This window comes from Mustela putorius, unplaced genomic scaffold (assembly GCF_011764305.1).
Source record: "Mustela putorius furo isolate JIRA1106 unplaced genomic scaffold, ASM1176430v1.1 tig00000174_pilon_pilon_pilon, whole genome shotgun sequence".
Lineage (NCBI taxonomy): Eukaryota > Metazoa > Chordata > Mammalia > Carnivora > Mustelidae > Mustela > Mustela putorius.
The window spans coordinates 2427083-2492075 of NW_025421304.1; the positions used below are offsets into that span (position 1 = coordinate 2427083).

A 64993-nucleotide genomic window follows, 5' to 3' on the forward strand; every position below is an offset into this window, starting at 1 on the left:
TTTCCTACCTTCTTGAACGCAAACACGGTTGTATGATTTGTTCTGGCCAATAAAATGTGAGCAGAAATGATGTGCATGTCCCTTCTGGCAAAGACTACAAGAGCCAGTGGTATCACCTTCTTCTTTCTTCTTTGTGTCACTGATAACCAGAGATGTTTCCAATGGTGGCTTCTCCATCAGCTTAGGTCACATCATTGCTCCCAGGTGACCTATGATAAGCACGAGGTATGACTGCAAACATACCCTTACCATTGTAAGCCACTGAGATTTTGTAATTATTTCTGTCACTTTTCAGCCTGATATAGGGAATGAGGAGCTGAGAAGCTTTTTGGAAAGCCTGGTGGAGTGGACTCTAGGCTAAGACTTTGCAGATGATTTCCAGAACCTGACTCTGGAGAAAAATTTGCCTCCACTCCTGTGTGCTGCTTGTTGATACTCACAAGATCACCACACCAAGCAATTCCCCGTGACCCCAGCTGGTCATCCTACAATTCTGTTCAATTCTCACATGCACCAGAGTGAACGCGGAGCCCAGAGGGGAATGGATGGGTCCCATGAGGCTGCCCCTCCCCCCCTTCTGACACCCCTGGATCGTAGGTCCCAGGTTACCCACAGCTTCTGTCAAATGTGACTACAAATTGGGGGTTTCCATGGTTCCCCCACCTTGGATTTGATTATTTGCTGGAACGGCTCATAGAACTCAGGGAAACACTTCTGTTTACCAGTTTATTATTATCATTATTGCTTACTCCAGAACTTCATATAAGTGGTAGTATTAGGAGTGAAAGTACCTGCGAGCTTTGGTACCCGGCTCCTTTCACTCAGGCTAATGCTTCTGCGAGCCCTCCTTGTTGCTGCCATGTTTCGTCGTGAGCCGTATTCCTTCTCAGCATATGCCACAGTTTGTATCCATTCACGTGTGTGTGTGTGTGTGTGTGTGTGTAATATGCACATGAATGACCTGCCCCGCCATGGGTTAGGCCTCCAATTAGCAGCTGGTGGCTATCAATCAAAAATATTTTTACCCCCATACGTATATATCATACTACATACATCACAAATATAATATACTTGTATCCCATGTAATATGTCTATGCATATACATAGTATATATCACACATGTCCATATGATATATATCACATATAATACATGTTTGTTTTCAAGGGATTTATCCCATTTATTTTTTACTTGAGAGACAGAGACAGGAGAGTGAGCGCAAGCCAGGGGAGGAGCAGAGGGGGAGGGAGAGGGAGGAGGAAAGAACCTCAAGCGGGCTCCATGCTGGGCGCGGAGCCTGATGCAGGGCTTGATCCCAGGACCATGAGATCACGACCCAAGACGAAACCAAGAGAAGAGTATATAAAGAGTCAGATTATTTGGAGTGTACTCTGATGTTTTTCTTTTCTATTTTATTACTTTTCTATTTTTTCTATTTTATCTATTTTTTCTACTTTAGTTTCTTTTTTTTTTTCTGTCTTATTACTTTTTTATGCTACTCACAGCCCATGAAACTGGTTTCATAATCCATGAAGAGGCTGTGACCCAAGGTCTGTGAACTCTTGTTATGCAAGCCCCCGAGGACAGGACCTGGTCTCTGTACTTTGTCGTGATGGCCTGTACACCAGGGGAGTGGCCTTTGCCCTGGGCCCCACGCTACACAGGGCCTGCTCCAGCCTTATCCGGCGGAGCCCCTCTCCAGGGCCTTCAGGATGTGCCCACCAGAGTCTATGCCTTTCTTGACCCTGCTCGGGGTCCCCGGGACCCTGGAATTCCCTGCCCAAATGGCTTTGAGCCCTCCCCCTCCAGGGCCTGTGTGGCCTTCTTGATGGGCCTCCCCCTCCACCAAGAGGTGGCCCAAAGGCAGTCATTTGTAGTGGGGGGTGTGGGGAGAGTTCCGATGGGCAGGCTGGGGAGTCCACACTCGTGTGTGAGGCCCTTCACAGTGACAAGGGATCTGCAATGTAAAGAAAAGTAGGCCCCTGTGGGCTTGGGACTTCCATTTGCACTTGGCCAGTTTCCTACCAAGGTAAGGGGTGAGCTCACATCCAGACGCCAGGCTGGGGTCTTGAACTGCTGTGGGCCCAATCCAGTGCTGATGCTCCCACCAGCCAGAGTCCCCACGGCCTACCCTCCCATCCCTGCTGCCTCACACCAGCCAGGCTGTGTTCTCTGGGTTCCCTGCCTTGGCTTTTGAGTCTGTGGCCCCCTTCCTTCACTCCTCTGGGGGCCCATCCCCAGTCCCAGCTGCTTTTTTCCGCTCCCCAGTCACGAATGATCAGAGGCCATAGGCAAGGACCACAGTGCTTTACTTTTCATCTGAACACAATGGGTAACTTGGGGAGCAGTGCCCAGGGAGCTGGGCAGCCCTCTGGGTGGGCAGGGTAGGGAGGGGAGGGGCCTTGGGCCATCAGCCCCGGCTTTGGCTCCATCCGGGTCTTCCCTCTCAGGCTGGGCTTTATTGACTATTCTGTAGGCTTCGCGAGGGGAGGGAGGTGGCTGGGCACGGTGAGCCGGTGGGGACTCAGTCTTGGGGTGCCCATCGATTCAGTTGCCAGCCCCTACTTCCAATGGTCTCACCTGTTACGATTCCGGCATAGTTGGGGTAACCGCCTACACTTGCCACCTGTGGGTAAAGAAAAGGGTTCAGTCATGAGTTGGAATAACAGTGATTATCGCGTGTGCTCTGGGTGCTAGGGGTCAAGGCCTACTGACCCTGTCCCTCAGGAAGCTCCAGGGCAACCCTGAGCCAGAGATGAGGAGCACACAGGAAAAGAGCAAGTGCGAGGGCCCCAAGGAAGCAGCCTCCCACACACACAGAGGAGCTTGAAAACCCCTCTGAGCTTGTGTGTGATTCGTTCATTCAGCAAATATTTACTGCACACCTACTATGTGCCAGGCTCTGATCTTGGTACCGGGAGCACAGCTGGGGACAGGAATGAATAAAATCCCTGCCCTGCGAGAGCTAACTTTCTAGTAGTCCGGGAGACCGACAATGAGCAAAATGACTAAGTCAAGTGTACGGACAGTGATATCAGATGGTGATGTGGGCTCAGAAGAAAACTAAAGCCAGGAGGGAAGCAGGGAGCCCAGGGGCCGGCGCCATCCTCACGGCATTGACTAGAGAGACCTCACTGAGCAGGTGACATTTGAGCACATTGAAAGAGGTGTGGGGGGAGCCACGTGGACATCTAGAGGAAGGGTGTTCCAGGCAGAGGGAATAGCCAGTGCAAAGGCCCTGAGGTAGGAGACAGGTGGGCTTAATGGACAATAGTGGAGGTCGGGGAACCAGACCAAAGTGAATGAGGGGGCGGATTCCAGAATACAAGTCTCCAGCTGCCACCTTTGCCTACTCACCTCTTTCTACTCCCCGCCAGGCTCACACAATCCCAGCCACCCCGACCTCTTCCTGTGGCTGCTGCAACATGCTCAGCTAATTCCTGCTTTGAACTTGCTGCTCCCTTTACCTGTTTTTTCAAATCGTCTTTCTCATCATCAAGTATCTGTTCTGACTTTATCTCTTTAGCCGGAGTGTCTCTTCCCATCCCTCCTGGCTTGTTATTCTGCTTTTTTTCCCTTCTGGCAATGTCCACTCTGCTCACTAATGCACTCGCCTGTTTACTGTCATCCCCCCACTGGATGTGAGCTCCCCAAGGGTGGGGACCGGGCACAGCATAGGCACAGAGTAGGTACCCACAGATGACTGTCCCCGGAACCACTGCCGGCCCCAGAGCTAACTTTCAGGCTCTGCCCTCACACAGACCTGGGTCCAGTCCTTCCCTGATTTTCAGGCGCTGCATGACCTTGGGCACACCCCTAGTTCTCTGAGCTTCACTCTTCCCACAGCGGTCTGAGTGGGGGATGGCGGGAGGAGAGGGGTGAGGACAGGCTCCAGTACAAGGTCAGGATCAACAAATGGCAGAGACAGTGTTTCTTGAGTTCTGGACTCGGTGGGGGGCAGGAGGCACCCGCCATCTCTTCTCACCACTGCTAGTGTTCTGCCTCCCACCTCAGACAGAAAAGGATGTGGCTGTGTGTGCTTTCCTGATGGGGAAGTTGGGCAAGAGAGGCAATAACACTTGATGTAAGCTATATGGCTTCACGCAGAGCTTGTCAACGGGCGGCCTGTGTGTTTTAGTTCATCTGCAGCATTTTAAAAATTCATTTTTCTGCTCATTGTTCTCTCTCTGCCCCCATTCCCTATACAATGCTGGGCTCCATGCAACGCTGTCCCCAACCCCCAAGAGACGGCAACCCCTTGGCCCCTCGTCACCTAGCTGAGCCCTGGCTGGGAGGCCGTGGCCAGAGAGAGAGGTTTGGGTTTCAGATCCCTTCCCCCTCTGCTCCCTCCTGGTGGGATGGAGGGCAGGGGCATGCAGAGGCTGGAAACCTCTCCCTGGAGCCACGGAGCCACGACCCAAGCGAGTGGCCCCGTCTGCAGTTCTGTCTCCCACTAGTCCCTGGCGCCACCACTCCCTCCTGTCACCTCTCCAGGCTGTGGGGACACGGCTGCCCCTCCCCGTTGCTGTGCCATCCTGCTGCCACCAGAAGAACCACCCAGCTGAGCTCAGCCTACATCTCTAAGGGCATGTTTGGGCTAAGTCAATGGTGATCATTTTAAGCCATTGACTTCTTCCAGTGTGGTTTCTCCAGACACGTAGCTAATATGACCTGTTTAAAACAACTCTGCCTCAGGGAGGAGGGGCTTCAAGAACTGATCCCCTGAGTCAAAGTCCAAGCTGAAGCCTCCTCCCTCCCAGGCTTGGGGCCTCCCCCAGCTCTGAGTCTTACTCGTGAGGATGACAATGCCGGTGATGAACAGCACAGCTGCGACCAGCAGCCCCCGCTTCCGGAGAGTGTATTCATCTGCAGAGAGAAAAGTGGAGTAGAACAAGAGGGGCCTCCCTCCCTGCCTCTTCCCACTCCTCCCATGGGTAACTTACCATAAGAGAAGGGGTTGTCCTCGCTGGAACCTGGGGGGACAGACAGGGAGCAAGTCAGTGTTCAACAAAAATTGTGGAGTGAAGCAGTGAATGACGGAGACGGTAGGGAGGGAGGGAGGAGGACCTGGGCCTCAGCCTTGGGATGCTTAGAACCAAAGCCTCATACAACGCACCACATGGCTCCCACCTCCTCTCTACCTCAGCTCCTCACTCCAGTGCTCACCTCTACGGCCACCCCACTAGCAGCTGGACAAGGCCCCTCTCACCTCAGGGCCTTTGCACTGGCTGCTGCCTCTACCTGCAACACCCCTGCCCAGACATCCACATGACTCCCCCTCAGCTCCTTCTCAGAGAGGTCTCCCCAGCCCTCCAGTCACCTCTGCCCATAATGCTACTTTATTTCTCTTGATAGCAGCTTTAAACTACCTGATAGATAATTCTTATAACTCTTATTAGTGTCTCTATCCCCCACAAAAATGGGGAAGAGATTTCCCAAGAGAAGAGATTTTTGTCGGCTTTGTTCACTGCTATCTCTCTGATACCTAGAACACAGCAGGTGCTCGTCAATGTGTTTTGAATGAATGAATGAACTCTCTATGTGACCAATCATTTCTACCCCTTCAGTGGGGCTGGCTGGGCAGGAAGTGGAAGATAAGATCACAAAGGGACAGATCAAGGTATCCCTGAAACAGAGCTCCCTTCCTGACCCCTAAACTGATCTCAGAAGCATGAGTAAGTACAGCTGAGACCAGAAGAGCCCCTCAACTGAGCCCAGATGAAATCTCCAAACTGCAACCTTGGGAGCTACATAAATGGTTGTTATTTTAAGCCAGTGAACATCACAGTGGTTTGCACTGGGCAATCATTCATGGATTCGTTTGTCTATCCAGACATTTATTGGACGCCTACCTTATAGCCCCCTCCTTCCAGCCTTGAACTCATGTATCCACCCAACACATGTTTACGGAGGACTATTTCATGCTGGGCATGGTTCCAGGTGCTAGAAATACACAGGGTATAGGAAATTTCCTGTTTCCAGTCTGGGAAGGGAGTTACTGACCAGTCGGCCCGAGGATAGGGTCTGGCCTGCCGCCTTTGCCTGGAGACTGCCTTTTGGAGACCGTTGTGCCTTTACTGGGTTCAGCTGAGGGTGTGGCTAGATGGTGGCAGAGGGCAGAAATGAGTTGTGGAGGAGACAAGGAAGACAATCCCTTCCTGGGATCATGACCTGAGCCCAAGGCACCCGCTTAACAGACTGAGCCCGCCAGCTGCCCCACCACCTCACTTCTTAAGTATGAACCGACAGGCAAGGGTCACGAGATGTTTGGGAAAGCCTTGGCCAAGGGAAGGCTCAAGCCAGACTGGCAGCAAGGACAGACACATGGAAACCACAGAGAACGTAAAGGACTGTGTGCTGTGCGGGGCTCAGACACACTGGTCCTAGAGAGCCTGAGCTCACATTCTGGTTCTGCAGCTTTGGGCTGTGTGGCACAGGGCTAGCAGAGGAACCTCTCTAAGCCCCAGTTGCCCTCCTATAAAATGAGGTTTTGACAGTTCCTACCACGCAGGGGGCCATGAGCACTGAATGAGTTAACATGGGAAAGCTTAGCACAGTGCCTGCCACAGAGCAAACTCCCCTGCTGCTGTCACCCTAGAGCTGGCTCTCCTCCTAGGAGCAGCTTCCCCTTTCTTTGGGGTGGGAGGGCCTGCTCCCGCTTTACCCAGTCCATCTGGTTCTATTGTAACACAGGCCACAAGGGGGAGCATGTGACCCAAGCTCCTTCTTCCCTGGGAGGAGGGCTCTGGTGAGCCAAGGCTCTAAGGTGCCTTTTACCACTTGATTTCATGACCTCCTCAGCCCAACTGAATTTCTCTCACGCATATTCAGGAACATGATATCATAACACAGAGTAACTCGAGTCAACACGGACTCACAACAAATGAATCTAGAGATGTGAGAATGTTTTCTCCATTGGGAAGAGTGGACACAGTCACTACACATCCCTGTACCTCCATTTTGGTGGAAAATAGAATAGTTCTCTTCTCTAAGACATTTTATTTCCATCCATGGTAAAATTGCTTTAATAGATAGGCTCTGTCAGAATCAGATGCTTCACTGCCATCCCTGGAAAACTACAATGATTATAAAAATCCACAAGGGGAATGACATGGCCTTGGAGGTGATGCTCTTGTGCAGTGCCCAGTCTGCACAACTGTGCATGCATGTCAGCCTGGGAATGATCCAAGCTAAGGTACCTTCCAGATGGGGCTGCTCTTCAAATATGGGTCACACAGGAATGGGAGACCACCTGCTGACTTCCCCTCAGCTCAGCGTCCTTTCCCATGCCTGTTAACTGACTCACTGTTCCTGAGGGGAACTACTTCTTCCCTGACTCTGGTCTTTGCAGTGCAGACAGGGGTGACCCTGCTCTCCAGCCCCAGAGTGGGCACAAGTCTCGGGTCTAACCAGTCAGAGCAATCCATTTCCCTGGCTCCCTTGCCAAAGGCCATATGTGGGCGTGTGACCCCAGCTGGCCAGTGAGTGTCAATTCTATGCCTTGGGCTACAGGTGAGAAAGAGATGTGCTCTATCTGCTGGGTTTATGACTTAAATAGAACTATAGGACTATATTTGCCACCAAGAGGGGAAAAGAAACTTGAGAACTTAAGAACATAGACAACAGAGCTGAGAAAGAGAGAGCAAGTCAGTTATGATGGCAATCCTTGAGGACCTAGATCCACCTATTCCTGAAATCCTATATTGGGACTTTACAGAACACATATAGCCAATAAATCTATTTTACTTTTAGTTGTGTTTGCAGTATTTTGCAAGTGAAAAGCTCCTGCTCTAACATGAAGAGGTACACAAAGGAAACATCTACATCCACATTTCCAGGTGCCAGCCCTATAAAGGAACCTGAAAAACAAAATTCCATCAGGTTTGGAGAACACTGTGTACAACAAGCTCCTGTAGGGAATGCTTGCTGCAAATGAGTGTTAATAGGACTCCAAGAAGTCCCGCCAAAAAGAAATGTGTTTAACTCAGAGTTTCCCAAACACCTTTGACCGCAAATCAAAACAGAGTTTTTTGAAAATGTATGAACAATTCCCCAAACAGGTGCTCTGAGAAATGTACCTGGGGAACTGTTGACCCAGATAGAGAATTAAACAAAATTTGTATGTTGCCTTTCTAGTCCCAGGCCATACCTTCTGGGCCGGTCTTGCCTGTCCTCGGATCTGTGGTTAGGGGCGGGTACACTCCGGTCGGTTGCTGGGACTCCATTTTCGGGGTCTGGATCTCCTCCTCCTGCTCTCGTGTTGTTCCTACTCAGGTCAGATGAGTGAGGGAAGGGTGAGCAATGAGTAAAACAGGGGCTTGCAGATCCATAAAACATCAGAGGGCCCTCTCCCCCTCCTCTGGTTCGCAAAAATCAGGGACGGTCATGTTGCAGCTGTCACAGTGCAGGTGGGAAAGGGGGACACTGGCCTGGGGCTGGCGGTAGGGTGAATCTGCACAGCCACTTCCCAAGAGGCTTTGAAAACACATGTCGGTGTTCGTGTTCTTTGTCCCATAGCGTTGTGGGTAAACGCCGACATCCGGGACCCCCAGTCCCACCTCAGTCCCTGACTTGTTGTGACACCTCAAGTTATTCTGAGCCTGTTTCCTTGCCTGTAAAGGAAGGCTGTTCTATTTCAGAAGGTTTGGGTGAGGATTGAGTGAGTGAACGCAGGTCAGATAGAAACATGACCAATATATCATAAGCGTTGATGGGGTTTGCTTAAGGAGGAGGGAACGAGGTTGCCTATTGCGTTGCTGGGTGTAGGAGAGAAGACTAATATGTTCACAAGAGGTGCAAGTTTTCCTTAACCGCGCGCAGACATCCAAGCGGAGTACCAGACAGCAGTGCAAAAGAACAAGACCAGTGGTTTATACAGGAATGTGGGGAGAGCCTCCAAACATACTGTTGAATGGGGGGAAATAGCAAGTTGCAGAACAATAATCATTTTGCAAACGACCAGCTCACAGGAACACGCTCCCCAGTCAGGATATTTTCTGCAGGCAATCCCCCTGTGGTCCAACATCTCTGGGGGGCTACTCCCCAACCAGCGCCAGCAGTGGGGGCCTCTTGGAGACGGTGGGGAGAGAACAAAATGGGGGATGATGGACCATAGGATTTCATCCCGCCTATAATATCTGTATCACTTCTAAGCAGAATGTGTGCACGTACTATGGTATCATTAAATATTCATGGAGAAAATCGGGGAGAACTTTTTGAATGATACTCCCAGAAACAATTCAAAGCTCGCTTGAAAACTCAAAAAAGGCAAAAGATACAGAGATTAAAGGAAGGAAGGAATGGCTTTGGCCCCTGGGGAGTTGCCGGAGTGTTTGCAAAGCTCTGATCCTTGAGCTGGGTGCCGGTTACGCAGGGGATCGATTTAGAGTGATCTGCTTTAGTTCTATGTTTATGGGTTTTGTATTTTTCAGTCTGCATATTCTTTTTCACAATTTCGAAGGATTTGTTTCTAAAGAAGCGGAGGTGGGTGGCTGGTTGTCCCACCACAAAGTAAGACAGAGGGTTCAGAGCTGGGGGACCAAAATGAGTAACCAAGGACCGGGAGGGTCATGTGGGAGAGAAAGAAGAAGAGGGCTCCATCCCAGGCCCATGGTCCCGCCCCCTCCTCCACTCACCACCAGTCTGCAGGCTTATCTGAGGGGTGGGCTTGGGTTCTGGGTCTGCATCTGGAGTCCAGAAACATGGAAAGAAGAGAGAGAAGATGTGGAGAAGGTCTATGGGTAGAGGAACTGGGGGATTTCTGTAGCCGTTCAATTTTTATAAAATTGAGATGACTTAATTAACCGAACCACTTGCTAATGTCCCAACGGCCTCGCCCACACCTGCCCTGCTTCAGCCTTCTCCTCCCACAGATGCATATGCCCCTACTCAGAACTCAGCCACCTCTGGAAAGAGCCCCCTGGAACTTCCCTTATGAACCACCATTCCCTGAGTCTGGGTCCACTTCATTCAGTGAGGCCGGCACCAGTCTTATTGGGGTTGGAACATGAGACTGGGGTCTGGTCAATCACATTTGGCCTGTGGCCACAATGATCAGCTCATGGCTGGACTTGTCACCTGAGGCCAGTCAGGGATGCTCAGTTGTGGGAATTTTGCTGGATTGGGGAAGGGGAAATCCATTTTCCTCTGGCTTCCTAACAGGACGGACGGAAGCCTCAGGTCTCTAGGGGCCGTCTTGATCTCATAAAAGGATCGTCCAGCCAAATCAGAAAAGATAGAACCAAGAGACTGAGATAGGTTCCTGATAGCATCATTTGAGCACCTAGACCCAGCCATGCCTGAAGGCCTCTCACCAGACTTTCTGATTGCACAAATCCAAAATTCTTAAGCGGTCAGAGCTTGAGATTTTTGTGGCTGTTGTTATTTGCAGTGACAGGATCTTGACAGATCTATCTCTCTTTCCTCACCTGGGGCTGGTGTCAGAGCACGAACATTTGATTGGTTTGGGTCTGCTGGAGAAAAAACTGTGGCCTCCTTCGATATCTGTCCTGAGAAACCAAGAGCAAGGAGTCAGAGAGGAGCCTCTTGTCCCGCTTCTCTCATCAAAATTCCACCTTGCCCTCCCCTCTGAAGCTGTGGGCAGTTGCTCAGGACATACTGGTGAAGCAGCAGACAGACAGACAGACATTTGAATAGTGATATCCATCCATGGTCCTGGAAGTGTTTTAAGAAACGCTGATGCCCAGCACTCCTTCTCCAGCTCCTCTCCCTTGCCCAGACTTGTGGGAAAGGAGAGGTGATTTAGCCTCGTGAGCCCGGGTCCTAAAGTTAGCCAGGGCTATGGTCTCAAATTCTGTTTCCAGCGACTTCCTTCCTATGTGACCTGGAGCGGGTGAAGTCCTCTCTCTGAACCTCAGCTGTCTCACCTGCAAAGACGGCATACTACCTGAATCTGCTTCTCAGGGCTACAGACAGGGTTTTAGGACACAGCAGAGGAAAGGGTCTCCCCTACTCCCTGATATGCAGCCAGAACTGGATACAGCCACTGCTCCCGCCCTGGCCCAGCCTCACCCTCTCTGGCCTGGATACCCCCCCACCCAGAGCTCCCTGCCTTCATCCCTGCCCCCTGCAGTCTGCTCCCACTGGCAACCAGAGAGGCCCATCAACCCCTGGGTAAGGTCAAAGTGTTGCTTGTGCAGAGCCCTCTCCTTGCTCCTAATACAAGCCAAAGAACTTGTGGGGCCTGGGCCGTCCCCCTCTCCCCTCCATCTGGTCCCCTGTCACCCCTCTCACCTCTCCTCTTCCTACCCTGCCCTTGCTCACCCCAGCCTAGTCACTTGGCCTGCGCGCTGTTCCTTGCACTCACTGGACAACACTCATCCCCCAGATGCCTGCTTGGCTCACCCCACCATGTCCTTTGAGTGTCAGCCTAAATATCACCTTCTAGCGAGGTCTTCTGGGGCCACCCCGTCTAAACAGTCCTCATTACTCTGCTCTGGTTTTCTCCATAGCACTTACCACCTTCTAGCATGCCATATAGTTTGCTGATGGATTGTTTATTGCCTGTCTTTCCCAGCTAGAATGTGAGCTCCTGTGTTATGTGATGCTGCTTCTCCCATGCATAGAATAAAGCCTGGCACACAGTAGCTGCTCAGTGAACACTGGTGAATGACTGAAAGAATACATGAAAACCATTTTAACAAAGACAAATGGGGCAGTTTATGACCCAAATTCTGGGGGCAAGAAAGATGGTTGTATCCCAGCCTCACTGCTCTCTAGCCTCTAGCACACGACACTTCCCTTTGCAGAGCCTCGGTCTCCTCACCCATAAAATGGGCCTGACCATATGCATAACAGGGTAAGGCTTAAGTTGAAATGAGTTCTCCTAGGCACCACAAGCCATGTAGAAAGCACCTGCAAATGCCCACCATGAGTACTGTCTTCTAGAAACCCTCCCCAGGGAGGACTGAGACAGTTCTTACTCTTGGACTGGCCCCAGCTCACCCCCTTTGCCTAATCGTGTATTACCCGGATTACCCGGCTGTCCCAGGAGCGGCTTTGCTGAGAGCCTAGGGTTCCTGGCTGCTCAGTAGAAAACTGACACCAGTCTCCCAGCCAAACCAAGCTCAGTGAGTTCTTCTTGGAGGTGAAATGAAGATGCTCAGCAGGACAGGCTCTGGCCAGACTCATTGGAAGCGGCCACCCAGGTGCGAGGTGTCCAAAGAGGGTGTAACCCCGGTCCCCTCCACCAAGCCCCCACTTCCTGGTGCTGCCTCGGTAGGAGGGTAGAGACACAGGGCAGGCTATCGAAATCCACTGGGCGCCCGCCCACCCCCCACCAGTGTACTCAAGGTGGGGCACCCTGGGACAGAGTGGGGACAAGGGCTCAGCCTTACCTCTGGTGGGGAGAATCAGGCCAACGATGGTGAGGAGACACAGGCGACCAGAGGGCGACATCTATGGGGTGAGCAGGAGCTGGAGTCAGCCATGATGTCACTAGGCAGGACCTCCCCCACACACACACACACATATGCTGGTCCAGTGGGGATCCTGCAGTCCCTTCTTTACCCAGAGGAAGCACCTCTGGCTTCAAGGACACCCCCGCCAAGCCCCGCCAGGGCTTCAAGGAGAAGGAAGGCTCTAGAAGTGGAGGGAGGCCCCCAGCAACCACCCCCTTCTTCCATCTGCAGGCCCCCAAAGAAAACAAGAAGCATCAGACGGAAAGGGGCTTCCAGTAGCAACCACCGCACAGGGGCACCCCTGGGGCAGAGAAGAACTTACCCCACCAAGGCTGAGCCTACAAGGCACAGGAGTAGATCAGGAGGGCCCCGTGCCTCCCTCCGGGGCTGTCCCCAGAGGCTAGGAGTCAGCAAGGAGGGGAAAGAGGAAGAATGAGTAATGTGCTCCCGATCTCGAAGGAAAAAGTGAGCTGGTGTTAGGGGCCTCACTGCCTCAGGGACAATAGAGCAGGATGCTGGGCACCTCTTGGAGACCCGGCTGGAGAGGAATGGCAGAGAGCTGGGGAGACTGAGGCCCACGGGCAGCCCGCAGCCCACCGTAGTGCCCGAAGAGCAGGCGCGGAGACTGGAGCATGAGTAAAGAGGAAGAGAGGCACGAAAAGAGCAGTCCTCCAGGCACCTGAGCCCGGCCCCTGAGCAGAGGGGAGGCGGGCGCAGGCGGATCGGAGGAGAGACTTACGTCAGAGCCGGGGGTCCCAAGCCGGCAGCCTCGTGGACAGAGGGCAGCGGCGGTGGCTGCGTCCCGGCGGAGGGTGTGGCCAGGGGAGAGCTGGCGGGCGGGGACCGAGACGGGCTCAGTCATTTCCTCTCGGGTTTCCTGGCTTCAGAGCCCGCGGTGGGAGCAGGAGGGGGAGACGCTGAGGGCGATGGGGGGCAGGGGTGAGAGGCCGGTTAGTGGCCTCCACCCACCCGCTGTGGGGAGGAGGGCGGGAGAGCACCGGCAGGTCTCGGTGGGTGGGAAACCTTTGGGGAGGCAGGGGAGGTGGGCGGGGTGTCTACTCTGGTGGCGGGGGCGGCGGGGAAGCTACGGGAAGGGGCAACTGGGGAGGAGGCGCGGAGCACGGGAGGGGAAACTCCCGGGTCTCTGAGACTGGGGAGGTCACTGGGGCGCTGGGGGAGGGGAGGAAGAAGGAGGTGGCAAGCCTGGGGACGGGAGAGAGTTCTCCCAAGGTTCAGTTTTGCCCTCTCCCCCATTTTGTCCCCACAGATGAGAACTCACAGACAGAACAGGGGAAAAAACCAAGTGCACATTTATTAAGCTCAAGACAGAGACTCCAAGGGTGCAAGGAAACCGATCTTCGGAGGGGAGACAGGGAGGTGCAGGGGAGCAATACGTGGGCATTCTGGGGGGCTGGGGCTGGACTCCTGGACCCCAGGAGCTGGAGGCCTGAGTCCCTGGGTCCGGGATGCAGACGGGCTCTTTGGGGGGTCATTGCCAAGACCTGGGGAGGGGCAGCGGGGTGCAGCCGCACCAGCCTCGGGTGGGTGGGGCGGCTCATTCGGGGGAGCGCTCCCCGGCGCAAGGCTGGGGTCCCCACCGCCTCCACCCGGTCCTCAGGCTTCTGCACTCAGGCAGGGACAGCAGTGGAGGTGCCCAGGGCTGGTTTTACACGCCACCACCTCCAGGGGCTGGGGACCGGGGGTGGGGGGTGGGTGGAGACAAAGAGAGACACAGAGACAGTGTCAAGAGAGCTGTGGTCACCCACACTGGGCACCTGTGCAAGCAGCCCCTTCCCACAAACCAGTGCCCCCTTCCCCCCATCCTCCCATGGAAACCAGACCCCCAAGAACTGTCTCCCTGAGCTAACACTGGGAATGTTTTGCCTCCCCACACAATGATTCCTTTAGGGACACCTGTGTGGCTTTTGTCCTGCCCCACAGGACACTGACATGGAGGGGAGCATACTTGTGATGAGGCTGGAGACCCCTGGCCCATCTTGGGACCTTCTGGAATGTCCCCCCTGCTAGAAGGAAATCTCCATGCCCCTCCTGGGTCCCCAGCCTCCTCCTATACCCCCATCCTAGACACACACCCTATTTCCCCAATGTTTGGACACAGTTGGAATTCCTCTGTGTCCCACCCACTGGGGACCATCAGGCAACTGGAGTGGGTCACAGTCCTGGGCATATTCTGAGACCTTGCCCCAGGTACTAGCGCCACCCACCCCACCCCACCCCCGCCGCCGTCATCCACAAACACCCCCCCCCTTAGGGTTTTTAAATGTCATGAAAAGAACACAAAACAAAACACATCAAATTCCACACAAAATCCCCCCAAGCACAGAGTACCCCAAGACCCACTTTTTAGTTCTAAGCCTTTCTGTGAGAGGCAGAGAGATTCCCATTTCTGATTTTCATAAGTCCCTGGAAAGGACGCAGTTCCACTAAAAACAGGTCAGGATATTTTTACATAATTCGAATTAACACCCCCAAGGAGTCCCAATCTCTCATCTGCAGCTTATTCCCTCCTACATCCTAATCTCTGTCCACCTTCCACCCACCTGCACCGCCTCCTTCCCCACCCCCCTCACCCCCTCACTCCCCCACACCCTCATACTCCTGACCTCTCCATGCCCCCACCCCCTCCATGGCCCCCACCCCTTTTCCCCACCCTTCACTCCCTCCACACTCTTCACCCCTCCACACCTGCCACCCCTTCTGTGGCCCCCCACCCCCCAACTCTTCCATCCCCTTCATCCCCTGTACTCCCCTTCCACTCTCCACCCCCCCACGTACACCCCCTCCATCCTTCTCACACTTTATTCCCTTCCTGTACTTTCCATCTCATACTCCTTCCATCCCCATATTGTCTTTTCCAAAATCAGTTTTTAAAATCTGTATTCTATGCGTCTCTCCTTTGGTTATTTTGATACAATTATCCAAAAACCCTTCCCTCCTTTCCTCCCTCCTCCTTCCCCCTCTCCTCCCTTCCCGCCTTCCTTTTTCTTTCTTTTTCCGTCTTTTAAAGTAATCTTTTCCCCCAATGTGGGGCTCGAACTCATAACCCTGAGATCAAGAGTCACAAGCTCCCACCAACGGAGCCAGCCAGGTGCCCATCTCCTTCCTTTTTCTTGATCATTTCATCCTTGATCTTCCCAGCTGAACAATAAGGTCTGGGAAATATCCCATCTTCCCCCCCCCACTCCTGTAGTGCTCAGCTCTGTCCCTAATCCGAATGCTGTGGCCCCGCCTCTCTTCACAGACTTGTGGCTTTCTCCCCTGGAGAATTAGTTCATCCTTGCTTTCCCGGAGCTTGTCTGCTTGTTTCTGGGAAGCTTCAGTGGACTCTAGGACGTTCCCCACACCCCACTGACTCCATAGGTTACCCTCTTCCATCCGAGGGGCCTCAGCTCCCACTGCGGTTGGCCCATCCATGCATGGGTGGCATCATTCTCGGGGGACATCCAGTGCCACCCCTCTTCCCCAACTGCCCCCATTCCCCTTCCTCCCCCTCACCTGAGGAGGGCAGCTCCGACTTACAGGATTTGCACGTTGGGCTGCGGAAGCAAAGACCAGAGAGAAAAGCATCAAGAAATCCAATAGCCACAGGCTTTCTGGGAAAGATGGGGGGACCCTGGAGCCCTTCTGTTAGGGAAATACCCCTGCACCCCAGGCTGCTCCCGCCCCTCTCCTCTCTCTCCCCGCTGCTGCCAGACCTCTCAGACCTGGAGTCCGCCTTCCTGCACTTGACCTTCTTGCCTGTGAGGAGACAGATAGACACAACGAGGCAGGACGTAAGAGTCTGGATGAAAGCCAGCAGGGAAACTGTAGGTGCCCAGGGATCCCAAGGCAGCCCCCTTGGCGGCGCTCTGAAGCCCAGGAAAGGGTCACACTTACTGATAATGATGAGGATGCCCAGCAGGAACAATATGGTGGCCAGAGTCATGCCCACTGTCTGCACAGTGTCATAGTCTGGGGGAGACAATGGGGGACATCAACATGGGAAGCACCTCAGCCCTCCCTGGAGCCTCAACCTGGCTTCAAGGCTGCCTGGCCAGGGGCCCAGGGTCTAGGGATGCTGCGGGCTGTGCTGGGGGCTCCCCCAATGGGCTAGTGTGAGGATGGAGAGCAGGAGCTTGGGAGCTCCCTTGACTTCTTTACCCTGACTCTTCCCTAGATGCTTCATGTATACAAAAAACCATCCTCTACATCATAGAGGATGTACAAAAAACCATCCTCTACATCATAGAGGCTGATGTAGATCATAGATGTCTGAACTATCTCAGCAAGCAACCTGCTCTGTGGTCTCCCCGCACCCCAGACACAGGGATCCTGCTAATACCTGAGTCAGATCAGGGTCCCCCAGCTTGGAGTCCCCACCCCACCCTAGCTTCCAGTGCATTCTGAGGAAAAGCTGCAGTTCCTTCTCAGACCTCACCCCACTCCACTTTCTGCCTCAGTCCCCTCCCCCAGGCATCCTGGTCTCTCTGCCATTCCTGGAGCAGATCAGGTATGGTCCTACCTCAGGGCCTTTGAATTTGCTGTGCCCTCTGCCTGAAAACTCTCTCCCCGCCAATATTCCCACCTTACCAATTTCTGGGCTTTATTCAAATGTCAGTGAAAGCTTCTCTGAAACCTTGTCTATTTGGAATTTCCCATTCTCTCCCTAGCACTTTATAATCTCATTCTTTCCTGTATTTTCCTTCATAAGAAGCATTATTGTCCAAAATGCCACAGTAAATATGATTGATCCTTGAACAACATGCAGGTCCCCTTAGATGTGATGTTTTTTCAATAATATAGTATAGCACTGTAAATGTATTTTCTCTTCTTCATGATTTTTTGGGGGGGGTAAGCTCTACACCCAACTAGGGGCTCGAACTCATGACCCTGAAACAAGAGTTGCATGCTCTACTGACTGAGCCAGTCAGGCGCCCTTCTTCCTTATGATTTCCTTAACAACATTTTTTCCTCTAGTTTCCTTCATTCCAGAATGCAGTACATAATACACATAATATACAAAATATGTGTTAATCAACTGTGTATGTCATCGGTAAAGCTTCCAGTTAACAGCAGGCTATTAGTAGTTAAGTTTTGGGGGAGTCAAAAGTTACATGTGGATTTTCAACTACATGGGAGGCTCGGAACTCGTCATCCCCACGTTGTTCAGGGGCCAATTGTATTTATTGAAATATGAATTTATAGAACACCCACTCTGTACCAGCAGTGTCCTGGCCTCTGCCTCAGGGAATTGGCTTTCGTATTGTGACAAAACAAGGGACAAGATAAAATGAAACATCTGGGCCATGTGACTATAACTAGATGTGTCTGTGGCTCGTGTTGGCAGAGAGTCAGGAAGGGCCTCTCCCAGCAGAGCAGTCAATATTTGATCTGAGCCCTGAAGAAGGAAAAGGAGCTTAGTCAGCTGTGTGGAGAGCTAGACAAGGAGCATTCCTGGCAGAGGGAACAGCACGTGCAAAGGCCCTGGGGTGGGAAAGAATTTGGCATATTGGAGGAACAGTACAAGTGAGCAAAGGGAGAGAGCAGAGGGGTGTTTAGAAAGGGAACCTGGGCCATGTCTGCTCAACTTGGGGGTAACTTCTTTAAGCTTCAGTGTCATGGGGATGATATAATGGCATCACCCAAGTAAAGCTTTCCACAAGCCTCATAGGTAGAACCTAATACTATCCCTTCTTTGCAGAAGAGCCCAGAGAGGACAAGTTACTTGCTCAAGGCCACACAGCTAGTGAGTGGATAAGCTAGGATTCAAATCCAGGCAGCCTGGCCTCAGAATTGTATGCTTCTCTGGTGACCACAATGTACCACCCCAGAGACATGATGAAGCGTAGATGAGGTCCAAAGTGGGTACCGCCCCCCACATCCCACCAAATCCAATTCTGCCCTCCAAGAGCCCAGCCGATGTAAACTGAAACCTCATGGTCACATGGCAAGTGGCCCAGCAGGTATCATGTTGCCAGGGCTGAAGCCACTTCAGCAATAACCTGTGGGGACCAGCAACCACCCCTCTTTCCAGCCCCAGGGTACCCTCATCACATCTACCACTCACCATAGTAAAATGGATCAGGTTCCTGAGGAACTGTGGCAAGGAAGACAGGAAAAGAGAGAGAGGGAAAACACATTTCAACACTGGGTTTCTTAACATTTTTGAGACTCCAGATGGGGCCACTGGTCCAATATTTTCTGGGTAGAAATCAGATAAAGATGTCCTTTGATCTGAATGATATAGCCTCATGCATGGCAAGACACAGGCTTGAAGCGTGGAGCATAGGCTGGATTCCAGTCGCCACTCACACCATTAGTCAGTACCTTCCCTTGTTCAGTGCACAACCCACCAAACTGTACATGGCAGTCCTGGAACTGCCTGTGGAAATCTGAGGCAAGCTACGGACTCATTCCTAAAAAACACATACACCTATCATTTGCATATGATGCTGGAGTTAACAGACTTCAATCCCACTGATAAACTGTTGAGTGTATCAGCTTCCCCTGAATACTCCCTAAAACTTCTCAGTTATTTGACAGCTCCCAAAAAATTAGGCACTGTGGCTACTATTCTCATCCACTCACTCCTGCCACTGAATCCAATGCAGAGGAATTGTCCTATAAAATACCCTATATTATATTACATATAATATATATTTTATGACTTATTTCTAAGACATCAATTTTAAGACTCAAAATTAATTTCATAATAGCTTTCTCAGTGTGTGTGAATATGTATGGAACTCTACCATACAAAACACACCCACCCATTAGAAGACTCATCCCAATTTCAGAAGTGTTAATGTGTGAATAAAATGTGTGTGTGTGTGTGTATTTACCTTTCCCCATCCCCCACCTCCCTGTCCCAAACCATATTCCCCTTCGGAAGAGCTTAGACCACACTTCCCATTCAAAAAGCCCATCTTGATGGCTCCCTCATTCCTGACAGCTCTCAAGACATTCTGTCTTGTCTAGAGCTGAATTCTGCAGAGCATGCATCACTAGCTGAGGGGAACCAGCAATGTGAGGCCAATGCTAAGTACAGTCATCAGTTTTCTCTTCCAGGCTTGGGGAAGGATGGCAGCTTCCTTGACGCTGGGGGGTGGGGGGTGGGGGGTGGGGGGTGGGGGGTGTTTGGGGGGGGGGAGACCATGTGACTAATTCTGGCCAATGAATTGTGAGTGGAAGCATCAGGTGACTTCCAGGCTGGAGCATTTAAATGTTCTTATAAGAGCTCCCTTTTGCCTGTTGCCCCCGTGTTGCGAAGTTTTCTCTCATGAACAGAGACACCCCCCTGGGTCGACCTGCAATGGACGTATGGTATAAACGGGACTTCAACCTTGATTGTCAGAAGCCCCTGGAATTTTTGATAAAATCTTTACTATGGCACACTCTAGCTGACACATACAGATGGCACCCAGGCAAGACTCGGAATAGCACCATTTCTCATGTGTCAGTTTCTCCTTTGTAGTGCCCTGTCCGGTCTTCAAGGAGGAAGTCTTGGGTAGGTGTGGAAGTGTCTTTAACACCCTCTGCCTTGCTAAGCTCCCTCTTTTCCCATGAGGACACCATCCTTGGGCTCCCAGCCTTCAGCAGACAGTGATAACTCTGTAGAATTTTGTGACATTATCTGGTTTTCTCCTTTATTTACCTATCTAACCAGCATTTGATAGCACTGACTGCATGCCGGGTTCTGTTCTAAGCACTTCACAGGTGTTAACACACTTCCATCTACACAGCTGCTCCCTGATACGGGTGCTGTCTTCACCCTTATTCCACACAGAAGGACACTGAGGCCCAGAAACATGGAGTCACTTGTTAAAAATCGTGTTTATACTTGCCTTTAAGGCAAAAAAAAAAAAAAAAGGTGAAATGAAAAGTCCTGATTTTCCATTTGTGATGGTGATATAAAATGAAGCTAATTAATTAAGCTTTGTCAAAAACGAATCCTTTAAAGGGAAAAAAGTAAATGTGAGGGTGGAGAACATCTAGATAGGGCAAAAATCGTCCTCGAAAGCATCAAGACGGAAAAACATTATTTTAGAGTCTCATGTGCTGTCTTCGCTCCCCCACCAGATGGGGAGGAAGTTTGTTTGACTCCTCTGCCATTAATCCTGACATTTATAAAAGTCTTTCTAAGAACTTTTCTGGAATGAATGAAAGAAACAATGCACACACGAGTGGGTAAGTGGGTGAATGAATGAAAGCTCCCGCTAGGCTGCAGGAAGCCCCATCAGAGGTGGAGCGGTTGGATTAGACTACTTTGTCTCCTGGGTTGCCAAATAGCCTGCCTTCCCAAACCATCAGGAGCCCACAGGGGGAGCACCTGGTCCAAAATCCTCTTTAGTTCATCCTGGGTGCCCCAGGCTCTACGCAGAAGTCCCTCTTCTGGTCCCTGCCGCCCCAGGAATCTGGTTTCTCAGGGGGAGACTGGGCTAAGGGTGGAGCCAGGAGGCAAGAGAAGAAATGTGCACCACTCCTGGCCAGTTGCCAGGGAGACATCAGGAAGGAGGTGGTTGCTATGGCAACTGGGGCATCTTCAGAGGTGAAGAGAGGTAATGGGTCCCGGCACCCCAGGCTGGGTGGGGTCCTGGGGGTTAGGTGTCTAATTCTGGGGCCAAACTTGGCTCCGTCTGCTCCCTTTGTATCTCTCAGTGTTGCCCTGCAGGGCTGGCTTCTGGCCAAGCGGAGGGTCCTTCTCAAGGATAGGGACCCAGACCCACAGGTTGTGCTCCTGCATCCCTTTTCTGTTTGCCCCCATCTCTCCCTCTTGCTTTCTGACAGAGTGGGAGAGGCCTCATTTCCCTCCCCCGTACTCCCCCCCCCCCCACCACACACAACTGATCCATTAATCAGTTTAAGTGGTGCAACACACAGCATGCTCTTCTTCCCCCCTCCCCCGGGGTTTCCCAAGACCTGCGGTCCCCTCTTCTGCTGTGACTGGGGAAAAGGAGGGGGTGGGGCTGAGGCGTCTGTCCTCCCACCTCGGCCCGTCTGCTGCCATCGATCCTGTTAACCACCATCTCTGCGAAAAGAAGCCCTGGGCTCCCGCCAGGCCCGCTGGCTCAGCCCTGCCCCCTCTCCCTAGGGTGGCTTCCAGCCTCTGCAGCCCCCCCCCCCCCCCCCCCGCCCTGCTTCAAATTCTGCAGATATGGCTCGGTGCAGCAGCCCCTGCCTGCCGGGAAAGGGGGCAGGGAAGGCGAGATCAGAGTGGAACTGGGGTTCCCTTCACCACCAGGGGCTCCTCGGCACCACCGGCCCATCCCCTCTGGCCCTGCTCTCAGTGCTGGAAACCCCACCCCCACCCCCATTAGAGCATTCTTCTCCTGGTTCCTCTGCAGAGACAACCTCAAGAAAGGGGGCTGTTAGGGGGCAGCCAGTGTTTAAGTGGGCGCATAACTGGGTTAAGGGGCGTGAGATATAAATCGCGCCGCAGCTGAATGGGGGTAAAGAAGGGACATCTGTGTGCACACCTGAGTGCACCTCCCGGACCAGACAACACCCCTGCATGCTTGCTGGAAAAGAGGGTCCCACCATCCATTCCTGCCCAAGCGGGGGCTCACCGCAGTGGCTCGGCCCCACCCCACGCTGCTCCTCCTGCTATCTCTCTCCCGCGCTGTGGGTCCATCTCTCCTCCTCCTCTGTGTCTTTCTCTATGCCTCTCTTTTTGTCTCTGATTTTCTCTCTCTCTGCATCCTTTTCTGTTGCTCTCCGCCTTCCCCTTCACTCTCAATCTCTTTCGGCATCTTATCTGTCTTCCCCCACGTCTCTGACTCTGGGTCCCCTGTCTCGCTCGCTCTCTCTTTCAGGCTTTCAATTTTTCACATTCCTTTCCATCTCCCTCTCTCTTCCGTCTCTTTCCATCTTTTTCTCACTTCCTTCAGCTCTCTACACCCTGTCTTTCCGTCCTTCTCCCTCCTTCCCGCGGAATCTGCCTGTCAGGGATTTCTGGAGACACCCACCATAAGAGCCCGCGCTGGAAAAGAGAGGCATATGCCTCCCCTCCCCCCACCTTGCCCATCTTGGAGACCCTGAAATTTGCGAGAGCCCCTGTGGTCGCAGACCCATCCGTTCCCACCCTCGAAGCCCGTCACTTCGCGTCCACTACCGCCGCTGTGCAGGACCAGCCGCCCGGTTGCCATAGCTACCGGTCCGCGCATCCTTTCTCCCGGGACTGCCGCTCTCCAACCGCGGGTCCCGCACAGGAACCACACCACCGGGAGGGGGTGTCCACGAGGCCTGGAGGGGCGCCAAGGGGTGCACTGCAGGGGCCTCCACCCATGGAAGGAACAGACATCCCCTTCCCCATTCCCTTCCCTTTTCAGTACTGGAATCTCCCTAGATCCTCTCCCCTAAGCGTTAAGATCCAGGACCCTCCCCACCAACCCGCTCGCCCTCTCCCCAGGCGGCGCTCACCCTTTGTAGGGGCCTGGGTCGGGGTCGCCATGCCGGGCCGGAGCAGGGGGCGGCTGGATGCGGAGACCGTGAAGGCGCGGCTGCAGCAGCTGGAAGCTGGACGGACTGATGTCGGGGGGAGATGGGGGGAGCCCTCGTGTGGGGGGGGCCGTAGCCAATGGGGGCCCGGAGAGCCCGCCCCCGTCCCGGCCACCCCCGCCCCCGCCCCCGCCCACTCCCGACGTCCCCGCCCCTTCCCCAAGGGTGGGGGCGCCCCCTGCCGGGGCCAAGGGGGCGCCCGAGCTTCCGCGCAGAGGGACTGACATCCACCAAACGCTGTCAAGAGAGAAAAGCACGTTTTATTGAAGTCTGGGCGGCAGAGAGGAGTCTGTGGGAGCAGGGCTGGGGAAGAGGGCAGTCCAGGGGGCGGTGGGCGCACAGGTGGTGGGTGGGAGGCATCAGGAGCCAGGGGAATCCTGTGGGGGTGAAAAACGTGAGAGGCAAGAGAGCCCCCCAACCACCCCATCCCACCCTTCGCCCCCTTCTCCTCTCCCCACCCCCCAGCCCAGCCCGAGCTGCAGGACCTGGCTGGGTTCCATCGCGCCAGGTGTCTCTACCGCCTGCGTGTGGACAGACCTGAGGAGGAACACGGAGAGTTCGGGTGTCAGGAGGGCCACCCCAGCTCCTGCAGAGCAGGGAGCATCAGGGGAACTCCCGTACCTCTGGTTTCAGATCAAGCCCCTCCCTCCACGTGCCTGTCCCGGCCAGGAAAGGGGTACTTGGAACCCGCCCTCACCCCCAAACACCCGAGTCTCCCCAGACTCACGGCGGATGGAGCTGCGGAAAGTTCCCTCCTCTTCATCAGGTTCCCCAGTTCTGGCAGAAGGAATTGGGGATGAAAAAGGAGAGAGGCAGCCACCCCCATAAGTCCCCCAGTGCAGCCCTCATTTCACAGTCCCCCGAACTGAGGACCAGAGATGGGCAAGGAGCAGGCTCGGGGTCCGCCAGAAAACCGGGAGCACCCAGTTGCGGTTTAAGCGGGTGGCAGGGGGTGAGACAAGTGCCTCCCCGAGTGCTGGGGAAGAGCCTGGAAGTTGGTGGAGGATGGGGTGGCGGAAGGACTGGAGAGCAGACAGCCTAGAGACAGCCTAGGCTAGAAACCCAGAACCCTCATCTCTTAGTGGAGTGATCTCTGGCAAGTGACTTCACCTCCATGTGCCTCTGTTTCCTCATCAGTAAAATGAGGCTAATAACAGCACCTACCACACATACAAGGGTGTGAGGAGTAAATAAGATAATTCACAATAAATCGGTATCTGGCACTTGGGACTAAATATTAGCTATTATTTAAAATCACATCTATAATTGTTTTAACATGGAGAAGGTATTCATACATTGCTTTAAATTTTTATTTAAAGATGAATCAAAGGGCTAGGAACAGGACGCTGAGCTAAACTGGGCCGCCGAGAGAGGTGATCTCATTTCGCCGTGGCTCTTTCTCTCGCCGCTTACCACGCTTTGTGATTTTATATTTGTGGGGCTGCTGGAACCCACGGTCGCCGCCCCCACTGGGCTGGGAGCTCAGCCAGGCAGGGAGGGCAGTTTACTTATTCACCATTTGGTCCCCGGGGCCTGGCTTTGGGGCTTGGCACATAGTAGGTGCTTAATACATAATTGCTGAAGGGTCTCTGGCTGCGGGTCCGATGGACTCTCCGCCTCACCCCCAGCACCCCTCTAGAGCGAAAGCAGATGAGTGAGAGCCTGGAGGGGCCTCTTACCTCTGCTGCTGGTTGAATTTGCACCGGCACCTTCTGCCTGTGGGTGGGGGTAGGAGGAGGACGAGGCTAAGCTTCGGCTCCAGGCGGGCACCGAGCGGCGCTCTTGCGCCGGCTCAGGCTCGCGAGGGGCGCGGCCGTGGGGACAGGGGCGGGGCGGGGGCGGGGTAGGGCGGGGGCATCAACAGGGCGGGGTGGAGCCGATGGGCGGGACAGGGGCGGAGATGGGGCGGAACGTGGGCGGGGCTGAGGGCGGGGCGGGGACGAAAACCCGCTCCTGCGGGGGCTGGAGGTAGCGGGGTGTGGGTACTCACTCAGGACGATGAGGATACCCAGGATGAAAAGGATCCCGGCGATGATGAGGCCTCCGATCCGCAGGGTCTGGTAGTCTGTGGGCGGCAGGGAGGAGAGTGAGGGCAGGGAGGGGAGGAGGAAGGATAGAAGAGGGGCAGAATGGGGAGGAGGGGGCAAGGAGGATCGGGAGAGGAGAGGAGAGAGAAGGAAGAAGATAAGGGAGGAAGGAAGAGAGGGATCAGGGGGAGGAGAGGGTGGGAAGGAAAGGGAGGAGGTAGGCAGGGCACGGAGGAGGGAGGTAGGGGAGGTTGGCGGAGAGGATCAGGGGAACAGAGAGGGGAGAAAGGGAGGCGCAGCAGAGGATGAGCCATAAGATACTGAGAGGTTAAAGGAGAAAGAGACTCAGAGAGACAGAGAGGGATCAAACAGACGGACACACAGAGACAGAGACAGACAAGGGGAGATCAAAACAAAGAGTCAGAGATCTGAGAGACAAGAGAAAGAGAAGGAGAGTGACAGAGAGACAAACACTGAGTCAGAGAGACAGAGATGGAGAAAGAGAAGAGGAGTAACTAGGACAGGACGGACAAACCCAGGCCATACGCCCTCCCAACTCCCAGGGAGAGACACCCCTCCCTCCCTTACCATAGGTGAATGGGTCGTGTTCCTGTGGAGCTTCTGGAAAGAGAAAGAAGTCAGGGGTTGGATGCTTCCTGGGACTCTGGACAGGGACGGGCGAAAAGGGACCTTGTGGGGGCTTTACTCTCCTGGGCTGAGAGTCTGGGGACCGCTGGACCCTGAGCAGTCTGCCCAACCTCTCTAGGTCTTAGTTGCCACATCTGCCCTGTCTTGGTGGGGCAGGGGGCACCTAACTGCCCCCCAAATCTTGTCTTATCCTGTGTTGTCAATGATTCTGTCATCTGAGGGAAGTGGGCCTCCATCCCACAGTCCACCTTTGCCTGACCTAGCATCACCCCCCACCCCAAATACTAGCTTCTGACTGGACCCATGTGAAACCCCCAATTTCCTGGTACCCCACTGACTCATTTAGCTTGGAGTCTCCAACTTGGTTCTCTTGAAGGGCTTCCCATCACCCCACCCCCGCCTCCCTTGGGGCCAAGGTGGGTGGTGGGCTACATACCCCAGACTCACCTGCGCTGGCCTTGGTGAGAAAACCCACACAGAGAACCAAGATGTGGTAGAGAGGCTCCATTGTCCTGGGGGACACCAAGGGTCAAGAAATGTGTTCCCTCATTCCCCCCACCATTGGGGCTTGAACCCAAGGGGTTAAATCAGGGTCCGGGGGTTTGATTTCAAAAATGTTTATCATCCAGCTTGACCACTGGGAGAAGCAGGGGCACCCCCTGCCTCATCAGACACAGTGTCACCAAAACAAGCCACAGTGGGGGTCATACGACACACAGCAAGGGCAAGGGGTAAGATACACATGGTCCACAGGGGCCTCCACAGGCCTGGGCCTTCCCACAGCAGGCCCCAGATGCCCTACACCTACCCTAGGGGAAGAGCAGGATGGCTTGCCCCAGCCAGCCAGAGAGACAGACACACAGACACACACGGTGAGGGGTGAAGGATGAGGGATGGTCCAGCCAGGACCTGAGGGCCCACCTGCCCGCACACCACGGCCTCGCTGTGTCTGTGTAATATCCCAGCTCTCCTGCCCTCCGCCGCTGGCCAGCTCTCAGCCTGACCCTGGGTATAAATATCTCCCACTTCACCCTGGAGGAATTTGCCTCACACAGGCCACCATGGCAACAGCCTTCCTTCCCCCACTCGGGGGTCACGCACAACCCTGCCGGGGTGAGGCCCGGCTGCCACATCGCTCCCGGCTGCCCCTGTGGGAAAGGCCACCACTCCTCGTCTTCTGGAAATGATGAGAATGGGGGGAAAAACATCCCCTCCTCCCGCCTCTGGGTGACATCTTCCACAGGCAGACGCCACCAGGCCTGTGGCATGAGGCCCAGAGCAGTGGGGCTGAGAGACAGAAGACAGATGCCAGGGGCAGGACACACACACACACACACACACACACACACACACACACACACTCAAGCACAGGCAGTGGGGCTGGAATGGAGGCAACGCCCGTTCCCCAAACTCCTGGTTGGAGCAAGACATGGGGTGGAGACAGTTACTAAAACGATTCTCTTCATCTGAGCTTCCAGTGCCCCCAAACTGTGACGCAATCTGACCTACACACAGGAGTGTCCGAAAGCCACCCCAGCCAGGGGCACACGCAGCAACAGGGGAGCGAGGCGTTGGACCCCCACGTCCACTCCTGGGGAACCCCACCGTCCCAACCATACTCCCTCCCTCTCCGGTCTGGCCCGCCTGGGAAGCCACGGGCTGGCCACTCCTGCTCCCAAAATAGGTGGCCCAGCCAGGCGAGGGGGTGAGGCCTGGAGGGGAGGGCAGGGGACGCTCACCCCAATCAAGCTGTCCCCTGCTGAAAGAAGGTCCCCAAAGGTCCGGCTGTGCCGGGGGTGAGCACTTTGGACCCCCTGGCCCAGAGCTGGACTGCGGCCGCCCTCAGCGATCTCCCCTCCCAGCCCCACCCCAGCCTTCCCCTCCCCAACCAGCAGCTGTAACTGGAGCCGAGGCTGGAGGGGGGCCAGGGGGCGGCCCCCAGCCCAGACCGCCCTGGCCCGTTAGGTTAACTCTCTCCGCTCAGATGGAGGAGCAGCAGGCGGCTGGCCTCTCCGGAGAAGGGACGAGTCGGGAGGGAGGACAGGATCACGGACCCACGCATGTGCCCGCACACACATACCCGCACAGGCATGCACCCACGCTTGTGCCCTGCGGTGCAAGGGTGGGGGTCAGGGGTTTTCTGTGAGGCTCCCTGGGGTTTGGGCCCATTCGGCTCCTAAGGTTATCCCCGTCTGAGTGCTCAGGAGCCCACTGACCCCTAACCCCAGTGTTCTGCGGGGACCTGGGCTGCCCCACAGGGCTCTTGAGACATTTCTGTGTGTGTGTGTTGTCTGCTGCTGACTGTGAGGTCCCCCATGAGTGCACCACACACACACACACACACACACACATGCACACATGCACACATTCAGATAGATGCCGTAGACAGACACAAGAATCTAGCCACACACGTGTCCACCCTTACAAACAGTCACACTCTTGTGAAGACATACAAACCGGGGGACAGAAACACACCAGTACACACACCACACGTAAATGGACTCAGAAGCCCAGACACACAGCCGGCCCTCCTCCACGGTTTCAGGGATGGGAAAGCCCATACGCCGTGTACATAGGGACACAGGGGATGGCACACAGTGCCGTGGGCACAAAGAGAAGCAGAAATTCTGTCCAGGACACCGCCCTGTGACCCGCCACTCTTACACACAACCCCGAAAACCGACGCATACAAACTGTGTTCGTACCCTCACATGCGGGCCACCAGGGCATAGCGGGCCACTTGGTCACAGGGAGACAGGCCTACACATGTATGAGGCACCTCCAAATTTGTGTCGATGTGTTTAATTCCAAACCTCCCCTTTCCCGATCTCACATGGCTTGTGGGACTCTGTGGAGGACGATGCACATGGTGTCCTCACCCGCAGGCCGGACTCACAGACTCTGGTGACAGAGAAACCCGGCTTCCGGTGGGAGCTCTGCCATCCTGGTAGTGTGACCTTCAGCAGCCCATGTGACCTCTCCGACATGCCTCAGTTTTCTGTCCCACAAAATGGAGAAATCACGGAGATCATACGTATTGCACGGGGCCAGCCTTAGAGGTCTCTGAACCCCACACAGTCTTATTATTAATTCCATTTTCGGGATGAACAAACTGAGGTTTTAGCAAGATGGAGCTAATTCTCCTGAGGCTCCTGGTGGCTGAGGACAGAAACCGGCCCCACCCTGAAAGGGTCAGATCATGGGCTCAGACTGTGGAGGACACAGTTGAGAGCAGGTGGGCGTGTTCAGACCAAGGCACAGGGGTAGAGAGCCCTGACACACACACACACACACACACACACGCGCGCGTACACACACACGCATACACAGAGGACCCACCTCAAAGGACCCACAGGGCTTTGAAATGCCCTCTCATCCCTGTGCGTCTGAGCCCCAGCCCCTCATGGCCCTGCACCCCAAGGCCACCAGCGGTGGCAGTCTCTGGTTAATGATAACCCTGATGTTTATGCAGCCCTGGGGAGGGTGACAGAGCGGCAGGGAAGGCAAGCAGGGCTGGGGGCACCTGGCCAGCTCCAGCCCGTCCTTGGCTTCTCCCCCTCCCAAGGCCCACTGCACCACAGTAGAGCAGCTCCACCGCTTTCTAACTGGGTGATGTCCGGCACCTGACGTAACCACTATGAGGCTCAGTTTCTCCTTCTGTAAAATGGAGATAAACTCATAGTCCCCTCAGAGGGAAATTGGGGTGATTATGTGAAACGGCTAGGGCTGTTAAGTCTCCTGAGTGTGCAGCCCTGGCCAGAGAGGCTGGGTGTGTTCCTCAGGGGTGGGAGGAGAGGGGTTCGATTTAGATCTGTCCAGGGCCATGAAGGGAATCATTTAAACTCCTCCAGCCTCGGTTTTCCCATGCGCAAAGGACACATCAGTAGTATGACCCAACTCATGGGACTGCTTGAGAACTGAATAAACTCATGTAAAGTCAGGCATGTAGGAAGTGCTCGATGATTATTATTACTGCTATTTCAGGTTGGATAACAAATGTCATTTCTTTATTCTTTCTTATTTAATGGGCAGACTCTATCCAAATTGCTAAAAGCTTAGTCCAAATGAAAATGACCAATATCTGGGTCACCTGGGTGGCTCAGTGGGTTAAAGCCTCTGCCTTCGGCTCAGGTCATGATCCCAGGGTCCTGGGATCGAGCCCCGCATCTGGCTCTCTGCTCCGCGGGTAGCCTGCTTCCTCCTCTCTCTGCCTATCTGCGATCTCTCTCTGTCAAATAAATAAATAAAATCTTAAAAAAAAAAAAAGAAAGAAAGAAAAGAAAATGACCAATATCCATGAGTTCGGATCTCCCAAGAAAGAAGACAAAATCAGGGCGCCTGGGTGGCTCAGTGGGTTAAGCCACTGCCTTCGGCTCGGGTCATGATCTCAGGGTCCTGGGATCGAGTCCCGCATCGGGCTCTCTGCTCAGCAGGGAGCCTGCTTCCCTCTCTCTCTCTCTGCCTGCCTCTCCATCTACTTGTGATTTCTCTCTGTCAAATAAATAAATAAAATCTTTAAAAAAAAAAAAAAAGACAAAATCACACAGAGAGACCCTGGAGCCAGCTGCCTGGGCTTAAGCGCTGGCTCTGCCCCAGCCTGGTAACCTAAATCTCAAACTGACTTGACCTCTCTCCTCAGTGTTTCCATCTGTAAAATAGCCAAATGATAGGATCAATGTCAGAGGGTTGTGATGAGGTCGGCATGAGCTGACAGACAAAGTTTTAGGACAGGGTCTAGTGCAGAGCCAATGCTGAGGAAGGGGGTGGCATCCTCACTTTCATTTTTCCCAGGAGTTGGCTCCTTATCCCAGTATTTGGTGGGCACTCAAGGGGTTAATTTCAGGCCTGGGAGGGAGGCTTTGAGTTTGAGGTCTGACAGCTGCCCTGCCGAGTGTGGCCACCAGAGGGAGCAGCTGGACCCCCCTCTGAGCCTTGGTGAAGGGGCACATTACACCCTCCTGGGATCCAGGGGAGGGGGCTGTCTGGGCGTGGCCAGGATGTCTCCAACCCCCCAGGGGTCTCTCCTCCCACCCCCTCCGCCTGCCAGCCATCCGGTCCCCACCCTGGTGACATCCTCCTCTCACTCCGAGTGGGATGGAGTAGGGAATCTGGGGAGGGGGCTAGCTGAGAGTGGTCAGGGCAGCTCCAGCCCTTTGTGGCCCCTCCCCTCCCATGGGGCCATCCAGTCCCTTCCTTAGGGCTGCTCTTCCTATGGCCTCTGACCCCCTCCTTCTTAGGCTGCATTGCGGGCGCACCCAGTGCCCATTAAGTCCCTTTCCCAAACCTCCAAGGAGAAGGGGCGTGGGAGGAGGAGAAGAACAGGGAACTGGAAAGGGTGGTGAGAAATAAAGACACCAGACAGAGGAATACACACACACACAGAGGCCAACAGACAGAAACTGAGAGCCTGAAACAGAGACAGAGAGAAACAGAGACCAAGAGACAGAAAGAAATAAAGACGGACAGAGAGTGGGAAAGAGACTAACTCACTGAGTCAGAAATACAAAAAGAGAGAGAGACAGAAAAGGAAAGAGAAATAGACAGAAAATTAGACACCAAAGCAATACAGGAAGAAAGACAGGCTGAGAGAGAGACTGAGAAAGGAGAGACAAGGCGGACAGAGTGTGCCAGCTGGCGGAATGGAGGGTCGCCTGGCACGCCAGAGGTAGTGGCCCCAGCCCGCTGAGCCGGGTAGGCAGAGAGAAGCCGGAGCCTCAGCGGGGGTGAGGGGGCATGGGAGGGGCGGGCGTGCTGCTGCTGCTGCTGGCTGGAGCTGGCGTGGGGGTGGCCTGGAGACCACCAAAGGGAAAGTGTCCTCTGAGCTGCTCCTGCTCCAAGGATAGTGCCCTGTGTGAGGGCTCTCCGGACCTGCCCGAGAACTTCTCCCCAACCCTGCTGTCACTGTGAGTGTCAGGCCCTCCGGGGGCCTGAGGGCAAGGATGGGAGTCCTGGGACCCCAGGGGCTGGAGGCAGGGTGCGGGGGTCCCTGAAGAAGCAGGGACCCTTCAGGATCTTGGGAGGTGGGCAGCAAAGGATGTTGGGATGCCTCAAAGGGGGGTGCTGGCATTTGGACAGGAGCCGAAGGGAGGCTGCAAAGCCCAAGGCAGCATTTGGGACCCAAGAGGGGAGGGGGGAAGGATGGCCGTGGGTGGTGGGGGGAAGCTGAATGTTGCCAGGATCCTTGCCAAGTGAGGAGGGCAAATGCCTGTTTCCCTAGGATGGAAAGGAGAGACATCCGGGGTTGGGGCAGCACACCAGTGTCCCCCAAACAAGAGATGGCTCTGGGGCGGGACCAGAGCACTGGGGGTGATTGTCTCCTCACCCGCCATTGCCCACATCCCCAGCTCATTCGTTAGGACTGGAGTCACCCAACTGAAGGCCGGCAGCTTCCTGAGGGTGCCCACGCTGCACCTGCTGTGAGTGGGGCCCAGCTAAGCCGACAACTAGCTCGAGGGAGTGGGTGGGTGTTCACACAGGTGCGTGGGGGGCGTGTGCACACGTGTGTATGCGCATGTCTGCGAAGGAATCACATGTACCTGTGTGTGTGTGTGTGCGTGCGTGTGTGTGTGTATGTGAATACTGTGTGTGTGTATGTGGAGGGTGGGGGTCAATGTTAACGTGTCAGAGAGGGGGCAGCAGCAACTCTGGAAAAGTCTTTCTTGCTCCCTTGCCAGCCTCTTCACATCCAACTCCTTCTCCGTGATTGAGGACGATGCATTTGCGGGTCTGTCCCACCTGCAGTACCTGTGAGTGAGGTCAGGGAGTGGCAGTGGGGATGGGGGCTTGGGAGAGGAGCAGGGACCCATCTGTGGCTCCGGGAGCAGAGGGAGGTAGAGGCTTATTGGCATGTTGGGTGGGGGGTGTCTGAACAAAGATCCTTCTTGGAGGGGGATGGGGTCAGGGCTCCTGCTCAGCTGTGTGACCTCAGCCTGCTCACCTCCCCTCTCTGTGCCTCAAGATCCACAAAGGGCCTGGGTAACCCAGGACTCTTTCAGGCCCTCCCTGACGTAGCAGAGCCCAGGGAGAGGACAGGGAGGCCAGAGACAAGAAAATATTTCATATGAACGGGAGACAACTCTGAGGAGGTGATGGGGGTGATGGGGGTGCTAGTGTCGGGGTTGGTGACTATGGTGGCGGTTCTGTTGGTGTCATGAAGGCTGTGTTGTTGACGATGCTTCTCAGTATTGCCGGGTGAGGCTTGGTGACGATGGCGTGGGTGTGGATGACGGGAGTGAGTGGTGGGGTCGGCAGCGGTGGTGGTGGCACCGTCTGGCATTAACAAGAGTTGCCGCCATGTTGTTGGCACTGGGGTTGGGGATGGTGATGGATGCCTGGGTGTCTGTGGTGATGGATGTTGGTGGCGGTGGCAGTGGTGACACTGGAGGTAGTGTGGGAGGCCATGAGCCTGTGCAGGCAGGGTTCAATGTTAGCTTGGCAGCGAGCATGGGGTTGGGTTCATGACTCCTGGGATGACCATCTGGAGCCTTGGGGAGGACAGGTTTCTGGGGAGGCTTCAGCACATTCCAGTGGCCTATGGCTTCAACGGGGCGAGTCTCCCCAAGCACCCTAGGGCCACAGCAGGGAACCGAGGGTCTCCCCCTCAACCCGCCTTCCCTCCACAGCTTCATTGAGGACAATGAGATTGGCTCCATCTCTAAGAACGCTCTCAGAGGACTCCGCTCGCTCACACACCTGTGCGTGCCCCCCCAAGGCCTCACCCCCTCCCTTCTGCCTCACCACCCCCAAACCCCATCACCCAGGGACACTGGGGATCCGGGTCACTGATCTGGGTGACAGCTTCTCCTCCTCCTCTCCTTCCACCAGGAGCCTGGCCAATAATAACCTCGAGACCCTCCCCAGATTTCTCTTCCGAGGCCTGGAGACCCTAACTCACGTGTGAGGCTCAAGGGGGCTGGCTGGGCCCGGAGAGTTGGGGGTTGTTTGAGAGGGAAGGGGAGCTCTGGGCCCACTTTTGGCCGACACCGAGAAGTATGGCTGCTGTGGTTCTTCCGTTATTTTTCACGCCACCTCCGGGGGGGTGCCCCATTTAGAACACTTGCCTGGGGAAGGGATGGGGCACATGGCTGCCAGGTGGCGTGGAAGCCAGGTCGCAGCCCCTTCCCGGCCTCTTGCCCCAGGGACCTCCGCGGGAACCCGTTCCAGTGTGACTGCCGTGTCCTCTGGCTGCTACAGTGGACGCCCACCGTGAATGCCAGCGTGGGGACGGGGGCCTGCGCCGGCCCCCCTGCTCTGGCCCACATGCAGCTGCGCCACCTCGACCCCAAGACGTTCAAGTGCAGAGCCATAGGTGGGGGCTTTCCCCGCAGGGTGGGAGGGGCAGCCCGGGTTCCAGAAGAAGGTGGGAGAGCAGGGGCATGGCTCCCAGGGCTGAAGGGCTCACCTCGCTCCCCGTTCAGCTGTTCCCCGGCTTGTGAGCCCCTGAGCATGAGCATTAGCTCTCTGAGCCTCAGTTTCCTCATCTGTAAAATGGAGCCATAGGATTGCCGCAAGAATTCGGTGACGTGTCCACGCCTGCATTTGGGGCAGAGCCTTGGATGCGAGGCCCTCCTAAGTGTGCACGCTGGTGGCTGTTATTAATATAAAAACAGCTATTTAAAAAGACTTGCTATGATCACATTGCTTTTCCATAAATATGTTTTGGTAACGTTATGGGTCCTTAGCAGTGCAGAAGGCACAGCGGTGATGAGGACTGCCCTGGCTCTTGCCTTCCCAGAGCCCACAGCACAGGGGAATGTGGAGGTTGAGAGCCCGGAGTGGTCAGGGCAGGGCTTTGGGTGTCCCGAGCCAGAGCAAGGACCAGGCACAGCGGGAGGGCCACAGAGGGCTTCCTGAAGGAGTGGGTAAGGCTACTAATGTAATAATCAATTTTTACCAGCATCTAAGTGTAAGTCGTGTTCTGCATTTGTGGGACTCATAGAAATGGAGAAGTTAACTTAAGAGTCCCTCTTTATTCAGTTGTTCCACAAACAGTCACTGAGGGCCACTCTGTGTCTGGTCCTATGAGAGACAGTGGGCATACTGTGGTAACCCAGACAGCCGTGAGCCCTGCCCTCAGAGCCCTGGCGGATGAGGACATAAACATTAAGTAAAACACTACAGAAACAAACTTTGTGCTATACATTGTGATAAACACAGGGAGTAATGAGGGAGATTAAGGCAATGGGGTGGTCCTACCTTCTGTGGGGCATCATAGAAGGCTTCTCTGAAGAGGTGGCTTTACATCCAGATGTAGCTCAGTGCAATACAGAGGAAAGAGCACTCTGGAGAGAGGAGACAGCATGTGCAAGGGTCCTGAGGCAGCAGAGAGTCTGTCCTGCTTGCAGATCAAAGGCAGGCAGCATCTTGGGGGAGTGAGTGAAGGGAAGGACACAGGTGAGATCAAAAGCAGCAGGGTTCTCACCGTGTATGACTTTGAAAACCACAGAGAGCAGAGTGATCTTACCCTGAGGGCCGTGGGAAGCCTCGGAGGGTTTTGAACCAGGGGTGATGATATGATGGCCATTTTTCAAAGATCCACCTTTGGGCCGGCATCCTTGGTGCCTCGGTTTGTTGCTTCAACCCTGGTGCCTGGAAACAGGGCCCCACATATAGAGTGAAGTATTATAACCTGGAGTCTACAACCCACCTCCACGCTGGGCAACCTTGGTGTACCGTTACCATAAAGCTAAGTGGCTGTAACCAAGAGGTCCAAAATCCCATGAATTAAAGAAGACAGAAGGGTCTGAGGTGAGCAGTCCTGGCGGGTGGGTGAGCCCCTGGGTGTTGTCCTGGTTTCCATGGTTGAAACTGAGTTGTGGCCCATCTATCGGCCAGGTCACAGGGAAAAGGGGCAAGAGACTAAGTCCAGGAAGAGCCATTAGCAAACAAGGGAGACAAGCATTACGGCCAGCACTTTGCTCTTTCTCCACAGGGAACTTGGCCTAGATAGGGCCACACCTAATTTCAGGAGGGAGGTATTGGGGGAGCGCTGGGGTCAGCGCTGTGGCTGTGCTCCAGTCCTCTTTCATGGAACATGGAAAGGCTGGACTGTGCCTGCCGGCCTTAGCTTCCTCATCTCTAGAATGGGTAGAATGGAACGTCCCTAAATGAATTGAGAAATACGTTGTTTCTAAGCAATGATTTGATGGTGTCCTGCGACTTAGAAAACAAAGCATTCCCCTGTTGTTGTGACTTAATTCATCTATAGATGAAAAGATCCTACTCTGTGTCCCTATGAGGTGCACACTGCGACGGTACTCATTTCAGAGATGTGCAAACCGAGGCTCAGCGATGAGGACCCGCGAGGTCCCGGTGCCCACCTGACTCTCTCCTGCCACCCCCAGAGCTGTCCTGGTTCCAGACGGTTGGGGAGTCGGCACTGGGCGTGGAGTCTTTCTCCTACCAGGGGGAGCCCCACATCGTCCTGGCGCAGCCCTTTGCAGGCCGCTGCCTGATCCTCACCTGGGACTACAGCCTACAGCGCTTCCGGCCTGAGGAAGAGCTGTCCGGTGAGCCTGCCCTCCCCACCCCTTTCCATCCTTCTGCCTGCAGGGGGTGGAGGGGCCCAACCGGGCGGGCCTAACCTGCCCTCCTGCACCCCGCCCTCCCACAGCGCCCTCGGTGGTGTCCTGCAAGCCACTGGTGCTGGGCCTGCGCCTCTTCGTGCTGGCCGCCCGCCTGTGGGGGGGCTCGCAGCTGTGGGCCCGGCCCAGCCCCGGCCTGCGCCTCGCCCCCACGCAGGCCCTGGCCCCGCGGCGCCTGCTGCGGCCCAACGACGCCGAGCTCCTGTGGCTGGACGGGCAGCCCTGCTTCGTGGTGGCCGACGCCTCCAAGGCGGGCAGCACCACGCTGCTGTGCCAGGACGGGCCCGGCTTCTACCCCCGCCAGAGCCTGCATGCCTGGCACCGGGACACGGACGCCGAGGCCCTGGAGCTGGACGGCCGGCCCCATCTGCTGCTGGCCTCTGCCTCCCAGCGGCCCGTGCTCTTCCAGTGGCTCGGCGGCCGCTTCGAGAGGCGCACGGACATCCCCGAGGCCGAGGACGTCTATGCCACACGCCATTTCCAGGCCGGGGGCGATGTGTTCCTGTGCCTGACACGCTACATCGGGGACTCCATGGTGAGGCTGGGCCCAGTCAGGTGGGGCAGGCGGCCACAAGCCAGATCTGACCTGCAGTGGCCTCCCGCCTCGGGGCTGGCTTTGCAGCGCTGACTCCCACCTTGCACAGGAACTTCTAAACTCTGACCTGACCGCACAGACTCACCTTTGAACTCTGACCCCACCTGATGTACTGATCTTTGAACTCTGGCCACCCCCTCCCCACACCCCCCCACACCGACTCTAAGACCACTGTGACTCCTCAAGGCTGAGTGACCATAAGCTACTTCGTATCCCCCCAACACTAACACTGCCCCCCCCACTCTGAGCCTTACATTTGAGCACAGCCACCACATTCTGGACCCCCGAGGCTGATGGCCCACCCACTCCAGCATTCTCATTCTGGGTTGAGGAACAGCCAAGCAGGCGCTCTGGGCCTAGAAGGCTATGGTCTGACTCAGGTGTTCACGGGACATGTGTGTGGGGAGCAGACTGTGGGTGCAGGGATGAGAGTGGGGAGCCTAGGGCAGAGCCTGCCGTCATGGAGGGAGGTGACTGTGGCTGGGCGGAGTGCGGCCAGAGGAGATAGGAAAAATAGATACCGTCGTAGGTAAAACGGACTGATTCTTTGTGGGGTGTGAGGGAGAGAGAGTGGCCAAGAATGACTTCAGGTCTGTGGCCTGGGCAACCGGGTGGTGACAGGTATGAAGGTAGGAAAGCTGTGGGAGTTTGGGGACCTATAGGCCTGACTCCAAGCTGTTCCGGATGCTCTGAAACCCAGGGTGCTACTGGCAGGCCTGGCCCTCCTGGACCCCCGGCCCTAACTGGTCGCCACACTTCACAGGTCATGCGCTGGGATGGCTCCATGTTCCGCCTCCTGCAGCAACTTCCCTCACGTGGTGCCCACGTCTTCCAGCCACTGCTCATCGCCAGGGACCAGCTGGCCATCCTGGGCAGCGACTTCGCTTTCAGCCAGGTCTTTCACCTTGAGCCTGACAAGGGGCTCCTGGAACCTCTACAGGAGCTGGGGCCCCCAGCCTTGGTGGCCCCTCGTGCCTTTGCTCACATCACCATAGCCGGCAGATGCTTCCTCTTTGCGGCTTGCTTCAAAGGCCCCACACAGATCTACCAGCATCACGAGTTAGACCTCAGTGCCTGAGACCCCACAGGACCTTGGTCATGGCCGGGAGGGCCTTAGGGGGCACTGACTGGCACAGAGAGTCCCAGGCCTCTGGATACCCACTTGACAGGGAGCCTGGAAGAGATGATGGATCAGTTTGTGAGAGCAGATGGAGTTTTCTCCCCAAGACACCGGCCTCCTGGCCCTACTCGGGCTGATGCTACCTGTGAGGTCCTGACCAGAGGCCAAATTCAAGGCAAGAGCTGTCCTTCCAGTCTTTAAGCAACATCTCAGCTGGAGGCTCATGTCCCCACTAGAGATGACTTGGGAGCTCAGGCTGGGGCGCTGCAAGGAGCCAGGATACAATAGTCATGGTGGGGATAATGTGCAGAACTCCTTGCGGTCTGGAAGTGCGCCCCCTCAACCCACTCCCACCGTTTCTGCTCCCTGAGAAAGTACTGAGGAAGAGACAGCTTTCCTTTCCCTCTAAACTCAATCTGGCCAATCGCTTTGGTGCCCGCCTTCGTGACGTCATCAGTCGCTGGGCCGGTTTCCCAGCCAGGCTTGCTAACTTCCTCTGCTGCTTGTGCGCATGCCTGCTGCCCGGGGCGGAAGACCAGCATGTTGGCCCTCTTGCGCATGCGCGGGAAATAGGCGGGAAAGTGGGAAATAGGTAGGAAAGCAGGAGCTGTTGTGGGGAGCCCGGCTGCACATATCCGATGAGGGACAGGGGAGAGGAGAGAAAGTGTATGAGCTCAATAAACGCGCTGTGCAGCTGCCCCGCTCGTTGTTGTGGGATCTTTGGGAGAGAATAACAAGGGGGAGGAATGGTGTCCCAGGAGCAGTATTGGGGTGGGATTGCCCCAGGGGTGCATTTTGTCTGCCCTGGTGCGCTCACGCTTGCCCGATGCGTGTGGGCTCGTGGGTTGTGGGGGAGAGGCTTATGGGATGTTTGAGAGATATAAGGGCATTGGTAGGGGACAAGTCTCTGGTTTATTCTGGGTTTCTTCTTCAGGTCATGACTCAGTGCATCGTAGGAGATAGTTTTTGGGTGTTTTAGAGGGTTTTAGGCATTTTATAGAGTGGCCCTTTGATGCAGTTTGGAGATCTTACTGGGTACTGGGGAGTCTCAAGGGAGTTTGAGGCTCCTTGGAAGTTCTCACACCGCTATATATTATTGAGTGTCATGAGGAATTATTTAAAGGTCTCAGAGGGACGCTTGGGTATTAGGAAGGGTTTTCTATGATAGAGTGGGGTCTTGGGGGTGAGTGGGAGGGTCATGGGGGTCTTACCATTAAAATCATAATGTATCTGACTAATCATACTGTGGTAGTAAGATCCACATCCTTGTTTTCCCAGGATGGTCTCAGTGTCCACTGGAATATCCCAGCATTCCATCTGGCTAGAGCCCTCGTTCATTCCCCAAAGCATCCGCCGTTTGGCTACCAGAAAATTTTAAATTGCCGTTGTGGTTCCCCTAGCCTTGGGGGTAGAGGGCGGGCCTCATGCCATCCAGCAGGCCTTGAACTTTTCCAGCAAAGAGATTTAGCTGCCAGCTTCTGTCCCAGCTGCCAGGGTGTATCCAATCCACCTTCTGCTAGTCCTCAAAAGCCCACCATGACGTACACATAGGGAGTCTTGAGGACACTTGGCTAATCAATTTTTAGAATAAAGGATAAGGAGGCAAGAGCCATTTTTAGAATAAAAATTGAACAAAAAGACCCCTCCAGTGAGAGGTAAGGTGAGGCCCTGGCAAGGTGCTCTGAGAAGAGGGAGAATTCCATCCTGGAGTCTGGGCTCCCACGCAGAACCAGGACTTGGAGGAAGAGATGGGAAGGGACCTCTGTGTCCTTTCAACGGATCCATCCTCAACAGTTCTGGGCAGAGCCTGGGAGAGATGATGGGTCAGCTTGTGAGAGCAGATGGAGTTTTAGCCCCAAGACACGTGCACACACAGGCACACACCCTCGCACGTGCCCAGCCCTCACGGCCTGTGTTCTCTGCATCCCCATTCTGTTCCCGGCTTACCTGGAGTGATGAGAGGTGGGGCTTCGCCTGGATGGTGGCTGGGGAAAGAAAAGTGGTGAGATGTGTTTCCATCCCCCTTGTCCTCTCCCTTAAGGCTAGAGGATTCTCAGCTTGCCCTAACAGAGCTTCCTGGCTATTTTTCCTGGAATGGGACCAAAGCTTTTCAGGCTTTCGGGCCCTCTGAAGATGATCAGCTCTGAAGAATAAACCTGGGACATTTCAGTGGCAGGAATTCTCCAGGGCAAGGCCTGGAGGCCTCTTTCTGCGAGATTCAGTTCTTTGACCAGGGAAAGGTGTCTGTTCAGTATGAAGTAGGCACCTGGGGAGCCCGTCTTACCTGGGCTTCTGGCTGAACTTGCATTTGCATTTCCCACCTGTCAGGGGAGAAGGGATGGTTGAGGGAGAGGACCCACAGCCCTGCCCTGCCCTGCCAGCTCGGCCTCCAGGGTCCCCACTCACTCATGAGGACGATGATGCCGATGGTGCACAGAACCGCAGCACAGATGAGCCCACCGACCCGAAGTCTGTGCCAGTCTAGGAGAAACCCAGAGGAGGCCATTAGTGCCCGCCTGTGTCCTCCCTGTCCAAACCTCCATCTATCCGACAGGTGGGTATGGGGAACCTGACCACCAGCAGGGAGTTGTGGATACAGAGGGGAGAGAACAAACAGCCCCGCAGCCCTCCTGGGCTCACATTCTCCCTTACACACAAAACAACCGATAAGAGATTTAAGGGAAGGTCAAGTGGAGATAAGCATTCTGAAGGCAAATAAGCAGAGCCAGGGAACAAAAAGTCAGAGGGCAGCTCTTTTAGGGAGACTGGTCAGGGAAGGCCTCTCTGAGCAGAGCCCTGGGGAGATGAGGCGGTGGGGGGGGGGGGCCTGGCAGGGAGATCGGAAAGAATAAAGGTCCGGGGGTTTGGAGGGTGTCTACTGTGTGTGTGAGCAACCGCAGAAAAGCTGCCCAATAGCTTCCCTCCTCCGGGCAGTTTTTGCAAAGCCAGCCTCCTCCTAGCATTTGATTTGAACCATAACAACGGCTTCTGGTGAACCTTCCCGGCTTCCTCTGTGCTGCTCTCCTGCCTCAAAAGAAGCTTCCCTGGGACCAGACCCGCGTGGCTCGTTCCTTTCTTCCACTGTGTGGCTACTCTCTCTCTCCCCATCCTTACCCCTTCCTACCCTCGCCTCCTGTTTCGCCCACATCGGACCCCCGCCCAAGCCCTGTGGGTCCACAGACACAAAATGTGAGCAGGGGGAGTGAGTGGGAGGGAGTCAAGAGAGGGGCACAAGCTCTCACCATAGTAGAAAGGACTGTTTTTATCTGCAAAGAAAGAGAAAAAGAACATGAATCCAGGACAACAGCCAGGAGGCAAGGGTGGGGGCTAGAATTTGGGGGTGAGCCTGGTGGTGGAGTCTGACTCACCTTCTGGGTCGTTGGCATCCAAGACAGGCAGGCCTGCTGGGAGAAGCGGGAAGGAGAGGGGATGGCCTGTGGACCTCAGCAAAGCTGGGAGGCAGGGCCACAGAGCCTCAGGGGCCCCTGATGGACAGGTCCCCGCCTCCAGAGGGCCCAGGGGTCCTGGCCCCAAACCTGAAGGTGTGGGCTTCCCCCGCCGCCCCAAACCTGTGAGCCCCCCAGGTCTGCCCACATTTTGCCTCCCAAAATAGGTTTTAGCCTAGGTGGCTTGGGACCACTCTTTAGCCTGATGTTTCCAGACACCTGGCTAATCCTCCCTCCAGCAGAAACCGAGCAACATTCTCTTCGAGATGACAGACGGTCCCAGCTCCCAGTCATTCTCGGAGCCTCGTCCATACCCTACCTGTTCTGGCGTGTCCTCACCGCTTCCTTGTAGAGCAAATTACTAATGATAAACTTAATACACTTTCTTTAAAAATGCAGCCCTCTCTCCCTACCCTGAACGGAATGCCAGCCTGGCCCGATGTAAGGGATAAAAAAAATACAATAAAAGCAAAGGACTAGGATTACATTCTGGCTAGAAGCCGTGGGCTACCTGAGCTCCGGGCCTAAACTCTGATCTTTGTGTGTTCAAGGGTGATTAATAAGTTCTAATTGTATTTAAAGCATGAACACCTAGAGCTTACTCTGTCCCAGGCCCTGTTCTAACCACTTCTCAAATACCAATTTGTGTAATCCTCACAGTGGCTACTAAGTACTTACTAGTAGAGCTGGGGAAACTGAGGCAAAAAGGATTTCCATAACGGCTACAACCTCAAAGCTCCCAGCTCCCTCTCATAATAAAGGGCAAGGGAGGTGCTGAAGACCCAGTGCCCGGGGCTGAGTCTTCTCATCGGGGAGACCTCAAGGGGGTGACTAGCTGTGTGAGCCACTGCCGTAAGGTGGGGCCTGTCTTTGTGTGCACCTTGAAACCATCAGTGCAACACTGCAACCCTCAAGGAGATGTTGACCGGAGAATCGCCACCCGACAGGGGAGGCAGAAAGCACGAGAGAGGCAGACACACCCACAGATGCACAGACATGGGGCTTGGAGTGTTGATACACCCACAGATGCACAGACATGGGGCTTGGCCAACACTCTGTGGCAGGGTTTGGGAAAGGCAGTGAGGGGCCCAGGCACTCACCTGCCAGGAGGAGGAGCAGGCTCAGTGTTGTCACCTCCCGCATGTCAGCCAGCTGACCTGGAGGGGGAGGGAGAGGGTAGGGTCCAGCTCTATGGGGGCCCCCCACCAAGGTGCCAGAGCGGTGCCTCTGGTTTCCAGTCCTCTCGTACTCTGCTCTCCAGGGTACACAACTCCCCCCGGGGCAGAGAGGCTGCTATTAACCAACCAGCCAGTCTGAAAGGTGAGGAGGAGCCATCAAAGGGGGTTGAGGAGTGGGGAGGTGCGGGGGCGGGGGTGGGTGGCAACGCGAACCTGGAGAGGAGCTGCAGGAATCACTGGCTCAACACAGACCTGGGGCTCTAGGGACTTGGCCCTGGTGACCAAATGAGGGAGGTGCTGCCTGCTGTTCGCCCCAGCTTACAGATGGGGAAACTGGGGCTCTGAAAACTAAACATGGGTGCATAGGGTCACCTTGGCAGGGAGCAGGATTTTGAGCAGCCCAGCTCTGCAGCGGCTGTTTGTGGCTCCGGACTATCGGGGCCTCGGGGTGTTTTGGGAAATGGGATGTAGGGAGCCAGGTGGCAGGAGGCCCGGGTTGCCGGGTGTGTCTCTCAGAGACAGCTCAGAGCCTGCCCGCCCTGGCCAGACTCCACAGATCTCGAGCTGGCTCCTCAGGCTGCTCAGAGCAGGGTGCGCGGAGGAGAGAGCTGGAGGGTTGGGGCAGGGTCGAGGGCCAGAGCAGAGAGGAGTCACATGGCTGGAGCCCTAGCCCCATCTTCTGCCTCCATGACTCCTCGTTTCTGTCCTGCCTCTGCCCCTGCCACAGCCCCTGCCTCTATCCCCACCCCAGCCCCAGCTCCAGCCCTTACCCCTGCCCCAGCCCCTACCTCTGCCACAACCCCTACCCCTACCCTGGCCTCTGTCCCCCGTACCTGCCCCTGATCCTGCCTCTACCCCTGCCCCAGCCCCAGCTCCTACCCCTGGCCTTGCCCCAGGCCCCGCCCCCCACGCCTACCCCTGCTCCTGCCAAGCTCCTCCTGGCAGCCATTACTTCCTCTTTCTTCAGACAGGCCTGTCCAGCAAGAAGAACCCCTCCGATCCCCTCCTGGTCTGGTCTCAGCCCACCCTCTCCCCATTCCGGGTGCCTGAGCTAAACCTTGGTCTCTGTGTGCCCCCCAGTCCTCTCCCAGTACCCGCCTCACTGCCACCAGCACTGTCCAGCACGTCCTCTGCCCCACCCTGTGCTGGGCCCTCTCCAATGACCTTGCTGTGTCTTCGCCCATTCCCCTCCCCGCACCCTGTAACCCCAGAGATGATCTGTTCCCGCCCTCATTTCACTGATGGCACAGCACGGGCCCTCACTAAGCCATCTGACATTCCCTGCTCTGTCCCTAGACTCCTCTCCACCACTGAAGACAGTGACCCCATCTGTCTCCGCACCCTCGGCGTCACCCCCACCTCACATTTCCTTCTGTTTCTTGCACATTCCTCACAGGATCCTCCCTCTCCCTGGGTACACTCAGGTCCAGGGCATCCTCTCAGCCCTGAATCCCATATGGTGGACTCAAAGGCATCCATTTCTTGCAGGCAGGGGGCCTATAGCTTTGGGGAACATTGCTAAGGCATTCAGGACCCCGCAGATTTGGGGAGGAGAGCTGGAGCAGGTGTGTGGGCAGGACAGCCTGGTGGTTCCAGGCACAGGTCTGGAGAAGGACCAGCTATTGTCTAAAGCCCCGAGATAATACCCCAGTAATAGGAGCTAGTGCCCTGTGAGCATTTACCATTCGCTGGGCCCTGGTCTCAGCGCTTCACGCTTATTCATATAACTCCGCAGCGTGATGGGGTGGCACTGTGGTTACCCCACTGTGCTGTCGGAGCCCCATAAACCCTGCTAATGAAGCTGAATGCTGCAGCTGTCACCAGGGACCCAGAGTCCCAGCTCTGAAGTCTCTTGCCATGGAGTTCACCTAGTCCCCCTGGCTGCCGGGCTCTGCTACTCCCCATCCCCAGGGCATCTCTCCCAGCATCCCTGGCCTAGGGGAGATGTGGGAGTAATCTTGGCTGCACCCCAGCCCTGGGGCCACATTCCCAACCTGGCTCTCCTACAGGGCAGGCCACTGGGAGCTGGTGTCTGGCATCTGCCCTCACCTTCCCCTCCCAGGCTGTTGCTGGAAGGGGCTCCTGAGCTGCTTCCGGACTGACTGTAGTTGGCGTGAAGCCTGGGAGAGGAAGACAACCGGCAGAGAGAGGCTGTGCCCACCCTTCTGGGCTCCTTCCCCGCCCTGCCGGTCCCAACACCCGAGTGATGGACATTTCCACGGTCCGCCCTCTGCTATCCCCTTTGTTCCTCCGTGATGGTGGCCAGGCCCATCAAGCTTGTGCAGAATGACTTTCCCATGTCCCTGAAATTTCCTACCCACCTCCCCACCTTACAGTTTCCCCCAGGAAGCCGCTGTCCCCTCTTCCAAGAGGTCTCCAGGATCCACACATCCTCAATCCCTAGACACCCCAAGTCCACGCAGTCACCCACCGTGCACTCTGATACCCTCAGTCCAGCCTTGATCAACTTAGCTACCCCCCACCCACCCAAGCAGCCCGCTCCAACCCTATCCACCCAGATACCCCCGATCCAGATGTTTCTGGTCAACTCAGACACCCCCGATCTACCCAATCACCCCAATCCCACTGGTGGGCTCATCCCAGCTAGCTTACCCAGCCTCCCGAGGGGAGAATGATGGGGGGATGATCACATTAGTTGAAGGTGCTTTCCCTAACCTCCTGTCCCCTGCCCCCCAGAAAAGATCCTTGAAGAGAGGAAGTTCTAGAGAGGGGCAAGGAGAGGTTGGGGGCAGAGCCGAGAGGGTGTTGGAAGCAGGGGACCCCAGCCTCTCACCTGTGTGGCTCCCCAGGCTGCTTGGAAAGTTCCGGGAGAGAAGGGGAGAATGCAGCTGCTAAGCCTGAGTCCTGCCTTTATCCACAGCTGCCACGCCCTAGGCAAACCTGGGCAGGTAGAGAACAAGTCAGACTCCCTAAAGCTCGGGGGCTCTCTCACCCCATTCCTGCTCTTAAAGAGACAGCTACCACCCTTTCTTCCCAGCAGAGAGCTCCCCAAGGTCACAAGAGCCTCAGGTAGGCAGAAGGAGCATAGGACAGGGAAGTCTGTTCCTCGCATCCGCGGAGGGGGCTTTCTTCAATCTCTTGCCCCCGTGAAAAGGACCTGGAAGGAAGAAATTCAAGGTCTTTAGCAGCAAAGCTTCTGCCTCGCAGAATGGTGGGGGAAAGCAATGCATTGGCGTAATTGTCTCATTTCCTTCACTTAGATGGCAGGTTACACTTGGAGGAGGGCTTGGTGGCAATTGTGGGACATCCAAGGTCCCCTTCCGGACCACTTGCTGCTTTTGACAGTTTGGGGGTCAGCAGAAGAGGCTGATATGACCAAGATCATGAGGTGGGAGTGGGGGTGGGGGTGCACAAGGGGTGGGGGGTGCTGTCGGGCTTTAGACCATGACCTCTCTCCCACATGCCCTTAATGCTCTCAGGAGAGACTGAAGACTGGTTTCTGAGCATCAAGTAGACCTTCCGAGCTCAGGCTCTTCCCAAGGGTGCTGGGAGCCAGATGCCCGGGTCTATGCAGTGGGCGTTAGGGTGGAGGCTGCCTCCCACTCTGGATAAGGCCACTGCACTGTGCAAGGCTCCCTTCACCTCCCTCCCCCCTCCTGCCCCTCCTCTTCATGGCATTCCTTCTGGCTGGGGTCTGCGTGGGCCCCCACACGGTCCTCGTTGGGGTGCCCCCTCCCCCCAATTCTGCCTTTTCAGACAGAGGGACTTTTGTCTGGGGGCTGGATGGAGAACAAGGCGCCTTTGAGTGGCTGGCAGAGGATTGGGGTCATGGGGAGGGGCAGGGCCAGGAAAGGAGTGGCTGTGCCCTGGCCACCAGCTGGACTCCAGGCGACCCCCAACACCATCTCGGGGGTGGGACAGAGGGCTGCAGGAACCAGGCCAGGGAGAGGGTGGAGTGCAGGATGGGGAAAGGGGGTTTCTGAGGTCAAGACTCTGCTGGGGGTTGTCTGCTGGGGACAGAGAGAAAGGACCCCCCACTTCCTAGCAGAAAGGGATGGGGAAGCAAGGAAGTCCCGCCCAATTACATGCTTTCTTTATGTGACTCCCTCAGGCAATTTTTCAATCCCAGGTCCTAGACTAGGACAAGGCCTCTCCACCCCCCAACCACCACCACCCTCCTCCCATTAGGAAGGGGCCAGTCCCTACAAGGAGTGGAGGGGATGCTCCGGGGTGGGGCTCAGTCAAAGTGGGAGGTTCCGGGGGGGGGACAGAAACAGTTAAGGGAGGCCTGGAGAGGAGGATCCCAGTCCAGCTAAGGGGGTCTTTGTCTCTGGGAAGAGAGCATGCATCCCTCGCCTAGACATTTCCCTACTACAATGTCCCTGGGAAGACCCCTTTGGTGCTCTTGCGGGTGTGGGGGGTGGTGAGTGGTGTCTCCCTCTGCTGGAAAGGTCAAGAACTGCAGGCTTCAGAGAGCGAGGGGGCCAGTGCTCCGTGGCTAGGCTGTCCTTCACCTGTGCCAGATTCTGCAAACTGAGATGCCAAAGGGGCCAGGCAAGAATTGTGAATGAGTGAAACGGGACAGGCATGAGACCCCAGGGAGGGCTGGAAACTGGGAAAACGGGAAAATTGTCCTGTTTAAAAGGCAGCCCCCAAAACAACTTTAGCTAGCTCATGCAGACAGAGACAGAAGCAGCTCCCAGACGTCTTGCTACATACTTGGGGGGAGGGTCGGGGGGGGGGGCAAGATGTATAGAAGTACATCTTTGAGGCGGAAAAGAATGTGTATACATTTGTTCATGAATGAGGTATCTTTGGATATTCTGCTTCTGGGGAGGAGGAGTGAGAGGCTGGGGGATGGGGTGGAGGGAGACTCCCTCTTGTACCTTTTGAATTACAGATTCTGAAAATGTCCTACTTTGAAAAAAAGTGTAATTAAGAGAATTGAAAGGTCATCTCTACACAATCCTAGCCAACTGCTGCTACATTTTCAATCGATGTCAGAAACCTGAATCTTCATACAGAATTCCCAATATTAAAAGTTGGTTCAGGGCTCCTGGCTGCCTCAGCCATTGGGGCGGGCGACTACTGACCTCAGGGTCATGGGTTTGAGCCCCACGTTGGGTGCAGAGATTACTTTTTTTAAAAGTTGGCTAGATTAAAAAAAATATGCAGGTTTTAAAAGGTATGCAAGTCCAACGAATACATCTAAGGGCTGGTTTCAGCTTGGGGAAGCAACTTCTGCCAACTTCATTTCCTGAACTTTTAATGACGGTGGCTTTTCATTTATGGGGCTTTAACCCAACCCAGGCCAACTATAACGTCCCCCTGAGGTTGGACTGGAAGGTGTCATCCACAAGTGTGCTGGCCTGGGCTGGGGCTTCAGGCCCAGGGAGGAAGGATTTCAGACCCCCGTGTGGACAGGTGAAGGCGTGCCCACTGACCCTTGAGGAAGGTTTGCAGGGAGTCGGGATCTATTTTGGGGTGTGTTCTAGGTCAACTTGACTTCAATCATATCTGAAGTCCCCCCCCTCTCTCTATATATATATGTCTGTATATATAATCTTTTATATGTAAATATATGTTGTATATTATACTATATTAATAATAAAAAGTCATTTGAAATACTTGCCCTTCATTTTGCTTTTGACATCATTAGGCCCTAAAGAATCCGCTGAAGTTGTGATTAGCTGTGAATTCTCAATATCCTAGGAATTCTAGCAAGATGAGAAAAACCAAACCTACAGATAGCTTCTGAACACCCCAGTTTTCAGGAATGCCGAACTGAAGCACGAAATCAAAGCCATAGGGTGTTACATAGTCACCAACTCAAACTTAATTAATTTTGATTTTGCCATTATGCTTCTGATGTTCAGAAAGACCAAAACTCAACTACTGTACGTGTTTCCTTTGGTTTACAAAGTGTTGCAAAAATTAATAGTCACCAATGTTGAAGCATCAGGATGTTACCAATAGCTAACCTGCATATCTGGTTTATTAGGAAGACATAGCCTCACTGCGTGAACGTTCCCATTCGACAGCAGCGGCTGAAGGGGCAAGACCATCTCCCCCTGTTTTGAAGCTTCATGGGAGAGAATATGGGACAGAGAGACCCACCTCCCATCTCAAACCTGCTTCTGCCTTTGGGCCTTCCGGCCCAGGATGGATCCGGTGTGGCTTATGCAGGCAAGACCCCAGGACCGTCAGCCTTAGTCTGCCCTTGACTGCAGAAAAAACACAACTAAGGAAAAGCTTAGTCATGTTTTGTGACTCTGTCCCAAAAAAGCTTTGATGGGCAAGTACCAGTGGAGAAGAGCCAGTCTTTCGCAGTGCCCACCTGCTCAAAGATGGGCAGGGGAAGATGCCTGCAAGGCCAGACACTCAGAAAAAAATAATAACTAGGGTACAGATATATGGAGCGAAAGCAGACAAAGCAAAATAGTCAGAATCAGGGCATCTCCATGAAGGGTACTTGGGTTCCTCATATCCTCGGGTAAATCTCCTGTCGTGACAAAAATTCAAACTCAAAGTTGCAGAAAAGGAATAAAAAATCTCCAAATCTGGGGCGCCTGGGTGGCTCAGTGGGTTAAGCCGCTGCCTTCGGCTCAGGTCATGATCTCAGGGTCCTGGGATCGAGCCCCGCATGGGGAGCCTGCATCCCTCTCTCTCTGCCTGCCTCTCTGCCTACTTGTGATCTCTCTGTCAAATAAATAAATAAAATCTTTTTAAAAAAAAAAAAAATCTCCAGTTCAAGTCAACACAAACTAATCCCTTGCAAGATTTTTTTTTAAATGGCAAAAGAATGGAAGAAAAAGTCAATCGGAATTGGATAAAGTGTTAAGTAAACAGAATCTAATGGGACTTAGGAAATTATGGATTTATGTATATGGCACCTGGGAGATGAATTGTTCTATGAATTTCTTTCTTCATGGATAAAAGCTGTGCTCTTTACTCATCCTCCCCTGGTGTCTTCCTTTTCCTTTGCTTGGGTGGCCTGCATCGTCTTGGACCCCTGGGTGCCCAGCTCTGGGGGCCTCACGGGCTCCTGGCAGCCCAGCCCAGCCCTGCCTGCTGAGGGGCCCTGGGGCTCTGAGGCTGGCGCGGGGGCTGGCAGGCTCCCACCTGGCTTTGGACATAGGGAGATGAGTCTGCAGTTCTAAGAGCTTTGCTGGCGCCGGTGGCTCCAGAGAGGCACTGACCCAGCAGCTTGCTGGCAGTGGGGCCCCTGACGTTCCAGCAGTCCCATTCTCCTTCTCCCTGCACCCTGGTGTCTAAGAAGGCGGTGCCACACCCGGCAGAACCAACTCCACACCCCTGCGCATCCCTGAGTCATTTACCAACTATCCTAACTGCCTCACTCTCTTGTCAACGGATTGGATCGTCCTCTACTGGGTTGTGGGCCTCGCCACCTGCTGGGCGGGCATGACTCGCCCAATGAGGGTAGGTGTGGCAGAGAGGGGCTGTCATTAGTCCCGAGGCACACAGTTAACAAAGGGTCAAGTTTGGGATGCCAAGCCAGGTCACTGGGCTCCACACTCATGTGTATGTGTGGGGAGGGGAGGGAGCGGAACAACCAAAGATCAGGACCCCGCATAAATTTGAGGGTCCTGAGAACAGACAGCAGGTTAGAAAAAAGAATTAGATCACAAAAAATATTTCCAGAACCAACCACTTCTCCCCCACTGCCCCTACCCTGGCCCGTCCTGGACCCCATAGCCGCCGCTCCCCGGGCTCCATGCTCCCTTGCTGGCCCTTGGTCTGTTCCCTGCTCACCTGCAGCCAGAGGGAGACTGTGAACCCCTGAGTCAGGGCAGGGCCCTGCTGGCTCAGAGCCCCCTCTGGCTGCAGCTCTCTTCTGGTAGAAGCAAAGTCCTCACTGTGACCCACGACCCAGAAGTCACTGCTCTGGCTGGTCCCCTGTCATCACTCCGACATTGTCATCTCCTCCCCCTCAACCGCTCACTCACTTGCTCACTCCCTCCCACCACCCTGAGCTCCCTGCTGGCCCCAGCCTGCAGACATCCAGCCGCTGCTCTTGCCTCTAGCGGACCCACTCTTCTCTCAACGCAGGTGCACACATGGTTCCCTCCCTCACCTCCTTTCTTCAGGGCTTTGCTCAAACGTCACCTTCTTGATGAGGCTTTCCTTGACCATTGGATTCAAAACTACATCTTCCTCCTGGAAACCCGTCCTACCCTATTTTCTCTTTCTTTCCTTCTAGCATTTGCACCAACCACCTCCTGACATAGTGTATACACACTTACTGGTTCTACTTATTATCTCTTTCGCCTCTGGAATGTCAGCTCTGGGAGGAAGGGACCTCAACTGTTCCATTCCTTCCATGTCCCCAGTGCCAAACACAAGGGTCCAGCACATACTAGGTGCCCAAGAAATATTTGTTGAGTGACTGAATGAAAACCGTTTTTGAGAGTTACTATATCCCAGGCCTCGTAACAGATGACTCAAGGACCCTGCACTCCTTAAGTGGAAGCACACCTGGGAGGCACACAGTAGGTCCACAGGTGGAGAGGGAAGGAACTTGGAGCCAGAGAGCCCAGGTTCACATCCTAGCTCCACCCCCTTCTCACTATGTGACTTCAGGGGAGCCAGTTGTCTCTCTGTGCCTCAGTTTCCCCATCTGTAAATTAGGCTAAGAATAGCCCTCACCCTGCCTGGGCTGCCCTTTCAACTCAATGGGGTTGTTGTGTGGGATGCTGGCGGCCCGTGACTAATTCTGAAAGCTGGTTCCCTTCCTGGAAGGGGGTGGGGTGGAAGGGGCAGGGCGGTGTTTTCCAACAGCCAACAATGGAACTCTTGTAGGCAAGGGCCCTCAGGCATGGAAAACACATCCACCCCTATGGGCTCCAGATAAAATTTTCAGGTCTCAGGAGGGAGTTTTTCCAGGGCATTTACATTCTTTGACGATTGTTACAACGAGAAATACTGGTTTGGGAACGTGAGCCCACCCTAGTGGGCTCCCTGCGATGAACAGCTACAAGGGCTGGGGTGGGGGGTGTCTCTCCTGGGGTGGTGTCTCTCCCACCTGCAGCTCCTGAGGCTAGTAGGACCAGAGAGGCTAAGATAATCTTTGGGCCGCAACCATTGGTCCAGTGGGGTCCAATCAAAGTGAGGCCCAGAATTTTGCTTAGTAATTGAGGGAAGAAAAGATTTGGGTTTTGCTTTGAATAGTGGGAAATGCACATTTGGGTTCTGGAAATTGCTATTGTTTTGCCACCACAGGAAGAGCCAACCTCAGGACAAGGCTAACACTAAAGAGGACCACAAACCAAGAAAAATGCTGAGAAACAGAATCTGCACCCTGATCAAGTCATGCCTGATCTCCCTCTGGAACTTTCAGTTATGAATCTAAAAATCTGACTTGTTCGAGTTAATTTTAATGAGGTTTTCTGTTATTTGTAAATAATGATAACCAAACTAGTGCACAGAGAAATTCTGTGGACCCGGCATCACTGCACTTTCACTGGAATATGTCCCATGATTTTTATTTCATTTGAGCCAAAGCATTTCTTTTTGCTTTAATCACTCCAAGTATCTCCAGGAGCCAGTAAGTACTTACCTTGGCCAGGTCAGGTCTCTCTGTGGACAAGTCTCAGACTGCTCACCTGGGCAGACATCTTTGAGAAGGACCTGTCCTCGTCACAGCTTCCACCTGGAAAAAGGGCAGTGAGCCAGAGGAGCCACAGGGGTTGGAAGAGACAGAAGCAGAGGTGCCTTGGAGCTCAAAAGTCCTCCCATGGAAGGCGGTGATGGACGAGTACTCAGATGCCCAGTAGGTATCTCCCCAGGGGAGAGTAGGTGACACCCAGAGATGCCTCGTAACAGATGTGGCAGATATTTCTGCCCAGGCCTGTGGGAGGAGAGGGAGCAGCAAGCGCGTGGCATGGTCGGGCAGTGACAGAACGGCTCCCAGCGCTCCCCAGCCCCCAAATCTCCCCTGGCCAGGTGGTACCTGCCACCCAAGGAACAGCCACTTAGATGAGGGGCATACAGTCAGTGTCCCTGAGCACGAGGCCCAGCTCACACTGGTAGCCCGCCTGGCATGGTGTCAGGCAGCAGTCGGGCAGGGCCATCTCAGTGCAGGAGCCAAGACATGTGAGGAGTTTCAGAGCTCATCATGGCTGTTGGGAGGGCAGGCCAGCTCTGGAGGGACACAGATGTGGGTTAATAAATAACTGAGTATTACCGTTCTGGAAAGTTTCCAACCAGAAGATGACTAAGGGAGCAGAGGGCAGTTTAGAGGCCAGGGGCGGGTCATAAGGGCAAGGCAGGGAATGTGGAGGTCTCATCAGGAGGTATTGTGATGGTGGTGCTGATGGTGAGGATGGTGGTGATGACAGTGATGATGATGGTGATGATGGTGGTGATGGTGGTGATGGTGATGATGGTGATGGTGAAGATGATGGTGATGATGGTGGTGATGGTGGTGATGGTAGTGATGGTGGTGAGGGTGATGATGTGATGGTGGTGATGATGGTGATGGTGGTGATGATGGTGATGGGGAAGATGGTGGTGATGGTGGTGATGGTTGTGATGATGGTAATGATGGTGATGATGATGGTGATGGTGGTGGTGGTGGTGGTAGTGATGGTGGTGATGATGATGATGATGGTGGTGATGATGGTGAAAGAATTGTCTTAGATAATGTTTCCTGAGCACTCACTGCATGCTAGGCCCTGCTCTGGACTCCTTCCAGGTGTTATCTCTTATAATAATTCATATTTTCTTCTTGAATTCACTGAAGAAACCTGGGTTAGCCAGAAACTATACAAGGTCATTATCACACATCAAATTAGAAGAACAACCAGTAATTGAGCAGTTCCCTGAAGCTTGCTCTCCACACACCATCTGGTTTATACCTTGCAACAATCTCATGAGATAGAGACTTTCATCACCCCTTTTACAAATAAGGAAACTGAGGTCCAGAGACGGTGATGGCTGAAGATTTGGAGAAGGCCTGCAGCATGACCTCAGCCAGAAGCGGGGGCAGGCCGAGCTGGGACCTGCTCATCTGGAACAGAACAGAACAGAAGCCCAGGTGGGTCAGGAAGCCCTCCTCAGACACCAGGCCCTCGGGGCCGCTGGCTTCTGTCCCCGTGATCCAGTCTCCACGAGATCCTGTCGCTCCCTTGCTCAAACCCTTCCATGGCTCCCTGGTACACTCAGATAAAATCCAAAGTCCTCACTGCAGCCTGGGCAGCCCTCGGAGACTGGCCTCTGTCACCTCTCTGTCCTCATTGTCACCCACTCAGCTCCTTGCTCACTCTGCTCCAGCCATACACCAGGCCCTGTTCCATTCTCTGGACCTTTAGAGTGTCTGGTCCCTCTACCTGGACCCTCTTCCCTCATGTGTCTACATGGTTCCCTCTCTTTAACCTCCTTCCCTGCCTTATTTTTCTCCAGAATGAACTGAATGCATTGCCTTTGGACATACTTGAGGCTTTTATTGATGTTTATTGTCTTTTTCCCAGGAATTTTTGTCTATTTTTCTTTCACCGAAATAAACAAAGTCCCTGACCTTGGAGAGCTCCTATACTGTCAAGAGGAAGACAGGAAACAAAGAAGTGATTAATAGAAAGGGTGATTTAGGATACTGGCAAATAGTTTGAAGGGAAGAAAATGGGAGATTATAGTGAAGAGAGCCTTAGGGGGACTCCTTTCATGGGGGTGGTCAGGGAGGGCTTCCCAGAGGAAGTGACATTTGAGCTGACACATGAAGGATGATGTGTCAGCATCTACTGTGTGAGCATCTCAAGGAAGACTATTTCAGGCAGAGGGAACAACTAGTGCAAAGACCCTGAGGTGGGAGCCTGCCTGGAGTGTTGGGGGAACGATGGAGAAGTTGATGTGGCAGGAACAGAGTTGGGAGGTGGTTAGGAAGAGGATGTGAGGGCAGAGAAGCCATTTTGTGGGGTCACACAGGCCACAGTTTTAGTCCGAGTAAGATGGAGCCATGAGAGGGCTTTAAAAAGGGACATGTGATCTGACTTGGCCATTTTTTAAAGATTGCACCTTTGCCTGCAGTGGGGTGGTGGGGTGCTGCTAGAAATCTGGTTTGACTTTGCAATTATATGTTTTATTTGTTTATCAAATCCTTTTATGCCCTGACTAAATGCCTTGTCCTTGGCAATTCGCATCTCTTTGTCCTCACACACAGATAAGCACATGTTAAGAAATCTGTATGTTGTCTCTGCCCCATTCCCGGCATAGCTCCTAAAACCCTTGTCACTTTCTGAGTGATGGGAGCACTAGGGATATCTTTTGTTCTGAGGTTTGGTCCTTGACCCCAGTTCCCCAGCACGGAGCTCCTAAGTCTCTTGGGATTTCCCAGGGAGTAGTAGTGTCTTTTGTTCTAATAAGTCAATGCTGGGCAGGCACCTGGATGGCCCCGGTCATCAGAAAGACCAAATTCTGACCAGCAGCTTGGAACTTGCAGTCCCACCCCATCGCTGGGGAAGGGGCAGGGGCCAGAACTCGAGTGAATGACCGATCATGCCTACGTCTGGAAGCCTCCATAAAAAATCCCTCAAGTATGGGGTTCACAGAGTCTCCAGGTTGGAGAACACATCCGCACGCCAGGAGGGTGGCCCGTCCCAACTGCCCGGGGATAGGAGCCCCCGTGTTCTGGACCCACTGGCCCCGGCCCTGTGTATTCCTCCATCTGGACAGTCACCTGCACCCTTCGTGACAGCCTTTATAATAAACTTGTAAACGTGAGCATTAGAGCAAATGACCAAACCCGAGGAGGGGCTTGTGGGAACCCCCAATTCTGAGACCAAAGTCATGGGCAGCCCATTACTTGCAGCTGACATCTGAGGTTGGGGGGACAGTCTTGTGGGGCAGCCCGTCACCTGTGCTCTCTTCAGGTAGGTAGTGTCAGAATTAAATCGAATGTTAGGAGGCCCGGCTGGTGTCCACAGGGAACTGGAGAATTGCTTGGTGTGTTCTGTGTGAGCAGAGAATTGTGCCACGTGGAACTGACAGTACCCTTATGCCCCAGAGGGGGAAACCAAGCCACACAAATGGAAAGCCACTAGGCCAAGGTCGATAGCTAGCAAAGGGCACAGCAGGATTCAAACCCGGGCCACCAGGCCTGGTGCAGCCTACTTCATTCCTTTCCCACATTGTTTCTTAGACTGACTCCCTGCGTTGTGTGGGCCCAACGTCCACTCCCTCCCCCACCGCCTGTGGGGCCCAGACCAGGAGAACAAATGGGGGCCCACACGCCATGTCTTCCAGCTGCCAAAGTGTTCAGTGAACTGGGTTCTGTCCTCCTGTCTTGACACGCAGACCTTTCTAATGCCCTGGAGGCCAGCTGTGAATTCAGAATTGGTGATGCCTCAGAGTTTCTGGACAGGACTTGGTGCCCAGGAGAGGTTGCCCAGGGCCACCTCCTGTCTTCTCAGCCCTGCAGGAGGCCTGGCACCCTCGTACAACATCCACTGCACTCCCCAGGTCCCCCCACCCCCACCGGTGATGGGGCTCGGTGTGTCCACTTCTTTGAGAACAGGCCTGGGATGAGGTCACTGAGGGCCCTGGACTGAGCTCAGAGCCTTTTTTGCAGGGATTTCGGACTCCCAGAGCAGGCCCCACAGGCAAACCTTGGGGGAGCAGCACACGGCGTTGGGGGAAGATGGCAGAATTACTCCCCGTGCTCCCCAGGCCCCGGAGATCTCCCCAGCCAGGGGGTGTCTGCCCCTGCCTCCCATAGGGCAGCCAAACTGGACGGGGGCACACAGTCGGTGACATTGAGCCTGAAGCCTGTGTCACACCGGCAGCCCTCCTGGCACAGCATCCCTACAGCTGTCGGGCAGGGGAGCTGGCTGTGGAGGAACACAAGTCATTTGTCACAAGCACGTGGATTCACCACCCCAAGATCAAATTCTCTTGCCTGCTACCTCCCCAGTACCCAGCACAGGCCAAACCTTGATGAACAGTTACTGGAAGAGATCATGAACATGTCGAAGCCCCTCTCTGTAGCATTTGTTCAACCCAAGCTCAAGCATCTATAACATGCCACATCCCAGCCCCTGCCCAGGCTTATCTGTCACCTCCCAGAAGGGATCCTCCGTCAATCCCTTTAACCCCACGGGTGCCCACCTTGATCGACCGTCCCCCAGTCACACTGGCTGTGAGGCCTGGGTACCCACTGCCCACTCACACCGTGAAGACCGGCCCCCCTGGGGCCCCTCAACAGGTGTAGGGCCCAGCGCACAGCAGCAGGACCTCTGGGCAGGGATGGGGGTCACCTAGCACCTATCTTTTGGGAACCCCACCAGGCTCCAGTGTGCACTCACACAGCTCCCAGCAGAGGGCGCTCAGCTCTGGAGCCCCTAGGGCCAGTACATGGCCCTGCTGGGGGCAGCCACAGACAGCTCGGTCCTCCAGCCCCCACCACTGACCAGACAGCTGATGTCCCTCATGCCGTGCTCATGACTGACCCAGGCTGTGACAGGCCAGCGGCTTCTCGTGTGGGCAACTTGCCTCACAGAGATCAGCATGTGTCTCCCTGTGGCCATTTTGGGGGCCGGATTGTTCGGGAGCGAGGAGGGATGGAGAGAAATCAGCACCAAGCATTGGACAATCCCCTCACCCCTCCCTCAGAGCCCCAGACCTGTGTTTTCCTCAGAACCACCCCCAACACACACACACATACACACACACACAAGAGTTGTGTCCTCTCAGACCCCAAAGCAGGGGCAGACGTTTCTGTGCAGTTCACAGCCTGTGCGACTGTACACAGGCGGTCTCGGCACAGATCCCACCTCCTCTTTGCTGTCTCCCTCCAGCTCACCGCTGAAGCCGGGAAAACACTAGGTGCCCACAGGGATGTCAACAGTTTGACAGGCTCAGGCCAAGGTGGCCAGAGCCTGACAGCCAGGCTGTCACTGGCTGCACACAGCTTCTCCATGCAGCTGGCCCTGAACGGGCCCACAGGCCCAGATTGCTAGGGGCCTGTCAGTTCTGAGAGCTGCCCACAGGCCTTGGGGCCTGCCTACCTGGCTCTCCTGTGGGCTGGGCAGCTGGACCATTCTGAGCTGCAGGGCCCCACTTCCTGCCCTCCGGCCTGGAGCTGCTCAGGCTCCAGCTGGCGCATTCCCACAGGCTGCAGGGCCTCGGGCCCACACACACTGCAGCAACAGTGACCTCAGCTTCCAGGTGCGCATTCTGGATTCACAGTTCAAGGCCCACGTCCATGGCCAGGTGGACGACTGAGTACCGTGTGTGGACAGCCCGCCCAGCCTCGGGGAGGGTGGAAGCAGAGGAAGCAGGTGCCCACTCGGCTGTGGGGACAGGATGCAGGACTGGGATAGGGGGCCCCTGCAGGCTCAGCGCTGGGGGGGGGACAGTGCAGACTCTCGGTGGGAGGCATTTCGGATAAAAACCCCTGTATCAGGAAGAAGGGGGTAAGGCTCAGGGGATGAGTGAGACTCTGGAGAGGGAAAGGGGATGGATGGCAGAAAATATGAAAGTGATGCCCAAGGTTATGGGTAAAGATGAGAGAAGAGGAAGGTGGGCCGAGTCCCGGGCGTCCAGGATTTGGGGTGCCGGCCGCTGGACAGGTGGGAGGAAAACCAGGAACGTGGGGTTCTGGAAGCAGGGAGAAAGCGCTTTGAGGAGGAGGAAGGTTGGGGGGTCTAAAGCCACCCCCACTGGACCGAGGGAACCTCATCCAGAGAGGTTTGGTGGCACAAGCTTGAAGGGGGACAAAAGCCTGACCAGAGGGGGTTCACAGAATGAAAAGCAGGGGGATCGGAGGCAATGAGCATAGACAGTGCCACAGCAGTTTTGCCGTAAAGGTTTCTAAGAAAGGGGCAATAGCTAGAGGGGCTGAGGGTTCGGGCGGGTTTATAAAGATGGGACAGATCACAGCCTGTTGGAACAAGGTGAGAAGGACCCAGCAGGAAGGGGCAGACCGAGCACGGACTCAGACCCGTGGGGCCCAAACTACAGTGGGCATCAGGGTCCCAAAAGGCCGGCTGAAACAGGCCATGGGCCCCCGAGAGTGGTGGCCAGGAGTGGGACCCAAGAGCTTGCAATTCACACACGAGTTCCCGGGTGCTGCTGATGGTGCGCTCTGGGACCCCGCTTTGAGAACCACGGATGCCGAGGAGCGAGAACAGGAAGAGTGCCTGGGTGAGACCCAGGAGCAGAGACCATGGTCACCATAGCTTCCAGGACTCAGAGGGAGCTCCAGAGTTTCAAAAAAGGATGTGTGAGTGGTCATGGGGCGGGGAGGGAGAGAGCAAGCGTGCGTCGCAGGGACTGGGGAAGGTGGCCCTTCAAGGTCATGATGGCTTCACCTTCAAGGTGAAGCTGGCCCAAGGTCAAGAGCAGAAGGACAGGGGAGCTTTCTGCATTTGGGTTTGCCCAGTGAGTGGGAGGAAGGGGAGGGCGCAGGCCGGGAGGAATTGCAGACTGAGCCTGGAATCCGAGAGGACAGGGCACGGGGCAGCTGCGGTGGTCTCAGGGGGTTGGGGGTTGGCCAGCCAGTGGGCTCAGCCAGTGACTAGGGTCAGGAGGCAGCCAGAGAGGTTGTGCAGCCAGGAAAGTCGGGGGTGGAGGGTAGTGGAGGTGAAGCCCAGGCCTTGGAGGAAGTAACAAGAGGCCTGTGGTGACGACCAGACCTGAGGAGGGCCCGCCCGTCCTGTGTCCCTCTGTCTCGGGAGAGCCCGCCGTGCGATTCACCCTCTGCCTACTGTGTGTTCACCCGTCCGTCTGTCTCCCTGACTTCTGTCTCACCACTGCTTCTGTTCATCCTGATATCATTCTGGCTTTCTGGTTTACCATCAGCTTGACGCTCTCTCTGTCCATCTGTCCGTCCATCTGCCGGATGGTCTGTCTTCTTGTCCCTCTCTCCTTCTGCCTGCCTGTCCAGCTGCTGTTTGCTCTCTGCTGCTGGGTTCTCTGCCTATCTCTGTGACCGCCCAGTCTCCCACTGTGTCAGTCACTCCCTGGGGGGCCACTCCCCGCTCCATTCTCTAGCCCAGCCCCCGCCTCATTCACCAGCACACATCCAATTGGGGTCTCAGGATCTCACCACCATGACCCAACCCGGCACCGTGTCCATACCCCGCACCACCGGCCGGACCAGCTCTGGCACTGGGGCTCCCCATCCCCCAGCTCAACTTCCGCACAGACGACGCCAGGACAAAGTGGCAGGGCTGGATCTCAGCTGCATCTCAACAGAGTGTGCAGACGGCCGTGGGGACCCAGGTGGCCGGCCGGGGATGGGAAGTGGTGTGCAGGTGCCCACAGTGGCCCTGCCGGCTGCGGGGATTGCTAATCCAGAAAGCGGCAGAGAGGCGGGGACTGGGCTGCGCAGAGAGTGGGACTGCCACCTGGACTCCAGGTCCTGAGAGAGGACGGCACTGGGGGCCCTGCTTCCAGGGCTTGAGAATGGAATGGGGCGGTGGGAGTGTTCACCAGATTGGGAGCGTGTCCAGCCTCACCTCTGATCGCCTCGCTCCCGGTCACTTGATTCTGCAGGACTGAAGGGAAGGGCGTCAGCCAAGCGCAGGGATCCACCCACCACAGCTGGTCCTTTTCCGGGGCCCTCGTGCCCGCTGGCCCGCCAGCAGCAGCTGTAAAATCGCCACGGCAGCCTCGTGTGCTGGGTGGTTGCAGTGACTGATATGTAGGGCTGCTGTGGGGACCCGGGAGGGGGCTGAGGTGGGCCTGGGGATCCTGTACCTCAGCTCCACGACCCATTTTTTGAGGATCAGCCGGCCCAGGAAGCTCGCAGGGAATCTGGTCCTCAGCCGGTCTGGTCTGGCAGGGGCCAGCCGGGGCAGGGCTGCAGAGGTGGGTGTGAGGTAAGATGGAGAGAGCAGACAGATGGCTTCCAGGGCCTTCCCCAGGGGCAGGGTTTCCACAGGCACCCGGAGTCCAGGAGGAGCTCCCCACTTCATCAGCAGGCCCGAGCGTGAGTCCAGTAATCCACAGATGGGGAACTGGAGCTCAGTGAGGACACAGGTGCCTCTCCTTCCCTGGGCCTGGCCCGGGCCAGCGTTCCGCAGGACATTAGAGATGCACTCTCGGCCTCCTGTGCCCTGAGCTGGCAGGTGCAGAGGGGGTGGTCCAGATGTGCCCCTGGGGAGTTTAAGGTGCTGCAGGCTGGCTGAGGGGCCCATGGGGGGTGGCTGCAGAGAAAGATGTGGGGCTCTGTGCTAGAAACTCATAGCTGAGCATTTGGGAACACGCGTGGGGGAACCTACCGGCAGAAGGCAAGATTGATGTGGAGCTGGAAATAAGGGACCAGCAAAGAGGGCTCCTGCCGTGCACCCGTGGAGATCAGTGGGGGCTGCCTTGGATGAAGACAGTTCTGAGTTAGGCCAGGGGACTCCATGGTCAATGTGGGGGATCCTCAGGGCACTGCACTGGGCCCTCAAACCCAAGGGTTCACCTGGCCAAACCAGGTGGGAGAGAGGGGTGCTTACACCAGGCCCTGATGTGAGCAGGCTCCTCACCTTCCCCGACTCTGAGGAATCTACAGTTGAGACTTCCCAGCTGCATTCCCAGCACACCCCATCATGGGGGCTGGGGAACCCCCCTCCCCCATGGGAGGAGGCTTGGAGCAGTGTCCAAGCCTGATCAGCAGGGAGGGGCTGGCAGTGGGGGACCCGGGCCCCTCTCCTGATATGTTAAGTCACGGCCCCAGCTTTACTCCCTCAGACACCTGGAGGTGGAGGACATCATACCCCACAGCCCTCTCCTCCTGGTTTGTATGAGGATTAAAACAGCATTTCCCAGAGTGTGGCTGGCTGGTGGGCTGCTGGTGCAGGAACTCCAGGAGCACCTAGGAGGGAATGAGGAAGCACTGGGTATTATTTTACTCCTGTTTGTTTATCTAATATTTGTGGGGCTTTTTTTTTTTTTTTTAAGATTTTGTTTGAGAAAGAGCACAAGTGGGAGAAGGGGCAGGGGCAGAGGCAGAGGCAGTGGGAGAAGCAGGCTCTCCATTGAGCAGGAAGCCCAAAATGTGGCTTGACCCCAGGATCCCAGGATTATGACCTGAGCCAAAGGTAGACACTTAACCAACTGAGCCATCCAGGTGCCCCCTAATATTTTTTATTTCTATTGAAAAAAAAGTATGCCACTGACACATGAAATCTTCAGTTTTTGAAAAAGTGTTAAAGTCAAGGCTAGGTTGAAAAAAGAGAAACACAAAAAGAAAGAGAAGCAGAAAGAAATGATCTAAATAAAATAATAATATAAGTGGGACCAGTGGTATTTGATCCTGGTCTGTCCCCCCAATCCCCGCCCACACACAAGACAACTCCATAAGAGCAGGGATTTCATCTGACTTGTCTCCAGTTGGGTCCCTAGCTCTCGGAACAGAGCTCACTTGGCACATAATAGGTGCTCAATAAATAAGAGTTGAATAAATAGTAAAAATTAAGAAAACTACACTCAAATGCCTGACTTGGAATAAATAATGGAATAACACACATAACATTCTCAGCAGTGCCCAGCACAGAAGTACTAAACAACATTCATACCCTTATTCTGATGAAAATTATTATTACTTATAGGCAACAAAGAAGCATACTGGCCAAATCCTGACCAGCATTAAAATCCAGACAAGCCAGGGCGCCTGGATGGCTCGGTGGGTTAAAGCCTCTGCCTTCAGCTCAGGTCATGATCTCAGGGTCCTGGGATCAAGCCCCGCATTGGGCTCTCTGCTCAGCAGGGAGTCGGCTTCCTCCTCTCTCTCTGTCTGCTTCTCTGTCTACTTGTGATCTCCATCTGTCAAATAAATAAATAAAATCTTAAAAAAAAAAAAATCCAGACAAGCCCAAATCTGAGTATCACCATCCAAGGATGAACTTCTTGAAACATAAAAACAAATCTGAAAACATATTAAACATTTATTACTGTCACAATCTTTTTATCCACAATCACAGCAGGCAAATCTTTCAGGTCGAACACTTTAGTGAGTGAGAAGGTCTCCACTTGGCCACCGGCCAACCTGCTCCTACAGTCCATGAGTTTCTGTGGCAGTTCTGAAACACAGCCCCGAATTTTTTCAGCAGATTGGGGGGGGGGTCTGTCTCTCTCTGCTCTTCTGAGTCTAGGCAGGTTTGTGTGACACCTTCAACCGACTGAGTAGAGCAGAAGGGAGGCTGGGGTGTAAGAGGCAGTGTTTGCAGAAATGTTCACTGAGGAACCAGAGACCCCTAAGGTGTCCCAGTGTCCTGAGGCAGCCGTGCTCAGAGGCTGGTGGGCTGGTATTGGAGCCCAGCCTCTGAGCTGCTCCAGCCCAGGCACCAGACCTGCGAGTAAAGCAGCTTCCCTACTCCTGTCTCTGTCCACCAAGACCCTCCATCCTTGAGATCTTTGAGACCGTGACATCACTGAGCAGAGCCAAGCAGTCCCTACTGCTCCCGTTTGACTTTCTGAGCCACGGAATCCACGAGCATTCTAAGATGGTCACTATTTCACGCCACTAAGTTTGGGCTGGTTTGTTATGCGGCGAGGGAATGAGAGCCGCTGCCCACGTGATACCACAGGATTTAAATAGTGTTATTTTTCTGCAGAAACGAAAATCCATTCCCTGCTCGCACCACTCCTTGAACGTTCACAGTAATTATTTCTGATCATCACAATCACTGTTAATCACGGTGGCATTTTCCTTGTAAGATAACTATTGTGAAAGACTGTGCATTGCTCCTTCCGCTTGACTGGGAGGATGCCAGCCGAGGAACCACGTGCGAGGCTTTCCATTCCAACTTACATCCGGCAGCCTTTTCTATATTTGCAAGCGAATATTCAGCACATAGAAGCACTGACTGTGGATGCAAAGCCTTGCTTGAGCTCCTGATATGGTTACACTGGGTGGGCCGGATTCTTCTGGCTCAGAGATGCCCACCAGTGACATGGAAGTGAAGAATATGGATGGTCAATTTTTCTGAAGACCAAGATCCCAGCCAAACATCAAGACAACCCTATATTTCTTTTAAAAAAGATTTTATTTATTTATCTGACACAGAGAGAGATCACAAGTAGGCAGAGAGGCTGGCAGAGGTGGAGGGAAGCAGGCTCCCCGCCGAGCAGAGAACCCAACGCAGGGCTCGATCCCAAGACCCTGAGATCGTGACCTGAGCTGAAGGCAGAGGCTCAACCCACTGAGCCACTCAGGTGCCCCAAGACAACCCTGAATTGTCGTCATAGTTCTAATAGCTATGTGGCTCCTTAGGGAGGGGGGGTCAAGGTTGGTGGGGGCAGGAGGAGAAACTGAGGCTCACCGATCCCTGGCAAAAACAGGAAGCTGGTAGATGGCTGTTGAGTGAATCAAGGTTTCCCTAACTGATTCCCAGCCTCCAAGAGAGCAATAATGGTGGTGGATGCCGGAGTGGCCTCCTGGTCGACCTCTTTCCGGCGGACCTGCTATTGGCTTTTAATGCCCCAAACATCTACTAGATCGCCTAGAATAGGACTGCCTCCCCTCAGGTCCCCTAGGGCAGGCCATGCCCTCTTTTGTCCCCTGCAGAGCTGGGCCAGGTCTACTCAGAGCACCCCCTCCTGCCAGAGTAAGTTGTGTCCCCTTATCCCCTCTAGGACAGGAGCCCCCACCCTGGGGCCATGTCCTCTCTGGATCCCTGAGCTTCATAAAACACAGGCGCCATTCATTTTTCAGCTAATTACAAAATTCTAACAAAACAATGTGTGAGCCAAGTCTCAAATGAACATCTCCAATAGGATGGGTCAGACTGCACAGCCCCGTGCAGACGTTTGGGAAACCTGCCTGGATCTTGCAGATGAGACTGGGTGGAGGTGGTGGGCGGGGGTGGTGATGGGGGTGGGGTGCTGGGGTGCTCTGGAAGGAAAAAGCTATGGTGGGGATCAGCTACGCTAAGGGTTTGGTATCCAAGGACTGAAGCTTGGAACTTCTTCCAAATAGTCGGCTATTAGTCAAAGGCACTTGCCTGCATCTATGTTTCAGGAAATTGCTTAGGAGCATGCAGGTGATGGGCAATACACTATAATTTTTTTTTATCACCGGAAGTCATGGGAAACAGGCTCCGGTGAGAATTCTCCCCACAGACCAGCTGGTTTTCAGCAAAACGTGGACAATTAGGGCAGAAAATGCTCAATTTCTCACAGTTTGGGGCAGCAGCACCCCCTGGTGGCAAACACAGGAAACACCCGCGGTGGCTGTCAAGCCTCCATGAGATGGGCAGATAGATGCTCTAGGGAACAGAGTGGGTCCCAGGGGAAGCTGGGACATAACCTCCAGACTAGATGAAGGGGCAAGGATCTCAGGGCCTGGGACTCCTGTCTCTACCCTACAGCGCCTAGTTTCTTGTGTTGGCCTATGGGGAATGTCTTTTTTCCCTCCACTGGGCATCTACATACCTTTTTAAAGAAAAAGCACTCCATTTTCCTTTGGGGAGCTCCCTACACTGAAGTCATATAGTTCTTGAGAGTCAAACCCCTGACTCACGTATCACACATCGTGATTTGTTGAGGGGTGAGCATATAACCCAAATCTGTCCAGTG

General features: G+C 54.7%; 5 protein-coding genes and 1 long non-coding RNA gene across 10 annotated transcripts; 1 reads left to right on the plus strand and 5 right to left on the minus strand.

The window, feature by feature from the left end:
* Window positions 1-2288: 2288 nt before the first annotated feature.
* Window positions 2289-13388, minus strand: FXYD5 (FXYD domain containing ion transport regulator 5). Of its 3 annotated transcripts, XM_013062852.2 has the most exons (10): window positions 13157-13247; window positions 12740-12817; window positions 12355-12415; window positions 10426-10506; window positions 9634-9684; window positions 8148-8264; window positions 6002-6097; window positions 4942-4971; window positions 4790-4864; window positions 2289-2624 (listed from the first exon to the last, which is right to left on the minus strand). In XM_013062852.2, the coding sequence occupies exons 3-10, from the start codon at window positions 12413-12415 to the stop codon at window positions 2575-2577; spliced, it is 561 nt and encodes a 186-aa protein (XP_012918306.1). In that variant the 5' UTR covers window positions 12740-12817; window positions 13157-13247; the 3' UTR covers window positions 2289-2574. The 3 variants fall into 3 exon arrangements, with proteins under 3 accessions (XP_012918306.1, XP_004765107.1, XP_012918304.1); XM_004765050.3 differs by lacking the exon at window positions 12740-12817 and having other exon boundaries at window positions 13157-13377; XM_013062850.2 differs by lacking the exons at window positions 6002-6097; window positions 12740-12817 and having other exon boundaries at window positions 13157-13388.
* Window positions 13389-13701: 313 nt separating this feature from the next.
* On the minus strand, window positions 13702-23013 carry FXYD7 (FXYD domain containing ion transport regulator 7). 2 transcript variants are annotated; one of them, XM_004765043.3, is made up of 6 exons: window positions 22837-23013; window positions 18485-18514; window positions 16315-16389; window positions 16134-16176; window positions 15934-15974; window positions 13702-14106 (listed from the first exon to the last, which is right to left on the minus strand). In XM_004765043.3, the coding sequence occupies exons 1-6, from the start codon at window positions 22865-22867 to the stop codon at window positions 14084-14086; spliced, it is 243 nt and encodes an 80-aa protein (XP_004765100.1). In that variant the 5' UTR covers window positions 22868-23013; the 3' UTR covers window positions 13702-14083. The 2 variants fall into 2 exon arrangements, with proteins under 2 accessions (XP_004765100.1, XP_004765099.2); XM_004765042.3 differs by having other exon boundaries at window positions 16143-16176; window positions 22837-23012.
* A 141-nt stretch (window positions 23014-23154) lies between these two features.
* On the minus strand, window positions 23155-27451 carry FXYD1 (FXYD domain containing ion transport regulator 1). 2 transcript variants are annotated; one of them, XM_013062854.2, is made up of 8 exons: window positions 27329-27451; window positions 26037-26101; window positions 25530-25562; window positions 24905-24979; window positions 24594-24630; window positions 23642-23691; window positions 23400-23451; window positions 23155-23291 (listed from the first exon to the last, which is right to left on the minus strand). In XM_013062854.2, the coding sequence occupies exons 2-7, from the start codon at window positions 26095-26097 to the stop codon at window positions 23429-23431; spliced, it is 279 nt and encodes a 92-aa protein (XP_012918308.1). In that variant the 5' UTR covers window positions 26098-26101; window positions 27329-27451; the 3' UTR covers window positions 23155-23291; window positions 23400-23428. The 2 variants fall into 2 exon arrangements, with proteins under 2 accessions (XP_012918308.1, XP_004765093.2); XM_004765036.3 differs by lacking the exon at window positions 27329-27451 and adding an exon at window positions 26511-26742.
* Window positions 27452-29574: 2123 nt separating this feature from the next.
* LOC123390955 lies at window positions 29575-35933 on the minus strand. The gene is made up of 4 exons (XR_006605550.1): window positions 35053-35933; window positions 34785-34951; window positions 33991-34177; window positions 29575-29817 (listed from the first exon to the last, which is right to left on the minus strand). It is a non-coding gene; the product is annotated as an uncharacterized LOC123390955 (long non-coding RNA).
* LGI4 (leucine rich repeat LGI family member 4) lies at window positions 30620-38585 on the plus strand. Its single transcript, XM_004765033.3, has 9 exons — window positions 30620-31492; window positions 31934-32005; window positions 32264-32335; window positions 33212-33283; window positions 33414-33485; window positions 33728-33897; window positions 35933-36097; window positions 36202-36707; window positions 37531-38585. The coding sequence occupies exons 1-9, from the start codon at window positions 31323-31325 to the stop codon at window positions 37843-37845; spliced, it is 1614 nt and encodes a 537-aa protein (XP_004765090.1). The 5' UTR covers window positions 30620-31322; the 3' UTR covers window positions 37846-38585.
* Window positions 38586-39449: 864 nt separating this feature from the next.
* Window positions 39450-45418, minus strand: FXYD3 (FXYD domain containing ion transport regulator 3). The gene is given in 8 exon segments (XM_045075964.1): window positions 39450-39694; window positions 39835-39872; window positions 40172-40261; window positions 40263-40368; window positions 41130-41153; window positions 41256-41288; window positions 42434-42490; window positions 45306-45418. Coding segments are annotated over 7 exon segments (354 nt in total). The 5' UTR covers window positions 42477-42490; window positions 45306-45418; the 3' UTR covers window positions 39450-39674.
* Window positions 45419-64993: the final 19575 nt, after the last annotated feature.

What these genes read in the sequence shown, in the direction of transcription:
- FXYD5 (XM_004765050.3), bottom strand. Translation starts at nt 13,279, where the DNA reads ATGACTGAGCCCGTCTCGGTCCCCGCCCGCCAGCTCTCCCCTGGCCAC. An exon ending in TGCTCTGACACCAGCCCCAG is followed by an intron (nt 9,685 to 10,425) that starts GTGAGGAAAGAG and finishes TCTGGACTCCAG; the next exon opens with ATGCAGACCCAGAACCCAAG. An exon ending in AGGCAAGACCGGCCCAGAAG is followed by an intron (nt 6,098 to 8,147) that starts GTATGGCCTGGG and finishes GCCACCATCTAG; the next exon opens with CCACACCCTCAGCTGAACCC.
- FXYD7 (XM_004765043.3), bottom strand. Translation starts at nt 22,867, where the DNA reads ATGGCGACCCCGACCCAGGCCCCTACAAAGG. An exon ending in ACCTGATCCATTTTACTATG is followed by an intron (nt 16,390 to 18,484) that starts GTGAGTGGTAGA and finishes TGTCTCCCCCAG; the next exon opens with ACTATGACACTGTGCAGACA. An exon ending in GGGCATCCTCATCATTATCA is followed by an intron (nt 16,177 to 16,314) that starts GTAAGTGTGACC and finishes GTCTCCTCACAG; the next exon opens with GCAAGAAGGTCAAGTGCAGG.
- FXYD1 (XM_004765036.3), bottom strand. Translation starts at nt 26,722, where the DNA reads ATGTGGCAGCCGGGCCTCACCCCGGCAGGGTTGTGCGTGACCCCCGAG. An exon ending in GGGTATCCTCATCGTCCTGA is followed by an intron (nt 24,631 to 24,904) that starts GTGAGTACCCAC and finishes CCCCACCCACAG; the next exon opens with GCAGAAGGTGCCGGTGCAAA. An exon ending in AAATTCAACCAGCAGCAGAG is followed by an intron (nt 23,692 to 24,593) that starts GTAAGAGGCCCC and finishes TCCTTCTGCCAG; the next exon opens with AACTGGGGAACCTGATGAAG.
- LGI4 (XM_004765033.3), top strand. Translation starts at nt 31,323, where the DNA reads ATGGGAGGGGCGGGCGTGCTGCTGCTGCTGCTGGCTGGAGCTGGCGTG. An exon ending in CTGTCCCACCTGCAGTACCT is followed by an intron (nt 32,336 to 33,211) that starts GTGAGTGAGGTC and finishes TTCCCTCCACAG; the next exon opens with CTTCATTGAGGACAATGAGA. An exon ending in GTTCAAGTGCAGAGCCATAG is followed by an intron (nt 33,898 to 35,932) that starts GTGGGGGCTTTC and finishes TGCCACCCCCAG; the next exon opens with AGCTGTCCTGGTTCCAGACG.